The sequence below is a fragment of the Olea europaea genome, unplaced genomic scaffold (assembly GCF_002742605.1).
Source record: "Olea europaea var. sylvestris unplaced genomic scaffold, O_europaea_v1 scaffold1896, whole genome shotgun sequence".
In the NCBI taxonomy this organism is placed as follows: Eukaryota; Viridiplantae; Streptophyta; class Magnoliopsida; order Lamiales; family Oleaceae; genus Olea; species Olea europaea.
This window is the reverse complement of record NW_019236764.1, coordinates 51747-123835: the sequence shown is the minus strand read 5'-3', so window position 1 is coordinate 123835 and position 72089 is coordinate 51747. Positions and strand designations below refer to the sequence as shown.

Below are 72089 nucleotides of genomic sequence, written 5' to 3'. Positions count from 1 at the left end.
AAAAAAAATCTTATTTTTTAACCACACATTTTTCATCAATGCACTATTCAAGAATGCATTATTAACAAAATAATATGGCTCAAACACCCAAACAAAAAATGGTTATCGCATAATTGATTGGGTTAGAGACTTTGTCTTAAGTATCCATCTTTGTTAGATTCAAACCCTACCTTTCTCTCGCCATTCATTCAATCCCAGGTGAAGGCCGGAGTTTTGTTGGTTTTTTAGTAAATTCTTGGTGTCTCTCTCATAAGCTGATTTTTTTTGGAGGTAATCATCAGAAACAATGTTCTGTTGGGACTTTTTAGTAGAGAATTCAGCTCTTGGAGTATGGCCTCTACATATTGCAATCTGAAAAAATTAGTGCATTTCATTATTATATAACATAAATTCTACCTCTGATGGAGTAATTGGACTGTTTATGCCTGTTCGAACAAACATCGCATCGTCAGTTGTACAAGCAAGGATACAGCCATGTCTTATAATGTTCGAGAAACCAGTTTCCTATTCTATGACTTAAGGAGAGATGCGTGGCCTTGTCCATCCAGGGCTCCAAATTGGGCGCCTTGTTTAGACAGGGCTAACGTTGCCCCGTCCAAGTATCTTTTTCCTTAATATGATAACTCTGGCAGTTCGTACAACATGGTGAGAGATAGCAAAATAGGGTATTCGATTTGCCCAAAAAAATTAATAATAAAATAAAATAAATGTTTCTAAACGTATTCCATTTCTACGGGTTAGATTCCATTCTATGATCATGTGATTACTCTGGTAGAAATCAAATTCCTACATTTTAACTCCGCAACCATTTCGTCCCAACTTAAATTGGGATGTTGAATCTGATCAGAAAGCATAATGAAGAAGAAAATGCTTAATAATGATAATACTTTTGGCATCTCTTCGAAGAGAGTGGCATTGAGAGGAGTTCAAGGTTTTCATAAATTTTAATGCTTCAAGAACGAGAAGTGATCTTGGAATTATCTTATGTTCTTTAACAAATACAGTAATGCTAGTTGTGGATTCTATGAAGTTCTGCTTTTATGATTTGTTGCGGAACCAGTTCTTACCTTGGGAGGCATGGAATGCATTATTTGGGAGGACAATAGGATAAACCTAATAGCCCATAGTAGCCCTACTGCATAATTTGAGCATACAATTTTGATCATGAGAAATGGTGCTGAAATTTTAACAACGTATTGAGGAAATCAATTTGTATTCTTCCCACCTTTTGGGGGAATTCGCTCTCTTCTAATTCTTGTTAATCGACAATTTGAACAAAAAGTTGTTATAATTTGAATGTGACCCGAATTCCTTGTTGAAATAATTGTAGAGTTCTAATTGAAATGCACATGAGGAGGAATTCTAATTGGAATGCTATCGAGAAATTCTATTCAAGTTTAATTGACAAATTCTAGTTAAAGTTCTATTTGAAAGTCTATTGGGAATTAAAATTTGTGTTAGACTTGATGAGATCAAATAAGGAAACTTTTGGCATTTTATTTCATTAACAATTCTACTTTTAAGGATGGATTTTTTTCTATAAATACTAAACTCTTTTTCTAGATTTGTGAAGCTTTAATGCTATAGTTGTATTCTTTAGACAAAAAAAGCTGAAAGATTGCAATATTCATTCATGCAAGTCAATATGCTTGGTTCAATATTTAAAATAATAAACATTGCGATATTCATTCATGCAAAAAGAAGTATGACAATTTCTTTAGACAAAAAAAGCTGAAAGATATAACTTATCAATAAATTACCTAAAAAAAATATTATTCATATTCAAACATAGCCTTTTAATAAGATAATAATTATGAAATTAATTTATGTTGATCAAATTCCAAATCTAAGGATTCCAAGGAATTAATGTCGATACTGGTCTGCAGTTGCCATATTTAACACAAAAAAGGTGTTCTTTCTAGTTTCATTGAACGCACACAAACACATTTGTAGATCAAAAAGGATTTGGGCTTAAAAACATTAAAAATCTCAACAATTGTCTAGTTAAATCTTATTCAGTATAATTAAAATCTTATTCAATATAGGTAAAATCACTCAAGATCTACAAATAAAAATAATAAAAAATAAAAATACGAAGAGTCTTTAAACTAACAAAATCCCGCTACGCTACTCTATATACTAAATTATACATTCATAGTTGATTAAAACTAAAGTCTTCATAGGGCTCGATATGGTCAATTGCCAGTTCTTATGAACCCGATTAAGTATACTGATTAGATTGTTTAAAAGAAAGAAGCTCTATGTGGGATTCCTTTTCTACTTCTTTTACGTTTAAATCTATTGTCTTCTCTACTTGTACTACTCTCTATTATTTCAACTTCATTAGTCTCCATCGAAGGGACATCTCCATTCGAATCCAAGCATAAGGATCTCTTGCCACTACATTTTTTCTCGTACAACTCGATGTTATTTTCATAGCACTTTACCTGCAACACAAGAAAAGTTTACACAAAATCAGATTAAATTTTATAAAGACAAAAAGTTAAATTAATCCTCATTCAGTACCTTGCAGCCTATTGAGCAAAAATCGTACTTATAATCCTTAATTTGACGATAGCAAATTTTACACATAGACCCGTTTTTCGGCTTCTGTTTCACCTGTTGTATATCTGTGTTTAGATACAGAATCTGCTTGCTATTTATTATGAAGGGTTGAATACCAGATATATCGAGTAGTTTTGTTATGTCCAAAAACAAGAGAGCTGGTCTCAAAGAAGCCCTAAAAACCTGCCAAAAGATAATACAAATTTTAAAAGAAAAAAGACAAGAATTGACACTCGACAACAATGCAAGTGTCAATCAAAGTGTCAAATTGTCAAAAATCAGAGTACAAATAGCAAAGTTCAAAAGACAATCATCCTCGACTTAAAAAATAAATCACATACTCGTAGAAATGGATGGCCTCGATGTTCCTCGGATTCTGCACAAAAATCGCATAAAGCTTTTCCCGTGCATTGGTAACAAAAGAAAGTTTCATACTTTTTATGGTTATTTACAGAGCATTGATAATAAAATTTAGTCTTGAGCAATGGCCCTAACCATGGTGGAACCATGAATTTTTCTTTCTCTTCAGCCATGATTTTATTATTCTTGAAAAAACTCGACATTTTCGGTTCTCTAACCATGAAACTCTCTCTCTCTCTCTAACCATAAAACTCTTGTGAATATATATTAATTACGCAAGAATTTATAGATTTCCAAGTGTGGGAAGACAGGCCAAGAAAACGTGTTTTTCTAGGATTAGGAAAAAGAATTTTGAAGTCTGTTAGGATTATGGTCAGAATATAACACTACTTTCCTTTTAGAACTAGGATTCAGTCTTGATCGGAAGTATCTGAAGTTAGAATATAAAAGAAAGATAATTTAATAATGTATAAATTTGGTAAATTGTTTGCTCCAAGAACAATTCAAAATTAAAGTTTTAGAATATTTTAGCCTATCGAAGTATTTTCTTACAAATTTCTGATTTTTTTGGAGTTTTTTAAACGAAACGATCGTGTTTTAGGAGTTGTGTTACGTACGTACCAAATATCAAGGAGCAAAGTTTAGGTTAGTTAGAAGTCTAATGTATCCTTTTCTCTTGGATTCATGACAATAAGAATAATATACTAAGTCCCAATTTGGTGGAGATTAAAATTAGATTTTTAAAGAATTTTGATAAAAGTTGATAAATTGTGTGGTTGAAAAGTTATAAGACCCATGAAATCTGTGATTAAAATTCATTGTTAACTTTGATTTAAATTAAAATCTGAATTTTAATTCATACCAAATAGATGCTAAATTTTTAATACCATAACCAATAAAAAGTTTGTAAAAATGCACTCGATGATATGTTTGGACGTGTATGTTTGGTAAAGTGTTTTGTAAATTATAGGTAGCATGTCCTATAAAATGCGTTGATAAAAGTTGGATCAAAATTGTAAATTTTTAAGAACGTGTGGATCAGCTTATAATTCGAAAAACGCTTAAGCCAAAATTGAATGTGTAGGGAACCTTCCCGACATAGTTTCGTTATTTATCATTTATTGTGGATGTCATATCTCGGGATGCCATCTGAAATGTCTAATTCAGAAAATGACCCTAGGAACGTGTGAGCAAAAATAAAAATAAAAATAAAAATAGCAAAGTGAAATCAATACTAATGTACAAGCAAGATACCTATTCCATTCTTCAATTTTATCATAAGAAGTTTATGAACCTTTAGAATCACAGCAAAATTCAACCAAAAGGCAAGCACACACTTTGTGAATCAAGCTGGCCATACCAAACCCCTTGAATCTTCACATCCTTAGGAGCCTTTGACCCTAAATCAGTATTAGATGGCTGAATGCTCTCAAATACTCCAATTACTTCACCAATCGCAGGCTTGCTTTTGGTAGCACTCAAGGTAATCTTTCTTGTTGAAACATTCTTGATGTTCTCCTTCTCGAGCTCTTCCTCATCTTCCCTGTTCAACATGATGTAATCCTATTATTCAGTTTTAGTGAAAATAAGAACATGAAGTGTAAATTAACTATAAATCCCTAACAAGAGAAAATATCGACTAGTTTTGACTTTGTCGTTTGGAAACTATTCTTACTAAAGAAACATAAAGGATTAAGCTATTTGTACACCTTGGTTGACAAATTAATGACATGGAAGTGTTATAATGGTTGGATTAAACATATAAGATGTAAAAGATGATGTGAGATTGTGCAAGTGTAAATTCGGGGAACCAGGGTAAAAACAAGGATGTACATGTATAAATTACGATAGCATCTAACCTTCCTCCAACAGGCAGTGCAACTGCATTATCATAAACAGTAGATCCACCACGTCCCTTCGGGTCAAGAAACGATGAACCTCGGTATGATGGCACGAGGAACTCCCCACTAAAACTATCTGGGTTGCCGGAAGCCACGAGCTGTCTGATGGTGAAAAGAAAAGAAACGGCACGCGCTCACCCACAGGAGCTGTACTTTAACTGTAGCATAGTCAGTTCCATCCTTCTCAAACTTGATAGTTCCATCCCGTGAAACCTCAAAAGGGTCCTTCAATCTCATCAAGGGTGTAGATTAAACGGGTCATGAGTTTTGTTTTTTGGAATTCGGGTGGGGCATTCTTGTTTACACCCTCGGCCTTGACAGTGAATGATGTTGGCTCTAAGCAAAATTTCTTTGCATTATATTTGCCAATTTTGAAGGTAAAACTGTCAACACCCCCATCAATGGTTGGGCACTGGTTAGCAGTTCAAGTTCCCTTCACTTTTAAATAGGTGTTGCTTTGAATTTCGTCATAAGTTTACTGTTTTGGAACTCCTTCAGTATTTGCTCCCTAAAAAAATAAATTCAAGTTCCATTTGAGAGGAAATGTAAAAGAACACACGTCACGCAATTTTTAGGTCATTAGCCGTAACACTGGAGAGGAATATAGGTGCTTGCACTTCAGTCAATAGATAGAAACATTGCACATTGTCCCCGATTGAATTTCTCAAAAAATAATCTCCTACTCATGATAGATATGAGTTATCTTGTCCATCGTTGATGTGGCAAACCTACAATATTTGACAATTCAACGTTGACGTGGCAACCCTACAGTTTTTTACAATTCCACGTTAAATTTTCAAAAAGTGTAGGCTTGACGGTTGCCGTATTAGTGGTGGACATGATTATCCTACCCACCATCGATAGGATATCATTTCTATTGAATTTCTACGGTCACTTATTACTCTGCAAGATGATATCCCTTTGTGGAACATTTTCTCAGTAACGAAGCTCTTGAGTTTTTGTTGATATTATCTCCTTTCAAATTTGAGCCTTCTCCAAAATTCTAAAACTATTTATTAAAGCTCACTGATCAATGCATTTTGCCAACAAAGTATGATGTAAAGCTCAGACCAATCAGTAATTAAATTATCCGTACCTACAACAACCTTAAACATGCAATAATTGTAAAAACTATATCTTTTTTTGCAATTGAAGTCCTCCATTTTATTTTGATTTTTGCAATAATTGTAAAAACTATTTATTTTTTGCAATAATTGTAAAAATAAGTATGTTTAAGGTTGGCTGCATGAAAGTGGCAGCTGCTTGTAGTGAAGTGGCCATTTTATTTTTGCTTTGTTTTTTGTTATCTTGTTCTGATTACAAGGAGGTAGCAAAATTATTTTTGCGGGTTTGGTGTGAGTAAGATAAGAACAAGGATAAGGGTTAGGTTCATTTGTGTTAGTACTGCTGATTTCATGGATTGTCACGTAGTAATCTTGGAATCTAGGATGAAGATTTCAATTTTGTTTTATCCTAATAATTCTTCAGATTTTGAGTTTCCATTGATTTTTTTATCTTAATAAAAGGCCAAGAATCAACACGATTATACAATTGTGAGTGTGAATAGGCCAGTTGAAAATTAGTTTTGGATTATGTCAAATCATTTTTCAAATTTGATGGCTAATTTAAAAATATGTTTGGAATGGGAATGGCGATAAATCCCTGCCAAACTCAATACCTGGGAAGCCTTGCCCTGAACGAGCCGGGAATTACTGATAAATCAAGTAGAGGCGAGGGTAACAGGGGCCCGCCCCGTTTATTTATTTTTATATAGAATTCAATACTTTAAATAGAAAAACTCCACGAAATTTTATTAATCTAATAGAAGATGCAAGTGCAACTAAAATTATCTAAAGAGTATAATAAACAATAAAAATTTTTGTTTACCAAATATATTTGAATAATTTAATTTTTAAAAATAAATAAATTAATGCATTAAAAATTTAATAATTATATTATTGTCTCACTTGAATGAATTAGGGCAATAAAATAAATTATGAAAAAAAAAATTAAACGGGACAATCGCCCCCGCCTTAAACGCGTAACGGTGCAGAAAAATGCTCCCCCACTCCGCCCCGTTGCCAACCCTAGTTTGGAACTAGACCAAATCGTTTTCCAAATATGAGACCAACTTGACTTTCAAACTCATAAATACAGTTGAAAAAGTGTTTTTGAAAAATATAGAAGATAAATGAAAATTTATATTAAAGTTAGATTTTTTAGTCGTTTGTGATATGCGTTTTTGAAATGTGTGGTTAAAAAGTCGTGGAATCCATAAAAGATGTAATTAATATTGATTGTCTGACTTTGACTTTGACTTTGACTTAAATTAAAATCAGATTTTAATCCATACCAAATATATTATAAATAACAAAACTATATTAGAACTTTGGTGGGTGGCAAAACTGAAAGAGATTGACTTTTAGCTTTTAATTTTTTTATTGATCAAACTAATTAGGGCATCTCTCAAGTGCCTTCGAGCTAGACGACCGAGATTGGTATGACTTGATCACTATGACGGACCAACTTATATATTGGACTGATTTCGAATTAAATTTAGCAACAATATTAGAGCATCTCCGAAAGAGACGCTAAAATATCAAATTGTACCCAAAAAATGTTGCAAAACTTGCACTATTTTGCACCAAAAAGGTGCGAAGTCAATGCTTTCCTTTGTTTTCATTTCCCAAATAAATTGATTGATAGTATTTGTATCATTTGTGTTATATATTTTTTAATACAATAAATTTATTGTTGTTGTTGTCGTGCATTTATAATAAATTTTAATAATGTAAAAAATAATAGTAAATCAATTTGATATTTTCGTTAATTTAATGTAATTATTTATTATTAATTTATGTAGTTGTAAAATAAATAAAATAATAATATTTCAAACAAATAAATTTTTAAGAATAAAAAATAAAGAAAATTATTAAACACTGTTCATTTGATATAAATTTTAACATAATGGTTGAAACTGATTTTTAGTTTGATACAAGATTTTGATGTAAAATGGTGTAAAACTAAATCAAATTTAGATGTAAGATTGGAGATAGCCTTAATTACCCCAAACCCGAGAGGCTCAACCCATTTAGAAATTATATTCTCAAGATCCAAAATTAAGAATTTCACATTTTTCATGAAATTAAGGCCAAAAATTTGTTTTTCGTGATTAAAAGAAAAATTTACGTTCATTCTCACTTAATTTTCAATGGTATTTGAGAAAAACTGGAAGCCCTAATTACCAAAAATAAATTTTCGAGGGTATTTTTTATAAATAGCAAAATAGGCTCTCGTTAAACACATCTTGGTAGTGAGTACTTCTTGGAAAGAGAATAAAAATCATGGCACTCAACTTTGGATTTTACTACAAAATTGACCCACAAACTTCCAAAACCGATCAAAATTGGCCCTGATGGGAGGCTTTTTTTTTTTTTTTAATTATTTTTATTTGTTTCAAATTTCTTATTAATGAAAAGATACACAACGAAAAAATTCCGTTCTCTTTAAGGGAACATTAGGGACGTTTGTGGGGATTTTTTTTTTTTTTCACCAGTTTTGGTCGATTTTGTGTAGCGCGGTTTATGAGGAATTGAGAAAGTAGGTGCTTAGTATTTTATTTTATTTTTTTGTACTATTTTAAATGGTTTAAAATCACCCAAAATATGTGTAGCGTAATATTGATCATTTATTTCAATTTGCCAAATCAATGATTTTTAATCGTTTTCTCGTATTCTCTTCTAGCTTTAACATTTATAAAATAATTATTTTAATCAGCATATTTTAACTTGTAAAGAAAAATACATTATCAAAAAAAATTATTTACAAGCAAAAATATTATTTTATAATTAAAAACATTACTTATAATGATAAAAATTATTTTTTTGTGTAAAAATATATTTATAAAATAAAAATACTACTAATAAGTCAATAATTCACTTCTAAAATATAAAAAATATACTTATAAGTAAAAATTCATTTATATGCAAAAGTTTGTTAAAAATTCAAAATTAACTTATAATTGTAAAATTCACTTATAAATAAAAAATAATAATTTAAAATTAAATACTTAACCTTTTAAGTTAAATCTTAAATTATATATAAAAAATGACATATAAGTAAAATATGACTTATGAGTAAAAAAATTGCACACAAAAAATTATAAATTGAAAATTTATGGTATATATGTTTTAAATAGAATTTGATGCATAATAAACTTAAAAGGATTAGACTGTTTTAGTTTTTCTTCGATTTCACCCTCTGTTATCCTATCCAACTGCGAAATCCGAAAACATTCCCAAATATTCAGATTCAGTAATTCAGAACGAGTAGGAGTGAAGTTATTATATGACTCATTCAACAAAAATCCAGAAAAAAAAAATGTATTCGTCGCCTTTAAGCCTCCGAACCATACATAAAAAGTGAATTATATTCTTTAAGTCTCCATTCTCAGGCAAATGCCTTCATTCTTCGTCATGGTGGTAGAAAGAACTGATGTCGATCAGCGAGAAACGCCAAAAATCAAATCGTAAATTCGATAACATGATTTTCAAGAGGCCGTAATTGAAAACGAATTAGAAAGACATACCTGAAATCCAAATCGCAGGTATTATGATTATGATGAAATGGCGAAAATTGAGAGTGGTGGCAGCAGCAGCTCAATTTATAATTGCTGTCCCAGTAGAAGGTTTAGGGCTTGTTTGGGAGTTTTGGGTACCCATTATGAGGTTTTAAAAGCACCAACTTGCTCCAAGAAGAGGGAATAAAATTAATAGACTTCTGTGTATTTTATTGAGAATCAAAATTCTATACTTATGTAGTGAAATCAGAGATACAAAATTAATAATTTTTAAGGCTACAGGGTACAGTTGTCATTCATTAATAAACTTATCATTTACAATACTCCCCTTTGAATGATACATTACAAAAAACCTATCTCATTAAAACCTTGTTTGATAAAAATCTGATGGAACAAAAAAAATCAAACGAAGGAAAATAGTACATTTATTTTGAAATATTAAAAATAAATGTTACTTCGTTAAAACCTTGTTAGGAAAATTCAGTAAGATAAAACTCATGCGAAGGAAAAAGAGTACAACTATTTTCCCTGATATTGATCATCGAAAATCTTTGAATCGACGCATTTCAATCTTATGAGCCAGTTTCTTAAATGTAGATGTTGACAATGTTTTTGGGAATAATTCGGGCACATTGTCACTGAAAGAATTTATTATATATCAACGTCGTAATTCTTTTGAAGCTCATATGTATGAAAGAATTTTGGAGAAATATATTTCATTTTGTCACATTTGATATAGCTTTGAGTTGTGCTGTACAAACTACATTGTTTTCATACAAAATTATTGGACTATCTTTTGTTGAAGTCAACCCGCATGATGCTTTGATATGATGGGTCATATTCCTCAAACATATATTTTCTTGACCAACTTCATAGATTGCAATAATTTCAAATTTTTTTGAGGATATTGCTGTTAATGATTGATTCATAGATCTCCATGATATAGTAGTTCTTTCACGTATAAACGCCTATCCTATTTGTAATTTAGCTTTATGTGAATTAGAGAGATACCTGCATATCCCACTAAAGCAGATTTCGACTTTTGAAAATAAAATAATTTCAAATCAATAATGTTCTTTAGGTAATGAAAAATATGTTTTAACACTATTCCAATGTCTTTGAGCTATGTAGAGTTATATCTTACAATGAGATTTATATAAGAACTATATTGGGTCGAATTCAGTTTGCATAATAAGTTAACGCTCCAATTACAATAAGATATAGTACTTCAGGAGCAAGAACATTTTCTCCATTTTTCAAGTAGACGAAATAAATAATTTTCACAGTAAGTGATCGAACAAACGTAAATGATGTTAATGAATGTGCATTGTTCATATAAAAACGTTTTAAGACTTTTTCTGTATATATAAATTGATGAACAAATAATCATTATGGGAAGTGTTTAATCTGCAACCCAGAGATAAAATTTGATTTTTCTAAATCTTTTATCTGAAATTCATTTTTCAAATAATCAGCAGCTTTGTTATGTTCTTGGGGAGTTTCAGTTAAATTTAAATCATCAACATAAAATTGTTGCAATTGCAAATCCAATATTTATTTTCTTTTATGAAAACACATAGACAAACATCATCACTTATAACCTTTTTTCAACATATATTTGTTAAGACGATTATACAACATGCGTCCATTTTATTTGGTCACTCATTACTTCGATCGATATATTTCAACGAATTTATTTGATTCCTTGCTATATAATACAATATATCAAGTGCAAAATTGTTGTCGACAAATTGTTTTTTCGATTCTATTTCTTTTCTCATAATAATATAATTTATTGAGACATCTCAAATTTCATTATTTTAGGTAATTGAACCTCTTCTGAGATTTTATAACTTGTTATGTCTAAATACTCATCAAGAGTATATATCTCCTTAATGCGACTATCTTTGCTAATTGCTCTATTTTCGTTTGAAATTTTTTTGTATTAGAATTGAATTTCATCACATATCAAGCGTGTCATAGATATAATAAATGTAATGTTAATAAATTGTCCTCATAGGATATCAATTCGTATTGGAGCATTTAACATTGGTGTGTGAGATATTGTTTATCTTTTTTATCAATAAATGCATCTAAACAAATTCTCTTTCGAACTTCTAGTTCTAATGAAATTTTGCGATGATTGAGATGATGATACATTTTATAAATTATTCTCAACTCTTAATTCCTCCCCCTAATGTTGAGAGAATTATTCAATCAAATTGACAATAATTTTGTCAACGTTATAAAATATCGTTCATTTGGGATTAAGGTTCGAATTACGCATTTATTCTCAGCATTCTTTATTTTCTATCTAACGCATTGTGGTAGTTCAATTTTACATCTACTATACTTTCAAAATAATTAGATTAAAAAATTAGGCTTTGGCTATAAGTCAATTATAATATGAAAAACTATGATTTTGGCATGATGCATAATAGAATTCTCTAAATAAAAATGAAATACTTTGTTCTCAATTAAATTAATTGGATACGTTTAACAAACAATAATGTTAAACAATTTATCGACATCCCAACTAACACTTATTAAAATGTTGAGATTTATGCTCATTAATATTAACAAGACATTATTTTGATTATATAATTTGGAAATTATGCTCATCATTTAAAATTTGAGCAATAATTTCTCAAACTACAGATTAGATACAAATAATATTTAGATGATCAATGTGAAGAATTATGAGCCCCATTTATTAGCCTAATTAATTTTCAGAAGTATAAGAAATTCAATCCATATTTTAGGTAGTAATGGTTAATGAAAAATTTCATGAAAGAGAACAAATTTTTTATAAGTATTGAACTGAAGAATCTTCTAATTCTTTGTTAAATATCCATTTGAATTTTTGACATTATTAATCCAGTGATGATCCAACTAATCAATATAAGATAATATTAAATAATTTAATTTCGAAAAATAAGATTAAAACTTATATAAGCATATATCATTTAGATAGTCAAACTAATCATTGTCCTCATCACATTAGTTATATATTTTCCTTCAAGAATAAACATGAATTCAAAATAATATATTTTTCAAAAATTGTACTACTTCAAGAACACATTATCTTTAATTATTGCTTCTTCAATAGCAACATGACAATATTCTTCTGGAATATTAAAAATTATAATTCATGATCTTTAAGAGCGATAAATTAACATTCTCCTAGTATGTTAATAATATAAAAAATTATATTTCTTTAAAAATTACAATCTATTATTGAGTTGTTTAATTTATGTTTTCTCAAGAACACAATAAAATATATATTATTTAGGATATATGCTATTTTTAGAGCAAGTTATATTTTATTATTGTTTCTTCAAGAGTAATAAATCAATATTCTTCTAGAATATTAAAAATAATATTACATTCTTCAGGAATAATAAGCATAATATTCTTCTGAAAATATTAATTATAATGTTGTGTTACTTCATGAGCAATAAAGTGATAAATTATTAATTTAAAGTTTTCAGAAGAATACTAAAAATTTTAATTGTCATATAGATATGATATGAATTTATATAGAAAAATTAATTACCAAAAATGTATAAGTAAAAAATCTTCCAAACGTGCATGCATATTGATTTCATATATAGACAAGCAAATAGGACAAAGTAATTGCTATGAATATAATAAAATAATCAATATAGATTTGTATAAGGAAAAAAGTATAGAAGACGTAGAAGAAGAAACAACCCCATTTTGATGTATGTGTATGTAGAAAAATTCACATGTCGTTAAATTAATTTTGGTACATGCGGTATATGATTATGCTTGAAAAAAAATTACTACATTCTCTAAATTTGAAGATTTAAGTTTTCGTGTTGATACCGTATTATGAAAAGAGAAAAAAAGATAAGAGAGAATAAAAATTAATAAACTTGTATGTTTTATTAAGAACCAAAACTTTATATTTATAGAGCAAAATTAGAGATACAACGATAATAATTTTTAGTACTGCAGGGGTACAATTATCATTCACTGATAAACCCTAATAAACTTACCATTTACAATACAATTACCAATTTTGGACAATTTTGAGAGGTTTGAATTTTAGGATATTTTTAAAGATGAGACTGTTCAACCTTACTACTCAACGATTCTAAAAGTTTTTAAGAAAATTATTTATATGTCACTATAGTAAAATTTATAATTTATTTTATGAAAATTTTCACATCTAAATAATTTTTAACTTAAAAAATAAAATATTTTCTTAGAATTAATTTTAATTTTAAGTGCATTTTTAGTTTATAATCAATTTTTTTTTCTAATAAAAAGTGAATTTTTATCTTATACATAATTTATTTATTTTTTAACTTAAGCAATTTTTTTAGTTATAAAGCATTTTTTTCTACTTTTAAATAATTTTTTTTACTATTTGTATTTTTATTTATTAGTTAGTTCTAAACAAAATATGTGAGTTAAAAATAATTATTCTTTAGAAGGTAAAATTAAAAAAGAATTTGAGAAACGACAAAAATACACAGATTTCGTGGATTAAGAGATACGGTAAAAAACTACACTATCTATTTTTTTTGTAAAAACTACTCAAAATCAATGCCCGAAAACCCAATAAGTACCTATTTTTTCCGACCTCTCATAAACGTAGCCACCCAAAAGGTCAATTTCGACAGGATTTTAGCTAGGATTTGTGGTTTTTGAAATGACTAATATGCTACTCCAATCTTGACTTATATCCAGTCCCCAAAAAAGGTCCAACCCGATCAAGCAATATTAGATACTCTGTTTGGTCTAATTTAAAAAATTGAATTTTTTTAAAATTAAAATCAACAGTTAATCGTAATCACACATTTCATAAGACCCAGAGTCATCTTTTATGATTTGAGCCCTTAGTGACAAGAAGATGGTTATGGGTATCTATCAGTTCTTTGTCTTCGTCCCATTGAAAAGACAACGAGAATCCACTTGTTTGTCTAGTAGGGAGAAAAAGACGGACAGAGTTTTCAGGGAACTTGCAACTAAAAATCTAAATTTTAACTATGCCAAACAGGAGCATGGTGTGGGTGCACAGGCCGTGGGCCCACTTGATGCCTAGGGGTAAGCTTTTTTTCCAGAACCAACTTGGCCGAAGGTATTTGACATTCATTTTTTTATGGAAAAATAAATTTCAAAATAGTAAATTGATAAAGAATGTGTAGATGAAAAGTTTTTGCATTACGTGTAATATTATTTTAATAAAAAATGTGATTGAAAAAAAAAAAAAGAGAACAATACATTTTAAGAAAAATGGGAATCAAACGGGGCTTTAGTTATATTCTATTGCTTGGCCAAGTCTCAAGCTTTGAAGAATAATTTTTTCTCGTACATGTAACTGCTTAATTTAGAAATGCATCTACTCCAATATATACACAACGTCAGTACCGAAGCAGCCATAATAGTCTACAAACATCACAGCAAAGTCACATTGCAAGAAAAATTATATTTTGGGATACTAGGTTTTACTTCCCAGACAAATCATGATGATGATGATGATGATGATGATGAAAGTAAAAAGAAATCCTTGAACATTTGAAATGAAACATTTTTCAATGTGGACAAATGTTCCTCACTGATGATAGGAGGTTGAAGCATGGTTGACGTCGATTCCAGGATGCATCAGACAAAATGGACTACCAGAGCCCATATGGGATAGACCAACAAGAGAATAATCCCTACTGTGTTTGAAATGCCATGGCTTTGTGTGAAGGAGTTACGGAATCCACCAGATGATCGAATGTGTTCTTGCAGAAGATAACAACCGATGGCAAGACATATAGCAACGCCAACCAAACTGTGCCTAAGAGTATGAGCAAAGAAATTTGGAGCAACCACCAGAAGAAGAATCAATGAACCAGGCATCTCTAGCCAATCTGTAACCACATATAAAACAGTTAAATGGATTTAGTTTCTTTTTCTTTAGTCCTATTGGGGGCTGCTCTAGTTTAGCATATATCAAGGGGATTGGAAAGTGATTCAATTTGGATTTGAAGTGGAGTTATATAATTAAAATCGATTCTTTATAATTACTAGTGCATATATTCTCATGTCAGAAATTACGTAAAGAATATGATCCGAATTGCAAGAACAATAAGTGCATAATCTAAAAATTTGTTGACTACATAATGGTTACAAAGATGCACCATCTAAAGGAGAAGGATGCAAAACTAAAATACTTGGGTTCCTTAGGTTGACTATAGAATGCTCAATGGTAATAAAAAAAGAAAACAAAGTCTTGTCCATTGCAGTGCATACCAAACATGCTCTTAGTTTTTTTCCATTGAACAAAAAGCAGTGATAAACAAGTAAACTTAATCAACAGGAACAAGAAGCCATTAAAGGATGGTAAAACTGAATCTCATGAGTTTTCAACCGTCAGAAGATAACGAGTTTACCTGGGAAATGTCGGGGAAAGAAAAGCCTTAATACAACTGCAATGATTGCAATCCATCTTCCAACCTCTCCCCTATACCACAAAGCCAAGTGCTGAATCAGAAAAATGATTTTGCTCAAGAAAATGCTAGTTGAACAGTATCAAGGTAGAGATTGTCACCTTAAAAAGTTGAACAATATGGAAGGAAAACTAAAGAAAATATATGGAATTAGGAGTGCAGTCAGCATCTTTGTTTTCCAGTTTGTCCGGTCCAAGACCAATAAATAACTGCAGTAAACAAGTAATTTTCTGATTAACATTAGTAATCCATTCAAGAGTTAAAGATGATCGATTCAGGCAAACTGTAAGGAAGAAGTGAACGAATTATACAAATATATGCGGTGTAGAGTGAAAATTTTACGTAGACATTGCAATCTGCAAAAAGTGACATTACTCTGTATGTGGAATAACTGCAAGTATCAGAGTTGGAATCACAAACAAGCAAAAGGGAATACACAATTGATGTTTTAATACAGTTGAGTAGATAATGGAACTTTTAGATGCTAATTATTCATTCAATGTAAAAATAATATCTTCTAGATCGAGTTACTATCTTCAACAGTTACTTCTACTCAAAACGGGTCCAAATAATCTACCCGTTTCTAGTAGTAATCAAAGGAACTGTAAGAAAAGTACTTTGACACATGAAGATTACCTTTCACGATAACCTTTAATTTTTATATAGATCACACAGGTTATTAGGAAATCGTAATCCCTTGCAACAAACCAGACTATGTCAAAAGAGGATTCAGCATTTTAAATGAGGCTGTCAATATGACCTTCGTCAAGAGAGATGCAAAAAGATTTCCACCCATTACGGAAACTGCAGGATTTTTCCTCGAGTGTTCACCTAACATTTTCTATGTATCCATTGTACTCTGTATCACTATCAGTCTATCAGACATTCAGAACACCATCCTATTTTCATATAATTGTTATATGCTCTTCAATTTTTTATTGCATTCTGGTTTCCAAGTCCTTCATGGGTGTAATCCTCAATTTACACCACAAAATCCTCAAGTGAACAACAGATTACGAAATTTAATGACTGAAGAATTGTGGTTTAACAGTCAAAATAAGATCTAATGATATCAATTAGAATTTACCAAACCAGACAATAACTTATTAAAATGTAAAAGAAGAAGCTAAATGTTAACTCATCGTTCATTAAGGACTTGTTTGGTACACCGTATTGGACACATCTAGACAATATAAAAAACGAGATTCAAACTTCTTTTCTTGCTATCTTACCAACAAGCTATAAATGTAAGAATTTATCATATAATATTAAAGGTTTCAAACATGACTTTCCAAAACTACAATTCACCCTGTAAATGTCAATAGATCAAGTTACATTTTTCAAAAAAAATAATAATAAATCAATAAATAATAAAAAATAACCAACCGCACATCGTCATAGTCAAGAAAACTCCACATTATCTAACTTGAATAAACTCACCTTCAACTTCAGTCTTATTAGCCGCTACATGGAGATTCATTATTTTCTAGGGTTTAATCCCAGCTATCAATTGCATATAAATTAGCAAATATTACACACACACAAACTCATATACTGAAACAAGATTATAATAAAAAGCTCACATGGCAGCAAAAGAGGAAACCCATTTGAGAAAAGAAGTCCCAAAGCCTAGCCCACCCAATTTTGCAGCGTGATTGATGAGTTTCTTGGTAGCCATTTTCAGTTCGTTGAAATCTTCATTCAGCAATTCTTGATCAGGTTTCATGGCCAAATAATCCATCCTCCCCATTTCTTGATCTTCTTCTTTTACTTTCAACTGATCAGATCTGAATTAAAAATCAAAACTCAAAATTCAAACTGTAATGGTTGGTTGGTCTGGAAGTGTTTTTGTGGCCATATATCTACATGGCTTTTGTAAAAATTCAATAAAGTGGGCCAGCAGGTTTCTGGATTACTGAACGAAAAAATTGTGCGGGGTTAACGGATCCAACTGTATTCCTCTTTGGGTTATTTACTTGTTTGATTCCATTTTTAAAAAAAAAAAAATTCACTTTAGATAGGATATACAATTTTACAAAAAAAAAAAAAAATGTTGAACTCCAATCTTGAGGGCCCCCACCGCCCCGCTCCTGGAGTATCGTGAATGAGGTAAATCGCGGGATATGCTTCAACAGGACAGGGAAAAAGAACTTATCCATACACTGGTACCCACAAAAAGTCCAATTTCATATATCAGGAATTGAACCCTCATATTGCGGCTATCAGCAAGGTTGAGAGTACCTCACTCCTATCCTTTGCACCATTGAATTATGCCTCGGGGGGCAGGATATACAATTTTTCAATCATACATTTCATCAATTTTTATCTAATTTATTAAATATCTAATTTTTAACTAAACCAAATAAGGGCTTGTATTATTTAACTTATTTTTTAACAGTCGACCAAAATGCCTATCAAGTACATTTAGGTATAGCAATACCTCGAACATTTTGACAATAACCTCCATATCTACATAACTATGCTCGATTGAACGTACAAGCATCCTAGTGATAATGCATGCTAGATAAGCAACACCTAATATTGAACCAGACTAAGGTCTTGTTTGCCACCAATTTGTGAAAGATTTTCATCGGAATTTTAAGTGTTGTGAAAATACAAATGGGTCCCAATGTAAGAAAGGAATTCAATAAAAAAAAATGCCTGGGTGCTAGCACAACGGTTATAAAAATAATTAAAATCTGGTATAAAATTCCTCCCAACCACTGGCTAAATTTAACGCTTGAAACAAGTTCCAAAAGATAAGTCATAAGTGTGATTAGGGATGGCAGTGGGGCGGATTCCTCACTTTCCATAGCCACTTATATATATAGTAGTGCCGATCAAGACAATAGAACACAAAACCTACTACTTCAGTGAATATACCTCACTTGACCTTTAGAGACGTATTAACCATCATTCTTCCTTTAGACGATTGAGAATATTGACAAAGTATCATGAATTTTGCTGTTTGTACTCGGGCATGGGGCGTTGACATACCTAGTTACATGCTTCTCACGAGTAGGGGGTCCGCACCGAAAAAAGAAATGCACAGATCCTCCTGCCGTGAGGGGCATATCAACGCCCGGGTACATATGACACGATCCAATTATCATACACTAATTGACGGATTCAGGGGCCAACCTGAGATTTAATTTTTTTTATTTATATTTTAATTAATTTTTATTTGTGTTGTATATAGAAAAAGTTATATGGAAATTTTTCTTTTACATCTTAGCCTAGCTATTTAATTAAGTCCTTAATCCGTCCCTGCATAATCCTTTACGAAGAATATCTTTTTATTTAAGAAATAATTTGGCCTATCAAGTTGGCGAAAGTAAAAGCAAGTGATAATATCCAGAAATCAAATTTTGTGATGCAAAGATTTGAAGACAGAAAAAGACAAAATAGCATCGTAATTATGAAGAAAACGATGTGCCAACTACTGGATATAATGTCGCATTGCAGAAACAGAAATCTGTCGACATGCTACCAAAAAAAAAAAAAAATTTGATTTCTCGATATGTCGCATTGCAAAAAAAAAAATCTGTCGACATGCTACCAATTATCTATGAAGTAAATGCCGTTACTACTTTGGACTACTTGACAAAATTATTCATGAATAATTCAATTTAAATTATTCTTTCATAAATTTCACTTTTTTTTTTCTCATATAGTTTCATGGGACAGCTTGGAAATAAGAATTGAAAGAGAGAAAATGATGCAAAACAAAATATCTTTACATTTATACCATTTTACCAGATTGATTTTATTAGAATTGAGGTGGATTAACACTTGACAGTATTTCATTGGTAATTGAAAAATATTTTTGGGCCGACTACCAATGAAATATTGCCTAGTGTTAATCTGACACAATTTTGATAAAATCAATCTGATAATATAGCATAACTCATACTTTTAAGGGCGATAGCAACAATTATGAAGTGAAATTGAGAAGCACAGTTTTACAATCAAGAAGGCACTTTTCTTTCGATAACTCGATTGATCTCTACCTTCTGTGCTATTTAAACACCGGTGTCTATGTAGCAGTAATGTGACATTAAGTCCCTGTTTGATACAAGTTAAAATTCATATTTTAATTCAAGTCAAAGTTAACAATTAATTTTAATCACATATTTCAGGAAATTCATAACTTTTTAATTACTCGTTTCATCAATTTTTATCAAAATCTACCAAGATCTGAATTTAATTTTCACGAAATAAGAGTTTAAATAAGAAATACAACTAAATGGGTCACTTAATCTGGTTATAACACTAGTGATGCTAAGCCTCCTTTTGGCCCCCATTAAATTTCATTTTTCTCTCTCTTATTTTAAATCACATAATCTTCCATAGGGCCTATTTGAGCCACATTTTTCTAAAAAAATACATTCTTAAACAGTGATTTAATATCATTTCAATCACACATTCTTCAATAAAATAATATTACACGCAAATAAAAAACTTTTACTTATTTTTTAACCACACATGTTCCATCAATACACTATTCAAAAATGCATTATTACCAAAATAATGTGGCTCAAACACCCCCATAAAGTAATATTACACGTAAATCGAAAATTTTTCTTTCTTTTTCAACCATTCATTTTTCAAAAAAAACATTATTCCCCCTATTTTCATTTTCAATAAATGGGGGTCAAACGAGGGCTAAATAACAATAGTTTTCTTAAATGTGGCTCCGATTGATTCCCTCCGTGACCTGTTATAGTGAATAATGTCTTTTCATTTTTCGAAAATATCCGAGGCAATCATGTTATGTCCACTTCTCTTAATTAAACATGCCATAATATCAGAGTGTAGCCATAGTTGCGTTCATTTGAAATTAATGTAACGACAAATTAAGGAGACGATGCTGTTACTGTCATTAGCCCATGAGTTCGTGTCGACGAACAGGCAATGGCCGAACAAGAAGCATATTTACTTGAAAAGTTTACCTTAAAATAAAAGCAGTCAGTAGAAAACAACAAAGTAATGAAAATAAATTCAAGATTGAAAACAGTAATCTAAGCATCATACTCTTTAATCATTTGTGCTCTTGGATAAATATAATTATCAGTCAATTGTGAAATTTCCTAGAGCAGACTTTCACTTGCAGAATTCTTCAAGTGTCACTACCCTCAGCGTTGTTTAGTGATGGATTAATACAAGGTTTCTTGGATGTGCTAGACTCTTCTGTGCCCGAGTGTTGGAACATTTTTTAAAAATTTTAAACTTTCACAAGAAATATTAATTTTCAATTTTGATTTCAATTATTAACTTTTAATATAAAATTAAATCTCATAATTTAGGTTATAACTCAAGAATAAAAGTTTCAACCTTTCAAATTAAAACCTTTTAATTTTTAGTTTTAATATAAAATTAAAACACCTATTTCATAATGTAACTTATATTTTAATTGGGATAATTCTCATTATTGTGGGGGTTAAGTTATACGCTATAGAAGAGAGTCAATTTTATAGTTTGGTATAACAACTTGAAGTATTGTCCTCTCTACAATTTTATATCATATTCATACTATTTTGACAACTAGATGAGAGAATCGTTTACTTATCTCCCTATAATTGTACCCATAGAAGGATAGTTACATGAGATTTATCTTGGAGCCGTGTAGTGTCGAAAGAACATATACAAAGGGAAGGCAACACGATTTTAGGACAACGTTTTCGACGTGACTCCCAAAGTTTGCTTTCTAAATCTTTTCTCTATTTTATGTTATATTATTGTTGAATTATGTTTCTGTTATTTAATTGATTACATTATGATAAATATCTACACATAAATCACCCATTTTTCCAACACCGAATTCATCACGACTCGCTTGACTCCTCTTCCCACTGCTCCTAAATGTGTTACTGGAGCAGTCACCATCGCATGCACAGTAAAAACGGTTGGCAACTAAATATCTCCACCAATGTTAGAATCCAAGAAAGTATATATAGGTGACAATAACCCTCAAAGTATCCCTGTAGTTGTTAGACAAATCAAGAGTGTGAGACATGTCCCAAATCCAAAAAGAAACCTCATCTCGCAGGGAATTCTTGAAGATAGGAGTCATACATTCAAATTTGAAAAATAATACTTTGAAAGTGATGAAAGGATATTTTGTAGCTATGAAGGGACATAAGAAGAATGGTTTATACTACCTTATGATAGAAACTGTCAACTCTCAAGATCCTAAATCTTTAACTTAAGAAGCGTTGACACTTGTAGAACTCGTTACGTATTCGTATTCGATACGTTTCTCATGTTCCAATACTTTTCGATACTCTCTGATGCGTACCAGATACTTTTTTTTAATCATTTTATATATTTTTATTTTTTAAATTTTCGATATGTATTTTTTAATTGTTTCACACTTTTGAATGATTTTCGACATGTATCCAATATGCATTTTTATAATTTTTTAAATAACTTATTGAATATCAATAATATTTATTGAAAATTCACAATTAGAGTTTTAAAATTAACAACTAAACTTTTTATTGATAATGTACAATAACATTAATCTTTCAATGTATTGAAGTCGTGTTACTGTTGACAAATATATTTTTATTATTGGAAATAAATAATGACTAGTATTAAATAATAAACGTAAAATTGTGTCACATTAATTCTATTATTAAAAATAGACAATATTTAATATATGCAAAACCGTGCTAATAAAATGCTTTAGTGCTTTATTTATTTTTATTAGGGATAATTACAACAGAAACCCAAAATCTTTATAACATTAGCAGGCTTTTTCCAAATCTTTGTTTTGTAGCAACCATCACCTCAAACCTTTCGAAACGTTGCGGTGGAGGCCCCAGACAAGAAATTTGACGTTGACCACATTTTTAATATTTTTGAAAAAGTGAAATAGTAACTTTCCATTTACTACATTAAAATAAGTTAGAAATTAACTTAGAAAAAATAAGAATTAAGAATTAAAAAAAAAAAAAAACCAATCGTTTTCTTCCTCTCACCCATCCCCTACCCCCACCTCAAATCCAAAATCAGCCACTGCCACCTCCACCTGTTACGGCCAAAATGGAGAAGAAGACGATTTTTTTTTTTTTTTTTTTTTAAAGAAAGTCCAAGTCTCAGAAAAGGATGAAAATGAGTAATATAAGTTTCTCCTTTTCAGTTGCATGAAAGATTATCCTTCACATATGGATATCTGTACTATTTTTTTGCTACTTAAAAGTTACTCAATTAGTTTCTTATGTATCTATTTAAGTGATTTGCATCTTTATAATAGAATCCTCGTCAATTGGTTTGAACGTTGGTTTGGGTGTTGCCAGAGAACAACCCGCTCAACAAGTTGCAAGCAAATTATTGCAACAAAGTGACAATTCTTTTGGTATTCCAAACATCACTCTTTCTTCTTAAATACGTTCTGCCTTTTTGAAGGGATTGAAATGGTAGTGGCTGATTTTGGAAGTAAATGAAAAGTTGCTATTTTACCCTTTCAAAAATATTAAAAATGTGGTCAAAGTTAAATTTCTTAGTCAACTAACAGACATTTGGATGAAAATCGTTCAAAAGGGCCTCTACTGCAACGTTTCGAAAGGTTTGGGTGACGGTTGCAATAAAACAAAGTTTTGGGAAAAGTTTGCTAATGTTATAAAGGTTTGGGGCCTCTGCTACAATTATCCCTTTTTATTATCATGCTTATAAATTAATGTATTTTTATATTAATAAAATTATGTAGAATTTTATAAAACGTGTCGATATATCCTAATTTTTTCAAAATGTGGTATAGGCGTATCCATTCCATATCGTACTCGAATTACATATCAGTATCCGTGCTTCTTAGTCTTTAACCCGATCGTTCATTCTAAAGTATTTATCCTTCAGTCGTGTCTTCGTCATGACTTTATCATATTTGTTGCATGTAGGCACAAGACCGCATTTTAGGCGAGTTACCACTGCGTACTCTTGTAATCTAAATTATGTGATGTGTCCTTAAATATTGAACCAAAATTCATTCCTCTTTGGAGTTCTCACCATTCTAAGCACAAGCTGTTGAATGAGCTGTGTAGAGAATTGAAGTTGTGGAAAACGGGCTAGGAAACCCAGACAAGAGTTATCGAAATCAGTTCTTTGACCTTGATCGAACCGGTCAACTACAGTCTTGATGTACTTTATGTTGCTATGCTACGATATGTGGCCGTGTAATTGATCGCTTTCAGCCAAAATGAATGGAAAGTTCATCTGGAACCTAATCAGAAAATCAACAAATACGAAATGTCAAATGATACGTCGTACGCATGAAATCAAAACAAACAAATGCATTGAAGCAAATCCACTTGAAGTTGTACACAAATGAGATCAAACATCTGTAGAAGAATCTAAACTGTCGAGAATTCCAGTGAAGAACAGTCGAGAACGATAGTTGTTCTAAACATGTGGAGAATTACAATTTACCATTATAAGTAAAAAAAGAAAAAAAGATATTAAAAATCGTGTATGTAGTACATAACATGCGAGTAGGATTTAGGACAACAAATTTTTCAAATGACAGTTCACTTCAAAGTTGTAATCGAACTTCGAGAATTCCAGCAACTAACTATTAAGAATGATAGTTCATCTACATCTATTCCACAACAGTCGATACTGACGAGTACGTGTCAGAGTAAATTTCAAGACAACGATCAAGTTATACATGTCTTAATAACAATACCAGTGACATTCAATAAAGTTTCACTACACACAAGTATTTTGATAATATTTGATAATCGGGTTCTATAATGAATAAAACAGACTTCAACCCGCAATCAAAGTATCGTTTTACAAAATAAACAAAGTCGAAAATATATAAAGTAGCCCAGCAAACAAAAAGTGTTCTTTAAAAAATATTATCGAAAATAATAATAAAAGCTTTAAAAACTGAACAATAGGCTAAAGCATAGGGCTGGAAAAACTCCCGAACCAAACCGATCGAACCGAACCCGACGGTTCTTCTCAAGTTAAATACCCAAACGGGTATTTGAATCAAGAACCGATGGGTATAGTTCGGTTCTGATTCTAGGCCAAGACCTGAAGATCCGAATAAGAACCGAATCTCCTTACTTTTTTTAATTTACTTATTTTAAATAAGCAAAATTATTTTATTTTTTTCTAAATAAATTTGTTAACTAGTTAATTTAGTTCAAACCACAAAATATAATTTTTTTATTTCTAATTCTCAGTTCAAAATCAACTTAATCAAAGTGACCTCAATTTTATCCAAATCTGTTACTCTTCTGTAGTGTCGTTTCTACTGGAGAAAATCGAATTAAAATTCTACAACATCTCTCTTAATTATTTTGAGATCACTATCTTTCTCTTCCTGTGATTTTAATAATCAAACTTATGAAGAATTCAACAAAGAGAGACGTAAAATACACATAAAATTGGACTACGTTATTTTGTAAGAGCTAATATTGAACATATCATTAATTAAATTAATGTAACTTTGTATATATTAAAAAATTTAATTATAATATGGAACCGAATGGAACTAAACTTGAACGGTTCTATAATTAAATTTGGACCTGACGGTTCCACTTACTAAATACCCGAAAATTTCGGGTCGATTCGATTCTAAGAACCAAACCGAACCGGACCATGTCCAGCTCTACTAAAGCTTGTTCTTTGACCGAGAAAAATGTTACGTTCCCACCACACGGGTTTACCTTTTTGCAATCCATTTCTATTAAGATTTTAATATATTTAAATTGTAAAAATTTACTTTGTTTGATTATGATTCCACTATATTTCAAATTTAAACGAAAATCTTTAACATTTACAAGGCAACAAACCGTATTCTTCACGTCGTTAACTTCAATACCAGTAGATGTTTGAAGGTTGTTATTTTTCATAACTATTTTTAAAATAAAACAGTTTAAAATTTCAATGTTTAGCTTCTTTAAAAAAAAAAAAATAAATAAATAAAATAAAATAAATAAAAATTATTGTCGGGAGGAATGTCCAATGCTGCCTCTTCCTCCTCCTCATTTTGACTCTCGGCCTCTAGCTCGGGATCCTTGCTCTTCTGCTTCTTATTCTCTAGCGATTTCTCTTCTACTTCAAATTCATCTTTATCGTCTAGACGCACCTTCCTTTGTTCCTTCTCTCCAGCTGAGCGACATGAGGCCAGAGGCACGTCATCCTCGTCTTCACTGATCACAACCTGCGAGAACCAGTGGTTTCTCATCCTCTCTTTCTTGAAGAAATGCATCAAAATACATGATTTTATCAAGGTGGACTGTAAAATCAATCAGTTAACGATTCTATAAATCTTATATTTTCCGGTTCATTATGATAGCATTTTCACTAATGTAATAAACGGAGATAAGCAAAGTACTTAATATAAAATAAAAATTAAAGCTTTAATAAACAAGCTAAGCATGTTCTTTAACCGAGAAAAATGTTATATCCCGACCTCACGGGTTTACCTTTTTGCAATCTATTTCCTATTAAGTTTTTAATATATTTAAATTGTTAAAATTTACAGTGTTTGATTATGATTCCACTGTATTTTCAAATTAGAACGAAAATCTTTAACAGTTACAGGTAAACAAACTGTATTCTTCACCCCTTTTGCCTCAATCCTGGTAGATGCTTCATCAGATTTAGTAGGATTGGAGTTTGAAGGCTGATTAGCTTTTGGTGGAGAAATCTCTTTCATATAGCTTATTACGCCCCTATCTGAACCACTTCGGAACGATGCTTCGGAATTTGTTACGCCCCTATCTGAACCACTTTTGAAAGACGCTTCGGAATATCTGAACCACTTCGGAAGTGGTAATACAAGGTATCCACCGCCAACCCGAAGTGATTTTGATATTACGAAGCGTCCTTGACGCCGAATCGCAATGCGCCGCCACTTTCAGAAAGAGAATCTGCGTCAAGATCCTCTGTGTCCCCAAGGCCCAATTAATTTGACGTCTCCATGGGTCTAGTTGATGTGACGTATTAACTTTATATCAACTCAACTCAGGAGAAGTTATTACCCGCCCACTCTATAGATGCGGCTAATTGACGCCTATGAGCAGACTCCTCACGCCATCAAATGCATACACGTGTCCCACATCCAACGATTCTCCTCACCTATAAATACCCAAGACTTGATTGACAAGATGCAATGGTAATGAAACTCTTGTAACTTAGTTTTCCATAACAAGAAAATATATATAATCTCTTCCCCATTCACTTGCACAACCTAAACACTGTTCCGATCATCGAATACTAATTTGACTGTCGGAGTGTATGCGGCCGCCACCACCCCAACTGGTTCCGACCGTGTACATCTGACCGTGTGTTGATTGCACGCAGGGAGGATCACATGGAGCAGCTATCGGTTGGCCACATAGGAGGTACAATTCGCGAGGTCAACAGATTGGTGCTGTCTGTGGGAAACTTCCCATCCAAAGTTCTACATTATCCACCGGAAAACCATTGACTTACCCTAAAAATGGGACGTTTTTGAAAAAGAACAAAGTCGAATTACAGCCCAGATTCTCATCACTCTTGAAAAAGGAGTAGATAAGATGAGTTCCAGCAATGAGGATGCAAATCCCAGGATGGACGCCTCTGAAGAAGAGGTGCTCCGAAACAATGTTACTCACCAAAGACCCCATCACCGGCATCGTCGAGGTGAAAGAACGGTCATGCTCACTGAAGGAATGACCCAAATAGCTGCGGGAATGAGAGAGATCATAGCTTAGAATATGGCGATGCATGAATTCTCCATGCGAGCCCAAGGTCACCGGGCTCCCAAATGTCCCAAGAATCTTACCCAGCTCGTAAACTCCCTGCTTCTCGTTCCCGAGACCATATGAGCCAGCACAGAGAACCCCCCCTCGAGAGAGAAGTGGGTACGGAATTCACATCCTATATGCAAGGAAGCCAACCAGCAGAACCGCAATTGGGGGACAACCTCCCACCAGAATGTGAAGCACAAAGGTCAGTCAGTGTCTTTGACCGGATAGGGCGGGACCCTAGTAATAGGGTCCGCTCAGTGGAAAGATCAGTTTGACAAGGGAAAGAGCAAGAACAAGCGCCACTTCCACCTAAAAATAGGAAGGAGAGGAGAAAATTAGTCGATTGGGGTAGCCGAGGAAGAACACCTCTACCTCCCAAAACATGCAAGATGATGGGGACTCCGAAGGGCCGTGTAGATCTTACAAGATTGATGATGATGATGATAATCTCTCTTTCTCAAGGGAGATCTGAGGCTCCCCAATGCCTGCAAACTTCGTACCACCTAAAATCTCCAAGTATGAAGGAAAAGAGGACCTGGAGAAGCACCTCACGAAGTACATGACATAGATGAGTCTCAGGGGAGCCTCGCCTGCTTTGAAATGCAGAGCCTTCCACCTAACCCTGGCCGAAGCCGTCGAAGTGTGGTACAGCAGGTTGCCTCCTCTGAGCATTAGGAGTTGGCCAGAGCTAAAAAAAGGCCTTCTCGAACCAGTATCTCTCACGTAGAGAAGGAGATGCCCCAGTGCAACGCTTGCAAGATATGAGACAAGTCCCTGGAGAAACGCTGAAAAGCTACCTCACCAGGTTTACGGATGAGATAACCTACTGCGAATAGGTCACTGACAGAGAAGCACTTTTCAGCTTTGAAAGGTGGCCTCAACATGAACACTTTGTTCTGGAGGGATGTGCGCAGCAAGAATCCTACCACTTATGACGAACTAGTGGAAATGATGAGAGTTGAGATCGTCAGTGAAGAGATGATTGATCATCGAAATCGTGCCGCACAGGGACTCCCTCCGCCTCAGAGGCAGGTAGGTCCAGGACCCACAGCGTACCTTGTCACCCAGCAATGGACCTAGGCAGGGCATACAATTGCTCCCACGTCTGGACAAGTACTAGCTTCTACCACATTAAATGCAGTGTTGGTATTGACATACGAGAATGCCCCTACTGAGGCAGGAACTTCTAGGGGTACTAATAGTAGTCGAAAGAAGAAGAAGAAGAAGCGGTCAAGCAGGCCTTAGAAGGGGCAAGGTTCTGCACCTTCCACCAACTCTATAGATATGACACCAGCGAATGCAGAGACGCTCTGCGACGCTCAGATCGGAATAACCCACATCCCTCCAGGAGGGACGAACATCCCCGCAGATTCGCCTCCCCAAACAGGAGTGAAAGGAGGCATAGAGATCAATCACCTCGAAGAAGAGGATCGAGGGATAAAGGATAGTCCGAACAGAGAGATCAGGCCCCATTTTTTGGAGGTCAAATCATCAGGAAAATCGACACAATCATCGGGGGACATCACAGCGACGGCAACACTAGGAATGCCCAAAGGAACTACACAAGGGAAGCAAAAGATCCGCCAATGCTCACGTACATAGTCAAACAGTCCCAAGAAGCCAACAGGATGGCTCCGATTACCTTATCCCAAGAAGATACACAAGGAGTTCACCACATCCATTGTGACGCATTAGTAGTACGAGCCGTAGTAGCAAGAAACGAAACCAAACACATGCTTGTAGACAATGACAGCTCAGTGGATATACTATTTGGCTCTACTTTCGACAAAATGCAAATTGAATACGGGCTAATCCCCATGACCAACCCACTATTTGGATTTACTGGAGACAGCATCACCCCACAAGGACGAATTACTCTGCCCATCGAGATGGGTTCAGTTCCCCTAGTGGCCCAACATTTCATGGAATTTTTGGTAGTAGACCACAGGTCAGCCTACCACGGAGTATTGGGCAGACCCACCAGGAAAGATCTTTAGGCTGTCACCTCCATCCATTACTTATGTTTGAAGTTCCCAACTGAGCATGTAATTGCTACAGTTCGAGGCGACCAGATGGACTCCAGAGCATGTTATCTAAACTCTCTGTGATAATTAGAGCCCCGTACTGTTAATGTAATCATAAAGGAGGTTGCGAACGAATCCGACCTGGATTTGGAAATGCTCGACGCCCCTGAAATAAGGCATACCTTTGAACAGGAGAAAGACGTAGACATGGAAGAGACCCCTGAAGAAGGGCACCCTCTTGATGAATTAGACCCCCGAATAACTGGCTCTAAATCAAACGTGACCCCAATGGAAGAACTTGAAACTTTCTCCGTCAACCCAGAGGATTCCAGTCAGGTCTTTGCGAATAGGAAAGACATTATCCCCCAAAGAAAAAGAACAAATGATAAGTTAATAAGCTTCTTGAAAAGGAATATGGATGTCTTCTCTTGGAAGCACGAAAACATGGTAGGAATAGACCCAAGGATCAGTTGCCATCGCCTAAACATCAACGCCTCATGTGCCTCCACATCGGCAAAAAAGACGAGCCCTCAACTCAAAGAGGTACGAGGCGCTCAAGGACGAAGTCAATAAGTTTAGCCACAGTGGCTTCATCAGAGAAGCCATTTATCCGAAGTGGATATCCAACCCGATCCTTGTGAGGAAGCCTAGCAAGAAATGGAGGGTGTGCGTAAACTTCGCAAATTTAAACAAAGCATGCCCTAAGGATAGCTTCCCACTGTAGAGGATAGACCAACTTGTAGATTTCACTGCCGGACATTAACTCTTGAGCTTCATGGATGCGTACTCAAGATACAACTAGATACCAACGTTTCGACCTGATGAGGAGGCCACGTCGTTCATCACAGATAGAGGACTGTACTGCTACAAAGTCATGCCCTTCGAATTGAAAAATGTCGGAGCTACATATCAGAAGCTGGTTAACATGATGTTTGCCGAACTTATTGGCAAAATCATGGAAGTCTACGTGAACGACATGCTTATCAAAAGCCTCCAGGCGAATGAACACATAAGTCACCTCGACTAAACCTTTCAGATTCTTAGAAAATACAAAATGAAATTGAACCCCCTCAAATGCACTTTCAGCGTGGCTTCGGGTCAGTTTTTGGGGTACGTTGTAAACCAAAGGGGAATCGAAGCAAATTCGATAAAGATTAGGGCCTTACTAGAAATGAGGTCGCCTCAAAAGTCGAAGAAGGTCCAGAGCCTCAATGATCGGATAGCTGCGCTCAGTCGCTTCATCTCCAGAGCCACTGATAAGAGCCCACCCTTCTTCGAAGTGTTGAAGCAAGGGAAGAAGTTTCAATGGACCGACGAGTGCGAGGAAGCCTTCCAAGCGCTAAAGAAGCACTTAGGAGAGGCGCCTCTGTTATCCAAACCTAAACTACAGGGATTACTACTGCTATACTTGGCAGTTGTGCAGTTATAGTCAAAGAAGAAGACGAGCATTAACTGCCGATTTACTATGTCAGCAAAGCACTACTCCCGACAAAAACCCGCTACCCGGACATGGAAAAACTGGTACTCGCCCTCATCACGGCATTAAGGAAACTAAGGCCATATTTCCAGGTCCACTCAATCGAGGTTTTCACCAACTTCCCATTGAAGTGAGTAGTGCAGAAAACGGATGCTTCGGGCCGCCTGCTAAAATGGGTAATTGAACTTAGTGAGTTTGACCTACTGTTTCGACCCAGACATGCCATCAAGGGACAAGCCTCTGCAGATTTTATGGCTGAATTTGCCATAGCACCGGAAATGGAGACGGCAATGGAACCAGCTGAGCCCCCAACATGGAACATATTTGTGGATGGACCCTCAGGAGAAACTGGCTCTGGAGATGGGATCGTTTTGGAAAGCCCGGAAGGCCGCAAGATTCGGCTTCAAATCTTCGAAACAACACTGTCAAATATGAGGCCCTTCTAGCAGGCCTTAGACTCGCAAAAGAAATGAAGGTCAGAAGGCTCCTGGCAAACAGCGACTCTCAATTTGCGGTGAGTCGGGTCAACGGGAACTTTGCCGCCAAAGATAGTAGCATGGCTGCATATTTAAAATTTGTCCTGGACCTAATCCCACATTTCAAGAGGTTTGAATTGATCCAAGTCACATGCCTTGAGAACACCCATGCAGACGCCCTGTCAAAATTGGCCAGCAGCAAAGATTCAAAGCTGCTAAAAATTGTCCCCATTGAACGTTTGTCGAAGCCCCCCATCTTCGATGGTGAAGAGTTGTTATGGATAGAAAGTACCCCAGTATGGATGCAACACATCATGGCCTATCTCAAGGATCAATCACTACTAGCTTCAAGAAGAGGCGAGGAAGTTAAGAAGGAGAGCCTCGCACTTCGTCCTACAAGAGGATGTCCTCTACAAAAGAGGTTTTGCCTCACCACTTCTCCAATGTGTAGGAGGGGAGGAAGCCACGTATATACTCAGGGAGATCCACGAAGGGATCTGCAGAAATCACTCCGGAGGAATGGCTTTGACATACAAAGTGCTCCGACTAGGCTACTTCTGGCCAACCCTGAAAAGGGAAGCTTGCCAATTCGTTTAGAAATGTGATAAGTGTCAACGCTTCTCAAAACCTCTCCGTAGTCACCAGTCTATGGCCATTCGCCAAATGGGGCATCGACTTCATTGGTCCACTCCCAAAAGGAAGAGGAAGCACGGATTTTGTCATTGTCGCCATTGACTACTTCACCAAGTAGGTCGAGGTTGAACCTCTTGCCGAGATCACAGAGACGAATACTGCAAAATTCGTCAGGAAGAACATCATTTGCAAGTTCAGCATTTCCCACTCCTTAGTGTCCAACAACGAGAGACAGTTCGACAACAAGAAGATGCGAGACTTATGCAACGAACTGGGGATAAAGAATGATTTCTCGACGCCTCATCACCCCCAAGCAAATGGACAAGTTGAGGCAGTGAACAAAACCATCAAGCATACCCTGAAAAGGAAGCTTGACGCCTCGAAGGGGGCGTGGGTCGATGAGCTTCCCCACGTCCTCTGGGTCATCTGCACAACTAGCCAAACCACTAAAGGGGAGACACCATTCTCGATGACCTACGGAGCCGAAGCCATGAGCCCTGTCGAGGTAGGAGTCCCATCGCATCGTCGGACACACTTCAATGAGATCGGTAATGATGAAACTCGAATGAGTGAACTTCACCTCCTTGAAGAAAGGAGGGATACCTCCCAAGTGAAACTGGCCAAGTATCAAAGGAACATGACCCACTATTACAACTCCAAAGTTAGAAATCGAACTCTTCGATTAGGGGACCTCGTCCTTAGAAGGGTCTTCCAATCATCAAAGCCAACTTGGGCCAGAGTGTTTGGACCAAATTGGGAGGGTCCTTATCATATCTGTAAGGAGTCCCGACCTAGTACTTTTGAAATTGAAGATATGACAGGGAGAGTACTGCCTCATCAATGGAACATCGAACACTTGAAAAAGTACTATCAATGATAAAAGTATGTTCTGATCCAGTCTCTATGCTGTCTAATATGTGTTTGTCATGATCCGATCTCATTTGTAACTTCCCTATCTTACTAAGTGCTGAAATTGCCTTAGTGATGGATGATGTAACCTCGAAGTAATGATACTTCAGTTCTTTATGTCAAATCAGTTAATGAGTTGTTGCCTCGATTATTTAATATGTTATTGCTCTGATCTCCTTTTATCGACTGGTTATCGGTAAGTGGTACTTATTACTTATCATTCATTTACTAAAGTATGAACAATTCAACACAAGAAAAAGGAGGAAGCACTAATACTCGAAAGAAAAATTTTCATTACATTCATTTTAAAATCAAGTTACAAAAAGGGAGGCCGAAGCCATTACAAAAATAGTTCTAATCTACTGGGGCGTCCTCCAACCGGGCCGCCGGCTCTTTCTCTGGGGGGCCTCTGAGCTTTCTCGGCAAACCTATCAGGTCGGTCTCCAGTAGGCACACCAAACTCTGCCTCCAAAGAGGATACGTCCAAAGTAGGGTAGACCTCCTTCAACTGACCCAACAGTCTCTGGACACTCCAAGAGGCCCAGTAGTTGGCAAAGTCGTCGTACATGGGATGCTCGTCGAAGTGATCAATGAAATTCTGCACAGCTGCCTCCCTTACCGACTTTAGCTCCCCATTCAAGGAAGTAATCTCTTCGGCCTGGGCTCCACCTTCTGCTTCAGCTCAGCCTTTTCCTTGTTGGATGCCTCCAGAGCTGATGTGACCAGGCAGTGGTGCTCGTTGGCATGATCAATTCGCCTCGTCAGAGCAGTCACCTGGCACTCAGTTTCATGTAGCTCCTTATTTAGCCTTTCAACGTCGGTATTAGCCCTCATCAGCTGGGCCTTCGCCGCCTGCTTCGCCAAATCCGCTTGCGGCCCAGACCTCATCCCTATACATCATCGTCTTATCGAGGGGCTTGGCCAAGTCGACGTTCTTGGCCCTCAGATCTTTGATGAGGCCCTCCAGTTGAATACTTGTGCTGAGGGCCCGGGCTATGCAGGCACTGTTGGCCGCCACCAGGTCTTCGGTAGTGCACGAGGCAGTGTGGTCCTTCCACTCCTCGGTCCAGTATTTGTCTTAGGAGGCAGAGCCTCTAGCACTTCTTTGACGGGCTCTTTGATGGTCACGCCCAAAAAATCCACCTTCTTTGTGGGGCGGGCCCTCTTTCTCTTCGGCTGCCCCGGCACTTGAGACAGGGGAGCGATTGAAAGTGGAGCTTCGGCCGGGGCAGCCGGGAGGGCAGGGACAGCTACGAAGGCTTCGATAACCTTCTCCCTGAGGACCACCCTAGTTGGAATTGTCGTCTGCCTCAAAGCTGGGGATGGCCCCCTTTGAAGATCCCGTAGCCTTTTTGCCCTTCCTAAGCAAATTTGCCTCAGGGTCTTCTTCGACCTCCTCATCCGGCGGAGGCCGAAGCCTCTTATTGGCATCAACCAGATCCTCCATCTGCTTCTTGTAGGCAGATAAGGAGGTCTTCAGGGCTCTAGCCTCGGCCATCATCTTCTGAATTGTCTTAAAATCGGGCCTCGGAGGCTTCTTCTTGTTGAAGTTATCTGCAAGGGAACAGACAAATTAGTATGTGTGAAGAGGTCCGAAAACCAACACGACATTTTCGCTTCGTATATCTACCTTGGAAAGACATCAAGTCATGTATTACGAAATGAATGTTCTTCCTGATCAGCTCGTGATACGACCTCTTCCTCAAGGGCAGCTGGTAGACGATGCAAATTATGTCGAAGTCGTGTGTCGATAACTCGCACCGAGAAAGGGAACCTTCAAAACAAAAAGCAGAGGATAGTTAGGATCCGAACCAAAGAAAAATAAACAAAATTGCAGGGCAACAGTACTCACTAAGTGTGTAATACTTCGTCGGGACCGTAAGAGAGGCCGGGAGGTCCCCCTCCATCGTGTCCCATCACCCGGCAGCCCAACACCATGAGGTCTTCCATTCTTTAATGGAGCTCGGTAGATCGAGTATGAATAGAGTATGGGAACCCCATGAGGTTAGATAATACCACCCTCTGGTCTTGCCCCCCCTCCTCCAGCCGCTACCTTAGGGATGTATAGGGTTTGAAAAATCGAGAAGGGTACCACCATCCCCAGCGACGCCTCCTTCCATAATATCTAGGACCCCACCATTTGGCTCTAGGAGTTCAGGTTCAGCTGGGTTGGAGCTAGCCCGTACGACCTCAGCACTAGCCTAAAGAAAGGATGGAGGGAGAGCCTAAGTTCAGCCCTAAAAATTGCCTCACTCACAGCCACACACCCCGACCTAGGATAGCAAGCCCTCTCATCAGGCCCCGATAATATCAGTTCTACACTATCAGGTATTCTATATTCAGCCCTAAGTCTACCCAGATCGACTTTCTTCAATTTCGACGGGTAATCCGAAGACACCCAGTGTTCTGATGTATCTACCGGCTGTCAGGCCTTTTCCAAATATTTTCCCCACCCAATATCGCCTCGGAGATATCGCTAGGCATCGCCAAAATAGGCTCATCCACCCTCACTACCTCTAAATCCCTTCCCGAAGCCCCACTACCGTCCGAAGCCACTGCAAAATACAAAAATGTGAAAAAACTTGGAAAATACTTATTGAAACTCAAGAAATTGGGGGGACCTACGGTCAGAAAATATCAACAAACAATGAGATATCGTCAAAAATTGGAAATGTCGCCTGAAATTGCTTGCACAACGCCGGAAAATGCAAGAATCACGAGAGGAAATAGATTTTCTGATTTCGCAAAAGTAAAAAAACTCTAAAAATGCTCAAGTCCGCGTTTTATAGAGCGTCCCAGCTGATCTCTACCACTGAATTCAAACGCGATCAATCTAGGTCGTCCATTGCATCTTAAATCTGAGCCATTGAAATGAAACACCATATTTGATCTACGCCCAAGATCTAGCTTTGACCCTCATGCTCGCATAAAATGCATCGCCTCGATCACGATCAGCCATCTACAATAAGTAGCCGCAGTAGCCTTTTTCTGAGAATGGGCATCGCACCCAACTGTCGCCTTGAAAATACGCGACAGCTGTCAAATCATTTGACATCAACAATGCTCGCCTCAGTTCGAAATCTTCAACTTTACAAAGCTTAGACGCACCTGACGCGACATCCCCTATGGGTTATCACCTCGGTAGATACGTTTCCTCCTAAGCCTTACAAAGCTTTAGCCATCTCTCAACGCGTCGTCCCCTGTGGGTTAGCGTATCGGAAGAAGATGAGCTCCCAACAGCTTTACAAAGCTTAGAGGCACCTGACGCGACGTCCTCTATTGGTCATCGTCTCGGTGGCTGCGTTCCCTCCTAAGCATTACAAAGTTTTAGCCATCTCCTAACGAGTCATCCCCTGTGGGTCAGCGCATCGGAAGCAGATGAACTCCCAACGGCTTTACAAAGCTTAGACGCACCTGACGCGACGTCCCCTGTTGATCATCTCCTTGGTGGATGTGTTCCCTCCTAAGCATTACAAAACTTTAGCCATCTCCCAACGCGTCGTCCCCTATGGGTCAGCGCTTCGAAAGCAGATGAGCTCCCAACAGCTTTACAAAGCTTAGACATACCCGACGCGACGTCCCCTATTGGTCATCGCCTCGATGGCTGCGTTCCCTCCTAAGCATTACAAAGCTTTAGCCATCTCCCAATGCGTCGTCCCCTGTGGGTCAGCGCATCGGAAGCAGATGAACTCCCAACAGCTTTACAAAGCTTAGACGCACCTGACGCGACGTCCCCTGTTGGTCATCACCTTGGTGGCTGCATTCCCTCCTAAGCATTACAAAGCTTTAGCCATCTCCCAACGCGTCGTCCCCTGTGGGTCAGTGCATCGGAAGCAGATAAGCTCCCAACAGTTTTACAAAGCTTAGACGCACCTGATGCGACATCCCCTGTTGGTCATCGCCTCGGTGGTTGCGTTCCCTCCTGAGCTTACAAAGCCTTAGTCGTCTCCCAACACATCGTCCCTACGCCTCGCGAGGCTTTTCCCTTTTCCCAACACACCGTCCCCTATAGGTTGTGCCTCGGGAGAAGCTGATCACCTATCTAAATCTCTTCTAAAACTACACACCTCACCCTTCCATACCAGTTCTCTATCACAAATCAAGGCAGGCATACTCGATCGAGAAAACAAGTCTACCCATGATATAAATATTCATGCTTGAACTTGGGAGGACCACTGTTATGCCCCTATCTGAACCACTTCGAAAAGATGCTTCGGAATCTGTTATGCCCCTATCTGAACCACTTCTGAAAGACACTTCGGAATATCAAACCACTTCGAAAGTGGTAGTACAAGTTATCCACCGCCAACCCGAAGTTATTCTGATATTTCGAAGCGTCCTTGACGCCAAAGCGCAATGCGCCGCCACTTTCAGAAAGAAAATCTGCGTCAAGATCCTCTCTGCCCCTAAGGCCCAATTGATTTGACGTCTCCATGGGTCTAGTTAATGTGACATATTAACTTTATGTCAACTCAACTCAGGAGAAGTTATTACCCGCCCACTCTATAGATGCGGCTGATTGAAGCCTACGAGCAGACACCTCATGCCGTCAGATGCATACACGTGTCCCACATCCAACGATTCTCCTCACCTATAAATACCCAAGACTTGACAAGAGACAATGGTAATGAAACTCTTGCAACTTAGCTCTCCATAACAAGAAAATATATATAATCTCCTCCTCATTCACTTGCACAACCCGGACAATGTTCCGATTATCGAATACTAATTTGATCGTCGGAGTGTATGCGGCCGCCACCACCCCAGCTGGTTTCGACCATGTGCATCTGACCGTGTGTTGATTGCACGCAGGGAGGATCACATGGAGCAGCTATCGATTGGCCACATAGGAGGTACAATTCGCGAGGTCAACATGGCCTTCTGGAGTTTCTCTCAAAATATTTTGATGAGTACAGAAATGGCATCTGTAAACCACATTATTTTGTACGGAAATCTTCAGGGGCATTCGTTTTGTGTTTCTGTTTTCCATTTTTTGTTTTGAGGCCTTATTTTGAGATTGTAAAAAATGCGTTTGGTTTATCATTTTGAAAAATGATTTCTCAAAACGAAAAATTAGAAAATGTGTTTGGTTTAAAATTTTTTGAAAACATTTGTACAGTTCTCTCTTTCAATCTCAATATCGACACCTCCAAAACGCCACTTTTCGGCCACCATGGCCACCGGATCATAGCACGAACTTGAAGCCCGCAATGTCATCTACAACCTTGACCCAATAGCTGGCCCTAACTCCAGCCGAATAGGCCGAAATTTCTGCTCAAAAGAGGCCAGTCGCGAGTGAAAAGAACGTTCGAAAACTCTCATTCCAGCGACAATTTCTGCATCAATTGATGAAATTGAAGTGTCACCCATGGTTGTAGGGACATGATTAATACTTGACTGATGTCAATCGTCAGAAACCCAAATCGAAGCAGGCAGGTTGGTTCGCGACTGCCGTCTTTGCACTGAAACACATTAGAATGAATTGGTGCATTATTGGTTGATGTTAGGACATGGTATTGATCACCTGGATGAGGGCTCTCGAGTGTTGGTGGTGCGCGACCGTGGGCATCGCTTGAGATGGATATTCCGGCAGAAAAGGGGTTGCGACATTCATTTTCTTGGGCTGGATTTTCTGTTGCTTCGTGTTGATTTGTGGCTGGTGGTTGGTTGGAGATTGTAGAGGGGAAGGAGACGAGGCTAATGATGGTTGCATCCGGTGGTTTGGCAACCGGAAAAGTGAGTAAAAGGAGAGAGCCAAGACATGAACAGTGACGAGGGAAAATTTCTGAAGTTTGAATAGTGGAAGAGAAATTACCGTGTTTTGGGTGTTTTCCATATTTTGGGGCATTTGCACAGAAAACACTCAAATTACCAAAAAATCGTTTTGTGTTTTCTTTGAAAAATTTTCTCTTGTTTTCAAAAATGCGTTTTCGAAAATAACTTGCCAAACGCGTTTCCATTTTTTAAAAAATGAAAAATGGAAAATTGCCTGAAAACTCCAAAGGAACGCACCCTTCATTTTCTTGCGTCTACATCTTGTCTTTGCCTTGCTCTTCTCAGCTGTACAATTCTGACATGGCTCAAGGATAGTTTCTCATCTGTCGTAATCAGAGAATCACGTGTTTTACAAGCTGCCTTTAAACCGTTTGACAAACTTATAGTGAATACACAAAAAATGATTTTACATTTCACAAATGTCTTCATCAAACCTAACAATAGCAAAAATAATCAACACTCCCAGAAGAAATAAATCTGGTGACTTGTCTCCACATTGCAACAAATCATATTTCATTGGCTTATTTTTTTGAGATCTATATAATTTCAGGAGAGCATGAAAGTGAAGCTGATCTCTAGTTAAAGGGTCTCTAAATTGTTCGCCTAATGATTCTTAGATTGGTTTTCCTTCATTTCCCTTTCCCTTTCCCCTTTTTCTATAAAGATCGTGTAGTTTTCTAAAAACAAGATAGGCAAGTAATTGTTGTTTGCTTATTGTTTGCACTATATCGAGATGTTCAAGAAATCGGAATAAATTAGATTCTAAGCCATCATGCACCAACTACAGATAACGAAAATTGCCAGAAGAGAAAGGTATCAACGAAGACTACATTAGAATGCAAAGCATTGCCGTTAAATCATCAAAGGATATATTCTTTAGCTCTTTAGTCAAAAGAACAAACAAGTGATTTTTTTTTTTATTTTTTTTTTTGGGTTTGTCATTTTAAAAAACAATTTCTCAAAACAAAAAATTAGAAAACTTGTTTGGTTTAAAAAATTTAGAAATAGTTTTATGACATTTTTGAGGAGTATGGGAAGAGAGAGGGAGAGGATGGGGGGGGGGGGGGGGGGGGGGGGGGGGGGGATTGGTTTGGGGTTGAGTACCTTGTCTGTCTGGATGGATTGGAGAGAAGTGTTCAGGTATATGGGTGAGATGAATACGAGCATGGTGTGGCTGTAATGTTGCATTTATTTTCAGTACCCATATTGGGACTAGAAGAAAAAGGTTTCTAAATTTTTATGCTCTACAATAAATCTTCAGGCAACAACTATGGTCTCTTCAGTTTTTATTAGATGAACAAAGTACTTCAAATAAAATAACAATAAAAGTTTAAATTTTGCAATCCATTTGGATTAAGATTTAAATATTGCATTTAAATTTTATAACTCAAAACTCTCGAGTTGTTGGAATTGGTAAGTACATTCAAACCATTAGCATTAACTAAAATGGAATTGTTAAGTTGGTAAGCTTCTGGTAAGTATCGTTGTTTTTGTTGTTCTCCACAATGTCCTTCAAACTTGTCCAAGATTTCCTCTTCCTCTTCTTCGATGCACTAACAACGTTCTCTGCATTAGCATTAACTTCGCTACTTTCAGTTTGAGAGACTTTCTTGATGCTCGACCTACTTCTTTTCCTCCTCATCGATTCCAATAATGGAGTTCCTGGACTAACTGTGCCAGTACACTCTACAACTGTCGATACAGGTGAACCAACTGTATTCTTTACCTCATTAGCCTCAATATTGGTAGATGCTACTTCAACAATTGTGTTAGGTCCCTCTACAGCTCTTGCTATAGGTAAAATGACCGTATTCTTCACCTCGTTAACCTCAATATTGGTAGATGATGCTTCAATAACTGTGTCAGGTCCCTCTACAGCTGTTGCTACAGGTAAACCAACCGTATTTTTCACCTCATTAGCGTCAATATTGGTAGATGCTACTTCAGATTTAGCAAGATTGGAGTCTGAAAGTTGTTCAGCTTTTGATTGACAAGTCTCTTTCATATAGCCTTCTGGAGTTCCTCTCACAATATTTCGATGAGAACAAAAATTGCATGTGTAAACCACATTATTTTTTGTGGAAATCTTCATTTTCTTGCGTCTACGTCTTGTCTTTGCCTTGTTCGTCTCAATCCGGACTGTACAATTTTGACCAGGTTCAAGGATAGATTCACAACTGTTGCATATTAGAAACCATCATCAGATCCGGATAATAAAGTGTTTAACAAACTATCATTAAACCGTTTCACAAACTTGCAGTAAATATAAACAGATTAAAATGATTGTACATTTCACAAATGCCTTCATCAAACCTGCTATTAGCAAAAATAATCAACACTTCCAAGAGAAACAAGATGGGAGAGAAGAATCAAAAGAGTTTGTGTGGCTTGTATCCATATTGTAGTCACTCGTGTTTCATGGTTTATGGTACGGAATGAGCCATTATACCAATAAGAACAGAAAAAATGCTCTTGCATGTCCATATAAATGATGAGTTCTAAAAAGAGCTAAAGAAAACATGCCATGAGATGGTAGACTAGGAACTTCGGATAATTTTCTTGCGTAATACAAAGTTTAAAACATATGATGTAATACCAATTAATAAAACTGGGCAGAAAGCATCACAATTATTTTGATTTGAAGTCTCAAATTAGCCTCTATTTTAAGAATCCCCACAATGCCTGTTTTTTCAAGATATATATCTAGACATGTCCATTTCAGAAGAGCATGAAAATGAAGCAGATCTCTGGTAAAGGATCTATAAATTGTTCACCTAATTATTCTTAGATTATTTTCCTTCCTTTCCCTTTATCTGTAGTTTTCGAAAAATAAGATAGCCAAGTAATTGTCGTTCTTATTGTTTGCGTTATCTCAAGATATGAAGAAATCAGAATAAAACTCGATGCTAAACCATCATGCACCAACTACAAATAATATAGCTCGTCAAGAGAGACAGATATTCATTGGCTCATTTGGCAAAAGCCAAAGCTATGATCATGAAATTACAAAGTTCTCACTAATGTATCAGGATAACATGCTTTTCCCATGATCAAATTGTCGCAAGTTCTAAATTAGTTTCAATTTATCACCAAAAGAATAACCGAAAATATATCCTAGGAACACAAACTCATAGAACAAAACACTGAGGTGTCATTAGTTTGTACACCACAAAATCTATAACACGGTGCAAAACAGATTAGCATTCCTAGCAAAAGCATATTAAATAGGCTAAGTAATATAAGCAGACAATGATTCAAGATTTAAAAAGTAGGCATGGTAATATGGTATATACAAAAGTTTTGAGCTAAACATAAAATAGAGTAACTAGTTACGAACAAACCTTTCGCAAAAGAAAAGAGAAGGGTCAGGAGGAATGCCCAATGCTTCATAGGAAGCAGCCAACTGCCGGCCATACAAAGCACCAAGCGGAGGAATCTTTGCTTCTACACTAGCCCATATAGCAATGTCCTTCATGTAATCGAGTTTCAACATGGTTTCCGCACTCAGATTGCCACGTTTCTTCCCAGTTGACTCTTCCCTCAGCATCATGGAAATTTGTCGTTGTGATCCGGATGTTGCATTAAGCCCTTTACCGTTTGCTTTCTTTCTTCCCATGTTGTATGTAAATATGCTAGTTTGGCTTCTCAGGAATTTTAACAAACAGGTGGTGAACGAAGCTCTGAAGAAAGGAACGAACTATTAATCTGATCCCTTACACGGCGTCCCAAATCTTCAACAATGCAGTACTTATGATAAAGAATCCATTTTCATTATGGTAAGTTCCCAATCAAAATTTTCTTTCTTCAGCCAAAGGATTCCTGGCTCGATATAGGGTCCTTATTTTTGGTAGCATCAATGAATATATATAATTGTAATCATTACCATATTGCGCCAGGACTTTTATTTCCACTTAAACACGCCATTGACCAATTATTCAATTCGTAATCAAACTCAAATTCTTTATCAAAATTGCTATTTAGTCCACGCACTTAATTATATTTATTTTTGTGGCCCTTCTATTTATTACTTGTTGGACTTTGGCCCAATTCCACCTAACATGAGGCTTGCTTTACACAGTCGTAACAAGAGGAAAGTAGGCTCCTTACCCTTCAAAAAATTAGAATAATAACCTTAAAACTAATTAAAGTCCTTAATCCCATAATTAATACATCAAAACCCTCAAAATGTAGATTTTAATGGTGATAAAACGGCACCTAGTAAGCAATTTTATCAGTCAACCAGAGTCCAATTGAATGACATGTTAGCTAATTTGTGTCCATGCGTGATTTATCATATAATCGATCCAATTTCGAACCCTAATTCTTAAATTTATTCAGCCGAACATGTGATGAGATATTTGCGACGCACCCAATTTCATAAATTGTGTCAAATGCGCAATGAAGCCCTTATTGAGCTATTCAAAAGACTTCCAAAAACGTTGTTACACTTATTCAGTTGTCTTTCATCCCCTGCATTATCTGAAGCAAGTTAAAAAATAAAATAGTGTTTCACTAATTAACAAAAAATGAAATTTACTCCTCATCTAGACAACAATAAGAACCAAGAAAACAGTGTTCAATTCAGATCCTGCATTTTAATGCTATCAACATGGATTGGAAGTCTATAAAAACGTAGTAAGAACTGGGATATTAGCAAGAAGAAGGCTATTTTAAATAGTACTCTTTATCAGATCCAAAAATTCTAAATTCCTTTTCAACAAATGCATCTACAAAATCGAAAGCTACAAACTTTCTAACGGGTTTTGATCAAAGGCTATGTAGAATAGTCCCCATGTGGCAAGGTCGCTGTTTGGTGAGATTTTGAGAGTCAATGAGTTTTGAGGTTTTCTTGGAGGATTATTTCGTTGGTTAATACACAAAATCACTTGGCATTTAGAGAAATTCATACATAATTCGTTAAATTACTTGTATATTTGAGTTACTTAAAACTGAAAGTTTTTGTGAACGGATCGCGATTCGTTAGAAAACCTTTTCTTTTCTCTCCCCTCTTTTTTTTTTTTTCTTTTTCTCAGCCTCTCTCTCTTTCTTTCTTTCTTTTTTCCCTCCCTTCTTTTCTATCTTTCTTTATTCTTTTTCTCTTTGAATTTGTGTAAATTGAAGTGCACATCGGTATTTATAGGTAGGACTATCATAATGACCTACCTAAAATTTTAATAGGACTCTTAATAAACAATTTTATCAAAGAAAATTCTAACTATGTTAGGATGAGATTTTAGTACAAATATGTTAAAATTCTAAATTTTTCTAAACACCTTTATAGCAAATAATCCGGTAATATTTCAACAGATATCCAAATGTTAAATTGTAATCTCGTCAAAACTCTTATTTTCAAGATATAAATATGTTAAAATTCTAAACTTGTCTAAATACTTTTATATCAGATAATTCAATAATAATTTAATAAATATCCAAAATATTATTAAAATTTAATTTCATGTAAAACTCATATATATCCACTTATTAAGAATATTAACATAAGGTCCTAGAAAATGGTAAAGTTGCTAAGTTATCCTAAAATTTCAAAGCGTGCATATGTCATAATATATTGTACGTATGTTTGGGGTATTACGTCTGGCAATGTTTTTATGGCAATTTATCCACATGGCTTTTGAAAAAAGAAAAATGTCATTTGTACACCAAACGACATTGTCTTTGTGTTTAAAAAAATATCAAATGACAATTTACCATGTCTCAAATATCAAACTTGATATACACCAAGCATGATTCTTGAAAATTTTCAATAATTAGGAAAATGGGCCAGCGAGTTTTTGGATTAGTATCAAAAAAATTTAGGGGAAAATTACACAGTTACTACACTATACAATTACATTTCGAATCTAATAACCTTGTCAAAAAATATTTCAAAATTCGGGCATTAACTCAAATTTGTTGTGAAAAAGAAGGGAAAGTGAGTTAATAGACTTGTGTGTATTATTAAGAATCAATATCCTATATTTATAGGGTCGAAAATAAGAGTTATAATTGTAATGAAATAGATATTCTAAACTGGATACAACTTATCTAAGTATCGTGATGATACTAAATAATTATCTCATTATTTTATAATACTTTCCCTTTCTTGATTACTTCTACAATAACTATTTTATTGAAATCTTGTTTAGGAAAAACCCCGATGGAATAAAGATGCCAACAAATGAAAAAAGAGCACAAATAATTTGGAGTAATAAAATAAAGCCTCGTTAAAATCTTGTCAAGAAAATCCAATCAGACAAAACTTGATCGAAAAAAAAAAGAGTACTACTGCTCCCCCTAATTTCAATTCTTGTATCAAACTATTTATATCTCGTACATCAATGTCTCAAATATTATAGTTTTTAGTGAAGCGTGTCTCATATTGTCTTGCATAGTTTTCAAATAACACCATCTTCATACAAGATATTTATCAATCTTTAATGATTGTAGTAACATTATAATTCGAAAAATAATTCTTGTTGATCTATTCGAGAGTCTCACACGTATAAGAGTATACTTTTTTAAGGTAAATACCTTGTAGATTAAGGACATCATTGTATAAAGAATATGCCTCATTAAGACCTTATTAGGAAAAACTCTATGGGGAAAATTTTAATAAACGAAAAAAGAGTACTTTATTCTATCGAATACACTACAAAATTTTGTAGGAAATAAATGACCATTTTGTAGGAAATTATGTATATTATTTTATGGTAGGGATGATTTTGATCATGTCCTTTGCGTACGTGCAGTAACAACACGTCCATAATGGGTAATCGCTATAGTGTATTTTTGGAAGTCGTTATTGTTCACAACTGTTGAGAATTACAGAAACCATTTGTTGGGCATGACATATGAACTGTCAAGACGTAATGTTGGGTTTTGCTTGTGAATTGTTGTTTCATGAAAATCAATTTTTCATTTCGACAAATTATCAGTCGAAGCTAATGGAACCATAGTAATCGACTAAGTTTATAATGAAAATAATATATACATCCCGTTTGTAGTAATGGAACCGTAATGATCGGTATTTGCTTGTGAAATATAACGACTAATTTTTTGTTGGCATATGATAATAACAACAGATTAATAACATAAATTCAGAATGTACACTGCATAGGGGGAACATTTTAGGGATTACATTTGACAACCACTTTTACCACCAATTTAAGTCTTCATCGTCGCATATTTCGGCCGAAAGTATATTCAAGTTAGGGACTTTGAATTTCAATTTAATTTAAGTGCGGGGATCAAGAATACCAAGTTTGTCTTTCAACCTTAACAAAAGTTCGGCTACGATAATACTTGTTGACACCAAAATGAAAGTGATTTTGTCCCCTCTCCACATCCATTCATCATCCGTATGAACAAACTTTCCCCATGCGACACGATGAATCTCAAATAATTATTCATACTTGAAATGTTGGGATTGCAATGGTAAGAATCAGAATCAATATGTTGACACTTAATAGCATGAAAGTGAAAATACATAATACATAAATCTGTACAATAGCAAAAGGTCAAATGAAGGGTTTCCATCGTTTTGAAGTGTCCAAATTGATAGTAAAATTGTATATCCCGACAGTTTGTAAATGTAAATGTCAAATTCGATAGTTGAACTGTTGAAAATGTTGGGAAGCAGACGGTAGTGGATGGAATTCAGGCTTCTTCAACACAGGACATTAAGTATGATCATTACTGTTGAGCTATCAACTGACAAAATGAAAATGTCAGATTGACATTGTCATAAGAGACATTTAATGAAAACAGTGTTTGGTTTGTTAACCCATGATTTGTAAAAAGAAAACGCTGCGCTTTGATATTTGAAATGTATACTTAAAATATAGGTATTCAGGTAATTTATCCAAAATTTTGTGTGGGTTAACGGATCCAACTGTATTCCTCTCTGTGTTATTTACTTGGTTTGTTTCCATTTTCCAAAATTTATCCCAAATTCATTGTAAATCCTACATTTCATAATATCTACGACTTTTCAACTACACATTTTAACAAATTTATGAAAAAATATAATATTTACTTAAACCAAATAAGGGTTTATGTTGTTTAACATAAAGATTATTAGCACAAGACATTCCTATGTTTAGATTTTATTGTGCAAAACATCTTAACGTTGCATATTTTGCATTTTCACCTCATTTAAACTTTTCATTGTGGAAATTATCATTTTCGTTCAATTTCTAAATGAAAAGTTGTAAAATGATGAATATATCCTTCTATTTAAATATTAAACAAAAAAGCAAAAGAAAAATAAAAAATTAATTGCAACCATACTTCAAATTTTTTTAAAGTGTGCAAACGAGTCCCAAATAAATTATGAAAATCAAAAACAAGAAAAAAAATGACACACCCAACAACCCTACAATATCTATCCTGAAGTGAATATATTGAATGAGAGAGAGATGAAAAGAAGAAGAAGAAGAGTGGACTTTACCAGCGAGCAAATGGGCTGTCGAAAAAGATTAAAAGGTTTGTCAAAATTTCTTCGATGCATTGCCTGTTGATCTTGTCCCCTGTATCCTCTGTAAACTCAGCTCCACTGCTTCCTGTCCTGCTAATTTCTTCGGCTTTTTTGATAACTTATTCTTAGGATTCCATTCACTAGTGTTATCCAAAGCTTGTGAGGAAATGGTATCAGTCAAAGCTAAAAACTGGTCTAATTCAACACTCTGATTTCTTAAACTCTAAGTCGATTTTGGTAATAGTGAAGCGTATTACACTCTCAGCATGGTAAATATATTTGTTTCAGAAATAATTTTATTAAAATGTGACGGTTATTGAGTATTACAGGGGTAGGTGGTGGAGATTTTTGCTTTGGTTTGGGGTTTGAGGAAGAAGAAGAAGATTTTCATTTTTAATTTTTTTTCTTGTTTTTTATTTTTTCATAATTTATTTGGAATCCATTTGCACTTTTTAAAAAAGTTGAAAAATATGGTTGCAATTGATTTTTTATTTTTTTATTTTATTTTTGTTTTATTTAAATATAGTGATATAGTCATCATTTCACAGTTTCTTATTTAGAAATTGGGTGAAAATGATGACTTCCTCAACAAAAGGTGTAAGTAGGATGAAAATGCAAAAAATTACAAAATTGGGACGTTTTGTGCTTATAATCCTTTAACAAAAATTTTTAATAGTAGACCGAAATGTCTATCAAGTACGTTTGAGTATAGTAATACCATGTCGAACATTTTGACAGTAACTTCCAAATCTACATAATTATGCTCGACTGGACATACAAGCAACCTAGTGATAATGCATGCTAGACAAGCAACATGTTCTCCTTTCTCTCGATTTTCCATTCAACAAGGTTCATTGCTGACCAATTCATCATTTTCATATTCACTTTTATATAACGACGCCAATCAAGATAATAGAATACAAAACATACTACTTCGTTGATTTAACTCGCATACATCTAACTTGACCTTTAAAGACCCATTAACCGTCATACACTGATTAATTTAGGGGGCTGAACTGTGTAGCCCAACTTAAAATAAAAAATAAAATAAAATAAGTCAAGTCCTTGATCCATCCATGCGTACAAGAAGAAATCTATTTATTTAAACCTCCCGGGGCATAGTCCAATAGTGTAAAGGACAAGAGTGGGGTTATCTCACGCCTTGCTGGCAGCCGCAATGTGAAAGTTCAATTCCTAAAACATGAAATTAGACTCCTTATAGGCACAATGTACATGCAACTCTTGTTTCCTGATCTGTTGGGATACATCTCGCGATTTATCTCCCTCACAAAGCTCTAGAGGTGGAGCGATGAGGACCCTCAAAGTTGGGGTTCAACATTTTTTTTTTTTTTTAAGAAAACTCCTTATTTAAGAAATAATGCCCTTGTTTGAGCCCCATTTTTTTTTAAAAAATACATTTTTAAACAGTATTTTGATATTATTTCAACCACTAATTCTTCAATAAAATAATATTACACGAAAATCTAAAAATTTTTCTTATTTTTTAACCACACATTTTACATCATTACACCATTCAAAATCATTCAAAATGTATTTTCTTGACAAAAAATGGAGCTCAAACAAGGGCAATATGGCTTATCAAGTTAGGGAAAAGTAAAAGCAAGTGAGGATATCGGGAAATCAAATTTTGCAATGCAATTATGAAGAAGACAATGTGCCGACCACTGGATATAGTGTCGTCCTGCAGAAACAGATATCTGCGGACAATCTACCAATTATCTATGAAGTTAATGCAGTTACTACTTTGGACAATTATTCATGAATAATTCAAATTAAATTATTCTTTCATAAATTTCACTTTTTTCATGGGACAACTTGAAAATTAGAATTGAAAGGGAGAAAATGATAAAAAAATAAAATAAAATAAATAAACACCCTTAAAAGGCCAGAGCAACAATTATGAAGTCGTGAAATTGAGCAGCACAAAAGGCACTGTTCTTAACTAAACATGCCATGCATCACTGCAGCCATAGTTGCATTCATTTGAAATTAATGTAACCACAAAGGAGACGCTCTTGTAACTATCATTAGCCCTAGAGTTCGTGTCGATGAACACACAATGGCCATGCAAGAACCATATTTACTTGGAAAATTTGCCTTCAAATTAAAGCAGTAAGTTGACAACAACAAACTAACAAAAATAAATTCAAGATTCAAAACAGCAATTTAAGCATCATATTGTTTAATCTTTTGTGCTCTTAGAGAAATATAATTATCGGTCAATAGTGAAATTTCCTAGAGCAGACTTCCACTTGCAGAATTCTTCAAGGGTCACTGCCCTCACCATTGTTTGGTGATGGATCGATACAAGGTTTCTTGGATGCACTAGACTCTTCCGTGCCTGAGTTCATCACAACTCGCTTGACTCCTCTTCCCACAACTCCCAGATGTGTTACTGGAGCAGCCCCATTTGTGTGCGCAGTAGAGACAGTTGACAACTCAATAGCTCCACCAATGTTAGCAACACCTATCCGTGAGGTGCTTGATGCATTAGAAAGAGCATTTTTCTCAGCGCCACTCACCTTTGCAGACATCATTCCCAGGATATCTGAGAGGATAGACGTTGGGTTTGAGACAAGCTGATGAAGATCTTCAAGCTGCAAACCAAAAAATTGACTTTCATTACCATGTCATATGGGTACCCAATATTTGTGGGTAATTTATAGTCACCTCACCTTCTTTTCCAGCTCACCAGACAGACCATCAAGTGTTTTAATCTCAGCTTCTTTGTCTTCCAGAGAATCATCCAATGTATTGGAAGACTGTTGAATAGTTTGGCTTGATTCAGAAGCAGCCGGTGTTTCTGCTGATCCTGATGAGCTCTTTACCTCATTCATTAGTCGCTGCACACGAGACTTGCAAACTGATATAGCCTTTTGGCAATATGTAATAGCTTCCTCAGGTTTAGAACCAATTTCCAAGCACAAGCATATCCTAAAATTTCTGAATTCTCCTGTTATGGAAGTCAATCGGAAACGTAGTGTGACGAAAATTGAATTCTAAGAATTATTAAAAACATTTCCTAAAACAGACCAGCATTGAGATTCCAATTATTACCACCTTAAACAATGAAAGGACATTTAAAATTACAAAGGATACAGTTCAGCTATAAGTCGACTGTCTGGTTCAACTAGACGCTCCAAAATGGACAAGGCTTTCAAGTAGTCACTAAGTGAAGTTTCAACATCCTCTGGAAAAAGCAGATTACAATTAGCTGAGAAAGCCCATAAAATCTCTCTAGGTAGATTGACATAATAAATAAATCATAAAAAAAATACCTCTTTCCAGAGCAACTTCTGCTAAAGCTGACAATATATCAACCTTTTCCATTGTATCTCCAGAGTGCTTTTCAACAATTGCTCTAGCAACATCCAGCATCTTCCATGCCAAATCCAAGTCAGATTCATCCTCATCTCCATCAGCAAGGTCCTCAGCATCACTTTCTTCGTCACCTTCTTCTTCGTCCTTTACTTCCATAGCTATTGAATTTCAAATAGATGAAAGAATGAGTACAAGCAACCAACTCTGCCGCATAGTTAATGCATAAAAGGAAATTTTGCAGAAATAAACATGTTCAAGGAAGATAAAAACTGCTTGAGATTTACATAGAATTCAAGACTTGTATAGCAAGTATACATACATATTTTGCTCCCGACCTCCCAATAAAAAGAAAAGAAAATCACCCAAGGAGCATTGGAAATGTAGCCATCTTGGAAAATAAACCTTGCAGAGAATTATATAACAAATAGAAGTCCCACTCAAGTTAACGATATTGTATGACTTCTTTTACTATAACTGGCAGAAATGGTTAATACCAAAATGAAGATCGTAGATGCCACAGCATGTATCAGTATTCTTAAAGAAAACATGCGACAGGTTCACTTCTCACTATTCTTAAAGCAAACATGTGGCAAGTTCACTTCTCATTATTCTTAAAGCAAACCAATAACATACACAAGTCATCCTATAAACAGCATTGACAGAACATATATTTTGCCCATCATAAGAATAAGAACATACCAATCAGACAAATTTACAAAAATCACCATCTGAATTATCATAGAACTTAGAACAAATACTAACCATTATCTGCAGCTTCATCCATATTATTTGAGCTTCCACCTTGTTCCTCATTATTGGAAACCGAGGCAGCAGAAGATTCACCATTTATGGTGACAGATCCATCTACATTGGAATTTTCATGATTTACACCCTCTTTTTTGGGCATAGCAGCTAATGGATCAGCTTCTTCTTGAGCTTTATACAGCAGGGCACATCCATATTTATAGTAAGATTGGATACATTCAGGAGCAAGTTCACCATAATGTGCAACCCTAAAAGCATTTTTAAAGTCACAACCAGTTTTCACATCAGAGTGTAATTTCATTACAATGAAAGTGTAACAAAGGAACTATGGAATGTAGTGATGCTCTTATGGAGAACAAGGAATGTGGTAAGTTGGCTCGAAGCCAAGAACAAAAGGAAAGTATCAAGGATTTGCTTCTTTCCCGTTACCTTGCAACGGACATGAGAGAGAAGAAAATAGAAGAAGTTATATCGTTAGATCTTCTATTCAGTTGTGCCTTTTTTACTTAAATTTCAGAGATTAGATTAAGTAAAGCTACCATTCCACTCTAGCAGGAGAAAAACTGGCTGTCTAATCCTCTGTTTGATCATCAGGACATGCCAAAAAAAGAGTATATGGAAATTACAAGGAATAGAAGGCTCTATCTCATATGTGTTTTATTTTCTTCTCAAACTTCTACATTATTCTTCAGTACATTCACATTGTGGGTTGTCAATACCAGAAATTTAAGTTAGGGTAATCATTAAGTGCATATTCAGAAAACAAACCCAATCAGCACAATTGAGTTGATTCTAAAACAGTGAACATGATCACAATCAACCATATGGCAAAAAAAACCTAAAAACTATCATTATTCTTTGGAAAATTGTTGGGAAATGTGAAAATAGTAGTAGTAGTGCTACTACTTTTATGAAAATGTCGTTGAAAATGAGTGTGGGGGAAATTGATTTCTATATAATCAAGTTCAAACAAGGGCTTTGGGTAACCCCCCCTCCCCCTATTTTTTTTTTTTTTTATTTTTGGCCCCAAGTAATTAGCTTAACATGTCTTCTCAAGTTCAAACAAGGGCTTGGGCCACCCCCCCCCCCCCCCCTTTTTTTTTTTTTTTTTTTTTTTTTTGGCCCTAAGTAATTAGCTTAACATGTCTTCACATTGCTCGTTCAATTATATCATAAAAACATGCACTATACATTTCTAAATTCCCAAAAAGGTAGAATAGAAAAATGGAAGTAAAGAGATTAAAATATCATATCAACATTTGAATAAAACAAGTATTGTCAAGCTAATTACTTAATTTAAAAAAATTCTATCCACTTCTAATTTCGCCCCCATTTGGCCCCCACTAAATTTCATTCCATTACATTACATTTTTCTCACTCATATTTTCAACCACACAATCTTCCATGAAATAATAGTACTAGTAATTGAAAATTTTTCCTTCTTTTTGAACCACTCATTTAAAAAAAAAAAAAAAAACACTATTCCACCCATTTTCTTTTCCAAAGAATGGGGGACAAACGGGGCGATGGGCAAATAAACTAAAAGCAATTTACATTGGTAAAGCTCTACCCTTGCCCCAGCTTCCAACAAGGTTTACAAACAAATTTTCCACTAAATCAAACTAATACTAAGTAAACAGACTATACATTTCTGAAGCCCCAAAAAGAAAGATGACAAAAAAGAAATATAAAGATTAAAATAGCAGTCAAGCTAATTGCTTAGCTAAAAAAATTGTAGAGCCAATTATACATCCTTAATAAACCAAAACCTTTAAAGATTACTATGTCCCTACCTTGCCCTCAATTTCTAACACCAGTTTGCTAAAATACTTTACACTAAAGCAAACGAAACAATTTCACTTCCAAATAGCTAAAAGTAAATTAAAAATCACAAAGGCGTAACGAAGGAAAAACCCTAACCTGATTTCCAAAGCACGGCTGTAGTAATCAGTGGCTTCGGCGTAATCACGGTCCTGAGAGGCTTTTGAGCCCCGAACCATCAACTCATCCGCGTATTCCAATGACTTCTGGAACTCAGCATCAGAAGTCACCACGGAGCTTTCGTTGTTGTTGCTGTCGTTGTTGTTGTTGTTGCAAGTGGACTCGGTGGCCCCGAAATCGACGCCAGATTCGATTGTAGCTTCGACGGAGTTTTGATTCGGGTCGGGGGTGGGTTCTTGAACATTGGAATTTGCTTGTTCTTCCGCCATTAAAGAGAAATTGAAGAAAATTTAGAAAACGTCGTTTTTTCACTTTCTCACTGATTCAAATAGAAATGAAAAATCTCCGTGGCGCAAAAATACGAAAGCACAAACGATGTCGTATTATCCAGTTCTTCTTTTCTTTTTCTTTTTTTAATTTTTCTTTTCTTCTTCTTCTTTTCTTTCTTTATTTGTTTTTTTTTTTTTGTTTGAGAAATAAAAGATTTTGTTCATACAAGTACTGAATATTTATTTGAATAAATTTAATTATATCTCATTGTTTTTTTCATAAATAATTTTTATGTCACATGCCACATAATCTATTTAGGGTCCCGTCTCGCATTGCTTTCGCTTTTACTTTTGGTTGCTATACAAAACCTTTCATAATAAGTTACCTTAATTTTGTTAAAAAAATTAATTTTTAAAAGAATTTTCTATTTTAAAAGTACTTTTAAAAGAAGTCGCATTAGATCAATTTCATCTAAAAACTCTTTTAACTAAAAGACACGCTTCCATAAATTTAATCAAACGAATTCAAAAGCAACTTTTGTGTCTCAAAAGTTCCAATTGGCTTTTCAAAAATATTGTCAAACAAACCCTTAAATTAAGGGTAATAAGCACAAAACATTCTTATCTTCAACTATTATTGTGAAAAACAACGTACTTTTTCATTTTTTTTGGACACTTTCATTTTTATTCGTGTCTTTCATTGCGTAAAAGGTTATTATAATCTATTTTCTCAATTAAAACTATAAAATGACGAATATACCCTTCTATTTAAATAAAATAAAAAGAAAAATAAGAAACTAATTGTAATCATAGTGCCTTTTTTTTTTTTTTAAAAGTACAAACGAATCACAAATAAACTAGTTTAAGAGTAATTAACATATAATGTCCCTATCTTTTAATATTATTGGAAAAAATGTTTCTATCTCTTATTTTTTGGTATTTTCACCCCTTAATTACACATTTGATTGCGGCAACAATCATTTCTATTCATTTTCATCCAATTTCTCAATTAAAAGCTGTGAAATGAAAAATATACGGCTATTTGAATTTTTTTTTAAAAAAAAAAGAAAATTAATTTTTTTAATTTCTAATTTTTTAATAATTTATTTGGAACCTGTTTACATTTTTTAATTTTAATTTCTAATTTTTTTAATAATTTACTTGGGACTATTTTGCACTTTTTTAAAAAATATATTAATTTTTAATTTTTTAATAATTTATTTGGAACTTGTTTGCACTTTTAAAAAAAATTGAGACTGTGGTTGCAATTTTCTATTTATTTTTTAATTTAAATAGGAGTGGTATATTTGTTATTCGTAGCTTTTTATTGAGAAATTGGATAAAAGTAAATTGAAATGATGGTTTGCGCAATCAAATGTACAATAAAATGTGAAAATGCAAAAAAAAAAAAAATGAAAGGTATGTACGTTTTTCACAATAATATGAAAAATGTAGGGACATTATGTGATATTTACCCTTTTACTAATTTACTTGAGACTCCTTTGCACTTTTTAAAAAAATTTTGAAACTATGGTTGCAATTAATTTTTTCTTTTTCTTTTTGTTTTATTTAAATAAAAATGTATGTTCGTCACTTCACAGCTTTTAATTAAGAAATAAATGAAAATGACCTTTTGTGTAATGAAATGTGAAAATAATGTCAAAAATTAAAATGTAAGGACATTTTCCATAATAATAATGAAAGATAAGGACGCTGTGTACTAATTACCTCTTAAATTAGCATCACATGACACAATATCAATTAAAATTAATGTTTAATTAAATGGAATAATTATATTTAATATATACTATCGAGAAAAACATTGTAGAATAACGAATTTATAGTGCATTAATTTATATTCAAAATAATATTTTTGATAAGTGAAAATTTGGACAAAGTTTCGACTTAATCGATATAAAAGAAATAAAGCAGGAATAACGTTAGATTTTATAATTATTGACAATTTGTGAACAAATATATAGATAAAAAAAGTGTTAAAAAGTCAAAGAGTCATGCGGTAGGTTATTTAGATGTGTTAGAAATCAATGGGGTTGTCTTTGCAACAAAAGAAAAGTTACAAAATTTCTACTAGCCTGCGGTTGAGTTGTTGCTCAAGTGTAAAAAACAATAATCTCGTCACTAGCATGTCGCCTAACTATCTCTCGAGCTAAACATTATCGCTTGTCGCTGAGCTTCGCTTGAGCGACAGTGTATTCTGAGAAACCCTATTTCGCGTTTTTAAAGGATTTTAACGGTCCTATACTACCTAAAACATCCAAACAATAAGTACCTGAGCCTCACCTCGTAAAACACACAAATTGAACATTAAGCCACTTGAGAAATTTCTTCCTACCCTTACACAAGTTGTTCAATGCAAAATTCATTGAGCCATATTATTAAAAAAACATCAAAGACACATAATTCAAAAACCAAAACACATACTTTGGTGAAAATCCACAGAAAATAGATGAATTTCGAAAGACGGAGTTGGTGCAGGAGCACGAAGGAGGGCTTTGGTGATTATGGTCAGGAGGTCAGAAAGTACTAGAGTTAGTCGAGTCTGGTAGTACTGTAAGTTTATTCGTTTATAGTGGATTTATACTAACGTGAACCCTGAGTTTTTGATCCCGTAAAGGTTTTTCTCTGTCAACAATTATCGTGTTATTTATTTTTTGCATTTTATTGAATTGCGGTATTTCAATATAGCGTAATATGCATGTGAATTCATCTGGATAAATTAATAATTGTGACTTGTTGCATTTATTGATTAGTAATGTTAAATTCCGCGTAAACACCTATTCACCCCTCTCTAGGTGTTAATTGGGTTGAATTTCGTTATTTTCAAATAATATGGTCAAGGTAAGTTCGATTCTTTATTATCAAGGCGATAATTCTTTGCACTAGTGATGACGATCTTTCGACACTCATCTTTCAAATTACAATGACCTTGACTTGTAATAGTAGTACTCTGAATTACAAGACCTGATGAACATACTAGTATTTTGATATCTCTAAATCAGAAAAAGACTAAAATACGCAAGAAAATAATACTTAGGACTAAAATGAAAAATTCGAAATAGTGCCTGAAGAAAATGAATATTTTGCAAAAGAAAATCTAAAATAATTTTGGAATGAGTGAAATTCAACAACTAGGGGTCAATTTATAAAAATTAAAGGGTTGCGTCCAAAAGATACAACTATTGAAAAGTTGCGTTTTGAACAAACAGAGTCGATCGGTCAAACGGAATTGCACGCATAGGTTTTGTTAATCTCTCTTTCAAAAACTATTCGTTTTCCTTGGGATCGAAAACCAAGTGTCATTTTGAGTTATATAAAGTGATTTTAAATATTCTAGTTTCCCAATACGGGATTGATACTTTTTCAATTTTTCATCAATTTTAATTTCCAATTTAATTCGACTTCAAGTGACATCTTTTAAGCTTTATTTCTCATTCCCTCTAAGTTGGTTATGAGAAAATAAATATAGTATGTTCATCGATTCACAGAGTAGAATTAGGTCATTGAAGTCTTTCATTAGACTACCGAGACCCACACAAATAATTGATCAAAAGCTTATCAAACCAACTTATAAAAACCAATTTCCAACTTATATCATATTAGATCAAATTTATTTATTTGTATTATCCTCATTATAGGTAACTTTTTAATACTAGTTTTTGCTCATGCAATGCTTGAGCCGGGTTATTTTGAAAGTAATGTTATTGTATTACATGTATTAGATTCTCATGAATTACATCGTCAACTCAATGTTTGTTATAACTACACTGGGTAGACATTTCTTTATTGAGCATGCAGAGAGACTTAGAGGGTGTTTGAGAGATATTTTCTGTAAAAATGCATTTTGAATAGTAAATTGATGAAAAATGTGTGGTTGAAAAATAAGGAAATTTTTTTGATTTACGTGTAATATTATTTTAATAAAGAATGTGTTGTTGAAAAGAAGAGAGAGAAAAATGCATTTTAAAAAAAACGAGTAGCAAACAGGGTCTTAATATGTTATATCATTCCAGATCAAACAAGCAAATGAAGAAGTTCATTTTTTCGGTAATAAACATTTTAATGCCAGTTACAAGAGACTTACACATTTCTGATTCTTCTGATTTGTAATGACGTGTGGAGGAATATAGCCTCTGTCCAACTTCATATTCCCCGATGTTACATCTCCATCTATTAAGAGGGAGTAAAGGGTCCCTAGAATCTAGCAAAAGAACCATGCATATCCTCATTTAACTGACCTGAAGCAAGTAAAAGCATGTATCAGTATCTCTCTCTCTCTCTTAACAAAAAGTAGACTTAGCTCCTGTTTCAGCTCCATTTTCCCCTGGAATATATTTTTTCAAAACTTATTTTCAATCACACATTTTTCAAGAAAACAAAATTAAACGTAAGTCCAAAACTTTTTTTTATTCTTTAACCACATATCCTCCAAAAAATTGCGGTTGTAAAACATATTTCTCCTCAAAATCCATTTTAATGGAGCCCAAACATGAACTTAGTTTTATTCTCAATAAGTTTCGATTGATTAATGAAATCTATTTTGCCATTTTGTTCTAATCGTTGCTACATCTAATGCAAAATGATTTTTCCAACCACAAGAGTAGAACGCATTTAATAAATTACATGTTCCTCCATGCTATCAGGCTCTGCAGGAGTTTCTTCTGCATCCATGACTATTGCACTCGATAACTTAGTAGAGTCATAGAAACACAAACCAAAGCTAAATTTTGGAGTATGAAAATGTGAAGATATCAATATCTAGATACACAAGTGATACAAAACAAAAACATTAATGCAAATTGGCTATTACGAAAGAGAGATGTGATCACCCCATACCCAGAACAATCATTAAGTGCTTATTATCTTCCAGACATTCACTTGATTTCCAAATGTGCTTTCACGTTATTTTCTACTACATGTATTTCAACAAGACTGTGATTTTGTTTATCTTGAACGTGTTGAATTTAGAAGATCTAAAAAATAGCAAAACAAGACGTGAGCCCTATTGCCAAATCAAGAGCAGTCTTTTAATAATAATAAAAAATCTAGATAAACAAACTTATAATGCATTTGCCAGCAAAGAAACGAATATATAAAAACATCGATCAGTTAGAGGAAGCAGAAATGAAATTTGTAGTAGACTTTATGCCATAAAAATATTAAAAGGTACATTATACAATCTATTCTACCAATTAGCAAAGATAGTTCTAACGTAAGATATAATATAGAGATGATGGCTCTGTGATGCATCGACATTATTGTTTGGCAGTAAAACAACGAAACGAAACCGAAGGTCCAACTACAAAGAGTGTGAGCTGATTTCTAAACATCACAATCAGTTTTTGTGTTACAGAATGGTTTTCCTTTAAAGTATTTCCAATTTGAATATCAGAATGCAACAGTTTGGTAGTCTGAATTTATATGCTAAATAATCATAAACCGTGTGACAAATTTTTTATGAAATCATAGATTAGTAAACAACAAAAAGATTAATTAAATGCTAATTTTCAATGGAAACATTTTCCATTTTTCACCTTTTGGCCTGTTTGATTGCAATAATTTTTTAGGGAATTCATTTTCCTTCCTTCTCCCACACGTGCAATTTCCTTGGTTTTGTGGACCCGTGGGAATTGGTTTGCTAGGGTGGGGTTTTTTTTTTTAAATTTTTTTTTTTTTTTGGCAATTGGAACAAATTCTTCCCAATTGTAACAAATTTTGTCCCCTTAATTGACAATTTTCATGAAAAACAAAGTCAAACGAATACTAAAAAATAAAAAATTCCAACATTTTCTAAGTGAAAATTATACCAATCAAGCACATTAATTGATAATTCCCAAAAAAACAAGTTCTAGACAATTCAATTCCTTGAAATTCGTTTTCTTTCCACCCATATTCCATTCTTACAATCAAACGGATTCTAATATTAAAAATAGATTAAACAAAACAAATAGAAGTATTTAAAAATGCTCATGTTACTTAAAATAAGTATAAACAAAAAGCCAATCTGTCGACAGAATCACATGCATTCAACATTATTTTAACACAAATCGAGTTTTATCTCAATTAGTATCACTCAGATTTTGAAAATCTACAAAAATCCCGAAGTATAGTAATTCTTTGACAACTTATAACTGACACTGAAATTTTAAAAACAAATTGTGTGGGCTAAGCTTTGTAGTTAAACAAAAATTCTGAGTGTACAGAATTTTAAGTTTACAGAATGTGTACAGAGTCTTACAAACGATGGACCCCATATGAATATTTTATTACCAAAAAAACCACCCATCCTCCTTGATGTGTATATTCTGTACAACATCTGTACATGTAGACTAACTCGTAGTTAAAATGGAGGGTTCAGCTGTTCGAAAAATTAGATCTCTATGAAACTTGGGTTTCTTGAGATAAACATCACTGATAGATCTACACACATGAAAAGAACAAACAGAAAAAAATTAACATTTTCAATACATTTCAACGGGATATAAGTTGCTAAAAAATGCTGATTACATCATTTGTTCCAAGTTGAAGAGGATCTTATAACATCTCAACGGCTCCAGCAAGGGTGATGCCTCAGTTAAGTTAACTTTGTCAAGAAGTGAATTCTGTGGTAAGATGCCTATTGAGAGCTTCACAAGTATCATAAACTCAAGTTTAGCCTTTACAGATACATCAAATATTTGGAAACACCATCTCATGTGGTATTTCGTCTCTAAGATACTTGAGCCACTTCTCAGCAGCTTCTCTTGGAAGAAAATCTGAGATGTAAAGATGAGTATTAAGGTTTAGGTCATTTCCCATTCTTTGCTAACAATTAACATCTGAAAAAAATTCAATTTTACATAAAAGAATGTTCAAGATAAATAAAGAAAGGAGTATAAATCAATCGATGCACTATTCTGGAAAAAATAGACATAAATGGAATATAGAAATTACACACCTATAATTGTTAAATTCATAAGATTTCATCTCCACCAGAACATTTTATTAGTTTAGCTCTCAAAATATTAATACAATAAAACCCCAAAGAATCGGACCAAATGAAAAAAGAAAACATATGGACTTATAAAAAAAAAAAAAAAAATAAAATAAAAACTCACCTTCTAATCAATAAAGTACGATAAATAATGACGATAAAGAAATCGAGAAATATATAGTAAAGTGGGTAGAAGGTTGTAGAAGCATATTACCTTGGTCCAAAGTTCACAACCAATTCCGTTTTGGGTGATTGAGGCAAAAGCAACACACAAACAAATTTTACACGAACTTGTCCTCAGAGTCAGTGGGGCTTATGTTGTTGTTGTTGTTGTTGTCGAATCTGTAAAACCAATATTACATCATACATCAATTTGGGAGTGACCACCAATGGAGGTGAGTAAAGACACAACAATGGGAGATCATCAATGAAGTTGCTGGAGATTATATCAGGAGAACATGTGTTATAACGTGCTGGATTACAAACTGCAGTAAGATTTATCGTCTATATTACATGAATTATATAAGATTCACATCCCAGTGAGCCTCATCGACAATTCATGAAAGATACAAAGCTCAACAAACACATTAATATAGCTTCAAAGGAATAAAAAATCAATTCTCAAAGTCAATATAAAATATATAAAGTGAATATTGTGTATGAAAATGAAAGTAGAAACACCATAAATAAACCTTCAGGTGAAAACTATAGGTCATAAACAACAAAAAATAAAGAACTCAAAAGATGTAGGAATTCTCCTAAAGTTCCAACGCTTGAGAAAGTCAGATCAAGTGAAGCTAAATTATGAAAATAAAAATTCAATGCAAAACTTCGTAGTACCAAAGAATAACACTTACTCCAGCGTGAAACGAAGCCGATGGAAAATAAATAATAGCATGAGAAGTTGCAAAACCATTATTTGTCATTTTATGTCAGCATATTTCTTTATGCAATAGCATAAATAACAAAATCAATAAAGTCATAACCTTCTCATTAGCCAGTTTGCTTGTTGCAGATGACTTTAGTAGGGACCACCTCAAAAAACATATTTGAAATTGAATTATTCTTCTTGTCCAGGTTGACAATGTACTCCCAGGAGGGGTGATCCATGATTTTTTTATTCAACGTGGACTTCCTTCCCATGTATCTAATTGTCAACTGGGGTTGTCAACCCTTATTTTGTACACATAGCATAAACTGTTTGAAATTAGGTTGAGATCTGATAGGAGACCATATCCCTAGGTAGTATTTTGCATTATATAAAAATAAAAAAATAAAAAAAATAGAAGATTCGAAAAAATAACTCACATCAATTAAAAAAAAAAGAAATACAAAAACAAAAAAACCGAGAAACCAATAAATGAAGTAATAAAATTCCTTATAACTGCTTAAACTCATCAATAATTACCAATCAGTCCCATTACATATATGTTGACCCCGGAAATTAGTCCTTCCACGTGGCCATCTAAAAGCTATTCCACGTGTTCCTCCCTGCACACAATCAGCGAATAGTCAGGCGCACACGGCCGGAACCAGCGGGGGTGGTGGCGGCCGTATACACTCCGACGGTCAAGTCAGGTTTGAGTGATCGGAACAGTACCCAAGGGCTATGCAAATCAATGATAAAGGGGGGGAGAAAATATATAAACTTACTATGGAGTGCTATATAGTAAGAGTTTCATTACCTTTGCCTCTTGTCAAACCTTGGGTATTTATAGGTGGTATGAACCGTTGGATGTGGAACGCGTGTATACATCTGACGGTATGAAGCGTCCGCTCATAGGCGTCAATCAGCCGCGTTTGTAGAGTGGGCAGGCAGTTTATTTCTTCTGAGTTGAATTGACATAAAGTTGATAAGTCACATCAACTAGCCTCATGGAGACGTCAAATCAATTTAAGCCTTAGGTGCAAGACAAATCTCAAATTGGGGGCTGATCTTCTAACCGGGGTCCACTTGATCTCGACCTCGAAGGCGAGATGCTTCGGCAGGTCAGTAGTAGGAATCACTATATCACTTCGGAGACACTTTGGAAGAGTCGTTTTCAGGTCGAAATATGTGGTGCTGCGTGGGGTCTACTTGATCTCAACCTCGGAGGCGAGATGACACTTCGGGATCCGAGGCGTGTAAAATCGGAGCGTAACAGTGGTCTCCCAAGTCCGAGGATGAATATTTATATCATGCGTGGACTTGCTTTCCTGACCGGATCGCAAGTCATGGGAGTTTTGGGGGTTGATCTGTTGCAGCGATCGAGGTTATGATAACAGGCAGACGTGCCAAAGTTTTGTTATTGTGCGTAGCGTATGAGGCGGTCAACCAGCATGGAACGTCGCGTAAGGTGCATCGAAGCTTCGTGAATATGGTGCGTTGACCCCACAAACCGATGCGTTGGGAGATGGCTGAAATTTTGTAAAGCATGGGAGGTAACGCAACATCCAAGGCGATAACCCAAAAGGGCCTTTGCGTCAGATGCGTCCAAGCTTTGTAAAGTTGGAGGAGGAGTTCATCTGCCACCGGTGCGCTGACCCAAAAGGCTGATGCATTGGGAGATGGCTGAAACTTTGTAAAGAATGGGAGGAAACACAGCGTCCGAGACAATGACCCAAAAGGGCCTTCGCGTCAGGTGCGTCCAAACTTTGTAAAGTTGGAGGAGGAGCCCATCTGCCACCGGTGCGCTGACCCAAAAGGTCGACGCGTTGGGAGATGGCTGAAACTTTGTAAAGTATGGGAGGAAACGCAGCATCCGAGGCGATGACCCAAAAGGGCCTTCGCGTCAGGTGCGTCCAAGCTTTGTAAAGTTGGAGGAGGAGCTCAATTCGAGGCGACTCAAACATCAAATGATTTGACAACTGTTGGGTGTTTTCAAGGTGACAGTTAGGTGTCATGCCCATTATCCTAAAAGGTTGTTGCGGCTACTAATTATTATTGACGGCTGGTTGTAACCGAGGTGACGCGTTTCAAGCAAGCGTGAAAGTCACAGCGACATCTTGGGCGTAGATGAAATCTGGCATTTCATTTCAATGGCCTAGATTGAGGATGCGACGAACGGCTTAGATTGATCGCATTTGAATTCAACGGTGGAGATCGGATTTATTTTTCTATAAAAGGAGGACTCTAGGGTTTTCTCAGGCTTTCTACCCTTGTGAAACTAACATTATACTTTGCTCTCAAATTATTGGCGATTTTCGACATTTTGTAAGCAATTTCGGCTAGAAAACTAGACTTCTGGTGACCTTACACCATTTCCGGCTAGGAAAACCTCCAAACCCGTAAGTTTTAGTACCTATTTAGGCTTTTAAATTTTGAAAGAATGGCTCAGAGGGGAGTTTTGGTTCGAGGAGGGGTTTAGAAATGGTGAGGGTGGACGAGCCCATTGTGGCGACCTCCTCAGAAATAGCCGAGGCAATAATGGGGGGAGGGGAGAATATATGGAAATGACCGGATAGTCCACCAGATACCTCTGTGCATTGGGGGGCATCGGACTACCCATCAAAATTAAGGGAGGCCAACCTGGGGAGACTTAAGACACAGTATAGGATCCCTGATAGCGTAGATTTGATCCTCTCCGGACCAGAAGAGAGAGCCTACTACCTTAGGCCGGGCTGCGTGGCCATTAGTGAGGCGATTCTTAGGGCCAGACTTAGGCTGCCCGTTCACCCATTCTTTAGGATGGTGCTTAGGTCCTATGGGCTAACTCCGACGCAGCTCAATCCGAACTCCTGGAGCCAGATGGTGGGCTCCTGGATGTTGTGGAAAGAGGCGTCATTAGGGGTGGAGATACCCCTTTTCGTTTTCCAAACCCTTTATATTCCTAAGGTTACTGCCCGGGGGGGGGGGAGGATAAGACCCGGGGATGGTATTACCTCACGTCATGAGGTTCCCACACTCCATTCGTGGTCGATCTGTCGAGCTCCATTAAAGAATAGAAGATCTCATGGTGCTGGGCAGTAGGACGATGGGACAAGATGGAGGGGGACCCCTGACACCTCTTACGGTTCCAACGAAGTATTCAACACTTAGTGAGTATAGTAGTAGTTGCTCCTTATATTTCTCTTCGGTTTGAATTGTGTCTAACAGTTACATTTCCTTTGTAGGTACTCTTCCTCGGTGCCAACTGTCAACCGAGGACTTTGACACCATCTGTGTCATTTATCAGCTGCCTCAAAAGAAGAGGTCCTACCACAGGCTAATCCGAAAGAACATCCATTTTATTACTCACGATTTAATGGCATCCCAAGGTAACCGGACCGAAGTCTTTACTTTTTATTCCGAACTCCCAAAACTTGTATTAATTCCTTACTTGCTTCTTTGCAGACAACTTTAACAAGAAGCTGCCAGTGCGCCCCGACTTCAAGACCATCCAGAAGATGATGGCAGAGGCACGGGCGTTAAAGGCCTCCTCCTTCTCGTACAAAAAGCAAATGGAGGAGTTGGTGGAGGCCAGTAAGAGGCTCCAGCCTCCGATGGAGGAGGAAGTACGGAGGACCCTGAGGCTGACCTACCAAGGAAGGGCAAGAAGAGTGCCGCCCCTCTAAGACGCCCAACTGTGGCGAGGCCACCCCCAGCTTTGAGGCAGACCACAATTCCCACGGGGGTGGCCCTCCCAGAGAGAAGAGCCGCTCCAACTGAGCCTGTCACTGCCCTAGGCACAACACCCCTCGCTGCAGTGTCCATTGATCAAGCGCCGGGGCAGCAGAAGAGAAAAAGGTCTCGTTCCTCTAAGGAGGTCGACTTTCTAGGCACCAATCCTGAGAAGCCCGTAAGGGAAATGTTGGAGGCTTTTCCTTCCGAAACAGCTGTGGTGGCGGTGGTCCACAATAAATACTGGACGGAAGAGTGGAGGGACCACACCGCCTCCTGCACGGCTGAGGATTTGGTGGCCGCGAATAGCGCCTGTGTGGCTCGGGCCCTGAGCATAAGCATCCAGTTTGAGGGCTTGGTGAAGGATCTAAACTCTAAGAGAGAGGACCTCGCCAAGCGCCTCGAGGAGACGATGCATTATGGGGATGCCGTACGGGCGGTTCAGGCCAAAGCCACGCAGGTAGAGGAGGGGAAGAAAGATGCTGAGGCCCAGCTTACTGCCGCGAAAGCAGAAGTGGAACGGCTGAAGAAGGAGCTGTATGAGGTGGAATGCCAAGTGGCTGCTGTGACTCGGCGACTTGATCATGCCAATGAGCACCACAAGCTCACCACCGATGCTCTGGAGGCCTCCAACAAAGAAAAGGCAGAGTTGAGGCAGAAGGCAGAGGCCCAGTCAGAAGAGATTGCCTCTTTGAAGGAGGAGTTGAAGTCTGCGGGGGAGGTGGCAGTCCAGAACTTCATTGACCACTTCGAAGACCATCCCCTGTATGACGATTTCGCCAACTTCTGGGCCTCATGGAGTGCCCAAAGCTTACTGGGTCGACTGAAGGAGGTGCATTCCACTCTGGACATCTCTTCATTGGAGGCAGAGTTTGGGAGACCAACTGGAGGTCAGCCTGATAGGGTTGTCGAGGGGGCTCCAGAGGCGGCCAATGTAGAAGTTCCTCCAGCAGATTAGGGTTCTCTTGCAATGGCTTCGGCCCCTCTGTACTTAAATTTATTAAATGAAATGAAAATTTTTGTTAAGCATTTGGACTTCTGCTTTTTTGTATTTTCTATCTGTTTATACTTGTATGAATGACAAACGTCAGACTAATTACCTCGTGACAATAACCAGTTAATAACTGCGGACCGGACCGCTCAAGTTAATATAAGTTTAAACACTTAAGCGAGTATGAAGCGACTCTTAATGCCAACTTGTTAATAATTTGAGATCAGACCAATTAAGCAAACATGAAGAGCCACTTGATGTTAATCAGCTAATAATTGATGATTGGATCGCTTAAATGAACCTTCTAAAGTACTGAGGAAACTATTCACTAACTGATGTGGCTCGGAACCAAAGATTCATTACTAAGATAAATTACATCACCCTTTACAAAGGCGATTCCATCATTTAGGGAATTTTACAACTGAGATCAGATTAGGACAATCGATTCACTATAACATATTGAGATCGGATCGAAACACAGTCTCATTATTGGTAGTACTTCCTCAAGTGTTTGATGTTCCACTGATGAGGCAGCGCCTTTCTTGACATATCTTCGATTTCGAAGGTACCAGGTTGGGATTCCCAACGGATGCGGTAAGGGCCTTCCCAGTTTGAGCCGAACACTCCTAACCCGATTGGTTTTGAATATTGGAACACTCTTCTGAGGACGAGGTCGCCCAGACGAAAAGTTCTGTTTCTGACCTTGGAGTTGTAATAGCGGGTCATCTTTCGATGATATTTTCCTAAGATCACTTGGGAGGTATCTCTCTTTTCCTCAAGGAGGTGTAGTTCGCTTATTTGGGCCTCGTCGTTGCTGATCTCATTGAAATGTGTCCGTCGATGTGATGGGACCCCAACTTCGACCAGACTCATTACCTCGGCTCCGTAGGTCATGAAAAATGGGTTTCACCGGTTGCAGTCCGGCAAGTATTCCTGATAGCCCAAAGGACATGGGGGAGTTCGTCAACCCTGACCCCTTTTGAGGTATCCATTTTCCTTTTCAGGGTGTGCTTGATACTCTTGTTCACTGCTTCAACTTGCCCATTCGCCTGGGGGTGATGAGGTGCCGAGAAGTCCTTCTTTATGCCCAATTCGTCGCATAAGTCTTGCATCTTTCTATTGTCGAACTGCCATCCGTTATCAGAGACTAAGGAGTGGGGGATGCCGAATCTACAAATGATGTTTTTTTCCAAACGAACTTGGTAGTATTAGCCTCGGTAATTCGGGCAAGGGATTCTGCCTCGACCCACTTAGTAAAGTAGTCAATGACGACAATAGCGAAAGTTGCGCTTCCTGTCCCTTTTGGGAGTGGACCAATGAAGTCAATGCCCCACTTGGCGAATGGCCAACGGCTGGTTACTACAGAGAGGCTCTGAGCAGGCTGTCTTTGTATGTTCGAGAAGCACTGGCACTTGTCACATTTCTGGACAAATTAGCAAGCATCCATTTTCAGGGTCGGCCAGAAGTAGCCTTGACGGAAAACCTTGTGTGCTAGAGCCGTTCCTCAGGAGTGGTTTCACAGATTCCTTCATGGATTTCCGTGAGTATGTATGTAGCCTCTTCGCCGCCTACGCATCAAAGAAGAGGCGAAGCGAAGCCTCTCTTGTAAAGGGTGTCTCCTTGCAGGACGAAGTGTGCAGCCCTTCTCCTTAATTTCCTCGCCTCGCCTCTGGAAGCAGGCAGTGTTTGCTCCTTCAGGTACGCGATGATGGGCTGCATCCATAATGGGGTGCCTTCTATCCACAGTACCTCTTCGCCTTCGGAGGTGGAGGGCTTCGATAAGTGCTCAATAGGGACGATGTTTAGCAGCTCTGAGTCCATGCTGCTGGCTAATTTTGAGAGGGTGTCTGCATGTGCATTTTCTAGACGGGGGACTTGAGTCAGTTCGAACCTTTCAAAATGAGGAATTATGTCCAGAACCAACTTCAAGTACGCAAGCATGTTACCATCTTTGACTACGAAATTCCCATTTACCTGATTTACTATGAGTTGAGAGTCACTGCTCGCTAGGAGCTTCCTGACCCGGATCTCCTTAGTGAGTCTTAGACCTGCCAGAAGGGCCTCGTATTCGGCTGCGTTGTTCGAGGCTTTGAAGTCGAACCTTTCCGCACAATTTAGCTTATGGCCTTCCGGGCTCTCCAATACGATCCCTGCCCCTGCGCCAGCCTCTCCTGAGGACCCATCTACGAATCGTTTCCATGTGAGGGGCTCGGTTGGTTCCATTATCGCCTCCATTTCTGGGGTTTTGGTAAACTCAACCATAAAATCAGCAAGGGCCTGGCCCTTGACGGTGTGTCGAGGTCGAAACGTTAGATCGAACTCGCTGAGCTCGATTGCCCATTTCAGCAGGCGCCCTGATGCGTCTGTTTTCTGCATTACCTGCTTTAAAGGGAAATTGGTGAGAACTTGTATTGAGTGGGCTTGGAAATATGGTCTCAGCTTTCTTGAGGCTGTGATAAGTGCGAGTGCCAATTTTTCCATGTCTGGGTAGCGTGTTTCAACTGGGAGAAGTGCTTTGCTGATGTAATACACTGGCAATTGGTTCTCATTTTCTTCCCTGATTAGGACTGCGCTGACTGCCACGCCCGAAACCGCTAGATACAGTAGTAGAGATTCATCCGGTTGAGGTTTCGACAAGAGGGGCGCTACTCCAAGGTGCTTCTTCAAAGCCTCGAAGGCTTCTTCGCACTCCAAAGTCCATTGGAATTTTTTTCCTTGCTTCAGTACATTGAAGAAAGGCAAGCTTTTATCAGTGGCTTTGGAGATGAAGCGACTGAGTGCAGCTATCCGACCATTGAGAATTTGGACCTCCTTCGATTTCTGAGGTGACCTCATTTCTAGTAAGGCCGTTACTTTCACCGGATTTGCCTCAATTCCTCTTTGATTTACAATATACCTCAAGAACTGGCCTGATGCCACTCCAAAGGTGCACTTGAGGGGATTCAATTTCATATTATACTTTCTAAGTATCTGAAAGGTTTGGTCGATGTGACTCATGTGTTCGGTTGCCTGGAGGCTTTTGACCAACATGTCGTCTACGTAAACCTCCATGGTTTTGCCAATGAGTTCGGCAAATATCATGTTGACTAACCTCTGGTATGTGGCTTCGGTATTTTTCAATCCGAAGGGCATGACTTTATAGCAATACAGGCCCCTGTCCGTAATAAATGATGTAGCTTCCTCGTCAGGTCTGAACATGGGTATCTGGTTATACCCTGAGTATGCATCCATGAAACTCAGTAGTTCATGCCCAGCAATAGAGTCCACAAGTTGATCTATTCTTGGTAGTGGGAAGCTGTCTTTGGGCACGCCTTATTTAGGTTTGTGAAGTTCACGCATACCCTCCACTTTCCGCTGGGCTTTTTCACCAGAACCCGAGTTGGATATCCACCTCGGATAGATGGCCTCTCTTATGAAACCACTGCGGCTAAGTTTGCCTACTTTGTCTTTCAGTGCCTCGTACCGTTCCGGGTTTAGGGCACGCCTCTTCTGTTTATGAGGGGCATAGGAGGGGTTGATGTTAAGGTGATGGCTACTGATCCTAGGATCTATTCCCACCATATCTTCATGTTTCCATGCGAAGACATCCAGGTTCCCTTTCAGGAAGCGTATCATCTCAGCTTTTGTTTCAGGTGATAATGACTTCCCTATACGCAAGACCTGACTGGGGTCTTCCCGGTTGACGGAGAAAGTTTCCAATTCTTCCATTGGGGTCGCATTTGGTTCATAGTCAATTATTCGGGGGTTTAACTCATCAAGAGGGTGTCCTTGTTCAGGGGCCTCTTCCATGTCGACGTCTCCCTCTTGTTCAGAGGTATGCCCTTGTTCAGGGGCGTCGAGCATTTTCACGTCCGTACCGACTTCAGCGGGTACCTCTGCTAGGATTACATTAACAGTTCGGGGCTCAGACTTTCGCAGCGAGTTTAGGTAGCATGCCGTGGAGCCCATCTGATCGCCTCAGACTGTTGCAATCCCATGTTCGGTTGGAAATTTCATGCACAAAGAGTGAATTGACGTCACAGCCCAAAGATCTTTCAGAGCGGGTCTGCCCAATACTCCATGATAAGTCGATCTATGATCTACCACAAGAAATTCCATGAAATGCTGGGCTACTAGGGGTGTCGAACCCATTTCGACAGGCAGGGTGATCCGCCCTCGTGGGATGATGCTGTCCCCAGTGAATCCGAATAGTGGGTCGATCATGGGGATCAACCCATGTTCAATTTGCATTTTGTCAAAAGTGGAGCCGGACAATATGTTCACGGAACTGCCATTGTCAACGAGCATGCGTTTTAATCTGTTTCTAGCTACTACGGCTCTTACAACCAAAGCATTACAATGGGGGTGGTGAACTCCCTCTGAGTCTTCCTGGGAGAAGGTGATTGGGGCCATCTTGTTTGTTGATTTCAATTCATTAACAATGTAAGTGATCATTGGGGGATCCTTTGCTTCTCTTGTGTAATTTCTCTGGACATTCCTGGTGTTGCCACCGACGTGGGGTCCCCCAATGATAGTATCGATTTCCCTGATGACCTGGCCTCCAGAAAATTGGGCTTGGTTTCCCTGCCTGGATTGGCCTCGATTCCTCGATTCTCTTCTCCGAGGAGATTGTTCCTGGTGACCTCTCCCTCCCCTCCTCGGGGAGGTGGATCTGCGAGGGTGTTCATTTCTGCTGGAAGTGTGCGGGTTGCTTTGATCAGGGCGTCGATTGGCATCATGACACTCACTAGTGTCATGTCCATATAGTTGATGGAATGTACAAAACCTTGCTCCTGCCAAGTGTCTGTTTGACCTCTTTTTCTTCTTCTTATTGTTATCAGTTCTTCCAGATGGTCCCGCTTCGGCAGGGGCATTATCATATGCCAGCATCGGCACTGCATTCAATGTGGCTGAAGCTAGGGCCTGCCCGGATGTGGAAGCTATGGTATGTCCTGCTTGGGTCCATTGCTGAGTAACAAGGTGTGTTGCGAGGCCTCGACCTACTTACCTCTGAGGAGGAGGGAGTCCCTGCACGGCACGGTTGTGATGATCAATCATTTCTTCACTAACAATTTCCACTTTTATCATTTCCACCAACTCGTCATATGTGGAAGGATTCTTGCTGTGCACGTCCCTCCAGAACAAAAGTGTCCATGTTGAACCCACCTTTCAGAGCTGAAAGGGCTTCCCTGTCAGTGACCTGTTCGCAGTAAGTAATTTCGTCTGTAAACCTAGCGAGATAGCTTTTCAGCGTCTCCCCAGGGGCTTGTCTCAAGTCTTGCAGGCGTTGAACTGGTGCCTCTCCTTCCTTGCGTGAGAGGTACCGGTTCAAAAATGCTTTCTTCAAGTCTGGCCAACTTCTGATGCTTAGGGGAAGAAGCCTGCTGTACTATGCCTTGGCGGCTCCGCCTAGTGTTAAATGGAAGGCTCTGCATTTTAGAGCAGGCGAGGCACCCCTAAGGCTCATTTGTGTCATATACTTGGTGAGGTGCTTCTCCGGATCCCCCTTTCCCTCATATTTGGGGATCTTAGGGGGCATGAAATTAGCTGGCATTGGGAAGCTTCGGATCTCCCTTGAGAAAGGGAGGTTATCATCATCATCGTCAATCTCATAAGATTGACAGGGCCCATCTGACCCTTCATCATCTTGGATGTCCTGGGGAGGTGGAGATGCTTCTCCTCGACTTCCCCAATCGACTAGATTCCTCCTCTCTCTCCTATTTCTAGGAGGAGGAGGGGGAACATGTTCTTGTTCGTGATCCGGACGAACTGATCCTCTTACTGGGCGGACCCTATTGCTAGGATCCTCCCCTATCCGGTCGAAGACGCTTACCGACCTTTGGTCC

The 72089-nt window shown here is 36.6% G+C and overlaps 4 protein-coding genes and 1 pseudogene across 4 annotated transcripts; all 5 read right to left on the bottom strand.

Moving 5' to 3' along the window:
• Positions 1–2099: 2099 nt before the first annotated feature.
• Positions 2100–3133, bottom strand: LOC111378891. Its single transcript, XM_023002171.1, has 3 exons — positions 2907–3133; positions 2527–2748; positions 2100–2447 (listed from the first exon to the last, which is right to left on the bottom strand). The coding sequence occupies exons 1-3, from the start codon at positions 3126–3128 to the stop codon at positions 2244–2246; spliced, it is 648 nt and encodes a 215-aa protein (XP_022857939.1). The 5' UTR covers positions 3129–3133; the 3' UTR covers positions 2100–2243.
• Positions 3134–4239: 1106 nt separating this feature from the next.
• On the bottom strand, positions 4240–5989 carry LOC111378886 (annotated as a pseudogene).
• Positions 5990–14673: 8684 nt separating this feature from the next.
• On the bottom strand, positions 14674–17768 carry LOC111378889 (cold-regulated 413 plasma membrane protein 2-like). Its single transcript, XM_023002169.1, has 4 exons — positions 17456–17768; positions 15974–16081; positions 15816–15886; positions 14674–15293 (listed from the first exon to the last, which is right to left on the bottom strand). Exons 1-4 carry the CDS (start codon positions 17620–17622, stop codon positions 15040–15042), a joined length of 600 nt encoding a protein of 199 aa, XP_022857937.1. The 5' UTR covers positions 17623–17768; the 3' UTR covers positions 14674–15039.
• A 22474-nt stretch (positions 17769–40242) lies between these two features.
• On the bottom strand, positions 40243–42783 carry LOC111378888. Its single transcript, XM_023002168.1, has 2 exons — positions 42255–42783; positions 40243–41090 (listed from the first exon to the last, which is right to left on the bottom strand). The coding sequence occupies exons 1-2, from the start codon at positions 42527–42529 to the stop codon at positions 40355–40357; spliced, it is 1011 nt and encodes a 336-aa protein (XP_022857936.1). The 5' UTR covers positions 42530–42783; the 3' UTR covers positions 40243–40354.
• A 6684-nt stretch (positions 42784–49467) lies between these two features.
• LOC111378887 (NASP-related protein sim3) lies at positions 49468–53778 on the bottom strand. Its single transcript, XM_023002167.1, has 6 exons — positions 53414–53778; positions 51491–51741; positions 50686–50886; positions 50507–50597; positions 50083–50350; positions 49468–50004 (listed from the first exon to the last, which is right to left on the bottom strand). Exons 1-6 carry the CDS (start codon positions 53701–53703, stop codon positions 49672–49674), a joined length of 1434 nt encoding a protein of 477 aa, XP_022857935.1. The 5' UTR covers positions 53704–53778; the 3' UTR covers positions 49468–49671.
• Positions 53779–72089: the final 18311 nt, after the last annotated feature.

What these genes read in the sequence shown, in the direction of transcription:
- LOC111378888 (XM_023002168.1), bottom strand. Translation starts at nt 42,529, where the DNA reads ATGGGAAGAAAGAAAGCAAACGGTAAAGGGCTTAATGCAACATCCGGA. An exon ending in TCTCTTTTCTTTTGCGAAAG is followed by an intron (nt 41,091 to 42,254) that starts GTTTGTTCGTAA and finishes AATATGCAACAG; the next exon opens with TTGTGAATCTATCCTTGAAC.
- LOC111378887 (XM_023002167.1), bottom strand. Translation starts at nt 53,703, where the DNA reads ATGGCGGAAGAACAAGCAAATTCCAATGTTCAAGAACCCACCCCCGAC. An exon ending in AGCCGTGCTTTGGAAATCAG is followed by an intron (nt 51,742 to 53,413) that starts GTTAGGGTTTTT and finishes AAATGCTTTTAG; the next exon opens with GGTTGCACATTATGGTGAAC. An exon ending in CTGGTGAGCTGGAAAAGAAG is followed by an intron (nt 50,005 to 50,082) that starts GTGAGGTGACTA and finishes TTTGGTTTGCAG; the next exon opens with CTTGAAGATCTTCATCAGCT.
- LOC111378891 (XM_023002171.1), bottom strand. Translation starts at nt 3,128, where the DNA reads ATGTCGAGTTTTTTCAAGAATAATAAAATCATGGCTGAAGAGAAAGAA. An exon ending in GAGGCCATCCATTTCTACGA is followed by an intron (nt 2,749 to 2,906) that starts GTATGTGATTTA and finishes ATCTTTTGGCAG; the next exon opens with GTTTTTAGGGCTTCTTTGAG. An exon ending in TTTGCTCAATAGGCTGCAAG is followed by an intron (nt 2,448 to 2,526) that starts GTACTGAATGAG and finishes CTTGTGTTGCAG; the next exon opens with GTAAAGTGCTATGAAAATAA.
- LOC111378889 (XM_023002169.1), bottom strand. Translation starts at nt 17,622, where the DNA reads ATGGGGAGGATGGATTATTTGGCCATGAAACCTGATCAAGAATTGCTG. An exon ending in GTTTCCTCTTTTGCTGCCAT is followed by an intron (nt 16,082 to 17,455) that starts GTGAGCTTTTTA and finishes TGTTTACTGCAG; the next exon opens with TTATTTATTGGTCTTGGACC. An exon ending in ATATTGTTCAACTTTTTAAG is followed by an intron (nt 15,887 to 15,973) that starts GTGACAATCTCT and finishes TTTGTGGTATAG; the next exon opens with GGGAGAGGTTGGAAGATGGA.